Below are 72089 nucleotides of genomic sequence, written 5' to 3'. Positions count from 1 at the left end.
AGCTCCAAGACTTCTGGTTGAGATGATCCAGTCTCACTGAATACTCTAGTCAGGACTTGACCATAATCCTTTGGGTGCCCATAAGATTATCAGCACCCTCAATCAGCAGGAAGTAGCCTAGAAAACTATGCCCACATTCCCAAAAATGGATTATGGATGTTAATCTTTGTTTAGTATTTTGGTTACAAGTCATATGGATAATGGTCAGGAAAAAAGCTAAATAAGGAAGATAAGATTCAGGGTCTTGTTTTAAAAAGAAAAAAGGGGGACATGCTGTGGGATAATACTCTTGTACCCTGTAAAGATTTATTACTCTTATTGCTTTAATAAAATGTTGATTGGCTAGTAGCCAGGCAGGGTATAGACCAGACTATCAGAATTTTAGGAAAAAGAAAGGTTCAGTCTGAAGTCACCATCCTGATGCAGAGAAAGTAAGATGAAAATACTGTACTGAAAAAAGGTATCAAGTTACGTGACTAAACATAGATAAGAATTATGGGTTGTTGTTAGTTGTAAGAGCTAGTTAATAAGCCTGAGCTAGTAGGCCAAATTGTTTATAATTTAAAAAAAGAGCTAGTTCGGGACAAGTCTAAGCTAAAGGACAAGTTTTCATAATTAATAATAAGTCTCTCTGTGGTTATTTGGAGACTGGAGAACCAAAGATAGTCCAACAAGAAAGCTTGTTACAGATTGTATTAATTGATGTAGGAGGACCCATCTTCATTGTGGGTGGGACCAGTTTTTGTGCAGAAGATGCTAAACTGTGTAACATAAAGAAAGTGACCTGCCCACTAGCATGCATCTATCGTTCTCTGTTTCCTGGTTGTGGACATGATGTGAGCAGTTCCTTCAACTTCCTGTTGTCTCATTCCCCTTCTCTGATGTGCTGCACCTTGAACTGTGAGCCAGAATAAGCCCTTTCTCCAATAAGTTGTGTCTGTCAGAGTATTTTACCACAGCAACAAATGATGTTAAGACACTCAGGGAGGCTGAGGGAGGGCACACTTTTCTCTTCCTTCTTTCTCAGTGCTTCTGAAGCTTAGCTGATCTTTTGATGGCCATGGGGTGCCTAGCCTACAGCCATTTTTGTTACATAACCTTAGATGGGAAGTGGACAGCCTCTTTTCTGCCCACTTCTGGTGGCTTTTTCTCTCTTGTGACATCACTGCAGGGTTCTTACAGGCAAGCCCAGCATTGGTGGTCCACCTGTCATGGTTTCTTTCTCCTAGACTTGATGTGGGCTTTGCTGGATCCTGGATATTTATTTTTGGTTGACGCTAAGTGCTTCTGGGTTTCTTGAGCAGTTTTACACAATGACAAATCTTTTTGCTTAGAAATGATTCAATTATTGTCAGGTAGGTATTCTATCCTGGCTATGAATTATGGAGCCTTCTAGATATAATCCATTGTTGGTCCTTCAGTGATATTCAGGAAAACTGGACTGTTGGAACAAGGTATTTTCAGGGGTAGGAGATTCTATAAGCCTGGTGGCAGGGGGTTCACCATTTACTAAGGATACAACCTCCAATTTGAGCCTAGTGACAATTCTGTGAAGTCAGTATTTCTGTTGGTTGAGTTCTGATGAATTAGCACTTGGTGATGACGGCTAGCGGAAATTCAAACTAGGTCCCATGAGCCACTGATCCCATGACTTGTGCTGCAGGCTGATCAACACATGGCTGCATGTTATGTGTGTTTTGGGTAGATTTGTCAGATTTCCATCTATGTGACACAATACTGAGACGATCAATTTGACTCACAGTGTCAGAGATTTCGTTCAGTCCATGGTTGTTTGCTCTTTGGGGAGCTTAGTATATCACGGTAGAGAAGTGAAAGAGCGAGAAAGGACTAGTGTCCCAGTATTGTCTTCTAGAGGGTGCTCCCCAATGACCTAACTTCCTCTTATCAGGTCCCAGAACTTAGAGGTTCTACCACCTCTTAGTAGTGTTGCCGGCTGGGACCAATCCTTTACCATACTGGTCTTCAGGGGACATTTAAGATCCGAACCATAGCACTATCTCATTTAGTATATGCTGCTGATTCATCGCATTAAACTTACAGCCAGCGGCATGACACGGAGCGTGCCCAACACACCGTTTCTCTCCAAGCTCATCCCAGCCTTGGGAATAGAAAAACTTCCTTCAGCACTACACTTGGGGCCCATTTTAAACAGAAAAACAGCCTCCCCAAAGGCACAAAAATACAGATGCGCTAAATAGACCACAAATAAGACCAGGTTTGCAGAAGGAGGACTAAAGCCTGAAAGTGGAGCGTCACCTTCTGGCTCTCTCTCAGCAGGAAATGTGCATGGCTCCCTAAAACAAAAGTGCACTGCTCTGCGCATGCCCTGAACGCCGACTCCAGTAATTATCAGATTTGAAGCTGACAAGGAATGAAGCAGGATTTTCTGTGTCAGGGTCTGTCTGGGGAGGAGAGGAGCAATGCCACCCTTGTTCTCGCGGGCTCTGCATCTGATTGTCTTGGAGCTGCTCAGGCTGTAAGGTCTTCGGACAGCTCTCTGCCCCCGCAACTTGGGTTCCAAATGAAACATTTCCATGGGCCCAGCTCCTTGGCAGGTGGAAGAGTGACCTTCAGCAAGGTTCACCTTAATACTTGAGGCACAGAACATTGGTTGGTGGCCATGTTTATATTGTGAGAAGAACGGCCCCTGATACTTTGGTTCTTTTCGAACAGTTGCTAATAATTTTGCACTCAATTTCCATTTAAATGGAAACATTAACCTCTGGGGCCTATAGAGGAGCCTAGAAGGGGTTTATAAGTACAGCTCTTATCTTCGTGGCTCAGAGTGTCCCAGGAGTCAATGCAAACATACTTCTAAACCTTTCCTCTCCTAGACAGATGGGGGTCTCATTTCTGTCTCCAAAGATCCTTGTCTTTTTCCTTAAGAATAAAATTCACTTTCTCATTTTCTCAACAGATCCGGCATCAGGAAGTTCTTCCTTAAGTCTAACCTGCAGTCTTTCTGGTCACTTATAAGCTTTCTTTTTCTGCCTCATTTGCAAAGGAAGAAAATGAAATCAAGCACCCAAGCTGAGAGCTGGACTCCAGCGAATGTCTGAAACAAAGCACGGGTCACTGAGAATAGCATTTGTGTTGACAAGAAGAAGAAGCCAGGAAATTTTTTTTTCTTTTTTTAAAATATTTATTTATTTATTATGTATACAATATTCTGTCTGTGTGTATGCCTGCAGGCCAGAAGAGGGCACCAGACCCCATTACAGATGGTTGTGAGCCACCATGTGGTTGCTGGGAATTGAACTCAGGACCTTTGGAAGAGGAAGCAATGCTCTTAACCTCTGAACCATCTCTCCAGCCCCCGAAAAAAAACATTTTTCATATTTTTATTCCTCTGTTTTATTCTACGATTTATTTGATGATATGAAATCCCACTTAACCAGATTCTTCTGGTGAAGAGACAGCACGGTAGTTCATCTTGATTGTCAACTTGCCAGGACTCAGAATCTCGAGGAGCTGAACCTCTGGGTGGGGCTTTGAGGGCCTTTCTAGAGAGTTTTAGCTGAGGAGAAAAGGTTCTCTCTGAGCGTGGCTGGCACCATGTTGTGGACTGGGACCCAGGGCGAAGGGGAAAGCCAGTGTGTCGGCCACCATTCCTCTCCGCTTCCTGACTGCAGAAGCAGTGTGATCAGCCACCTTACAGTCCTGTGGCCTTTACTGCCCCACCGCTGTAGAGCCATGGCTCAAGCCACATGCCCAAATTAACCCTTCCTTCACTTGCTTTCTTTTTTTTTCCTGGGAAATGAGAAAAGTAACTAATGGGGTGGGGGAATGAAGTTACCCCAAGGCAACTAAGAGTCCATAGGGACAGGACCCTGGAGCCATAGGCCTTCTCTCTGCAGTGAATGGGTAGTCAGCAGCTTCAGTGTCGGTGATGATGTAATGGTGATAATGGTGATGATGTAACGGTGATAATGGTGATGATGTAATAGTAATGGTGGTGATGATGGTAGTGGTGATGTTGGGGATGGTGATGATACTGAGGCTGATGGTGGTGGTGGTGGTGATGTTGGTGATGATGGTGATGGTGGTGATGATAGTGATGGTGGTGATGGTGGTGACAGTGTAAGTATGTCACTTAGGATTTAGCTACTTATGCTTGGTCTCTGTGTAGGACTCCTAGCAGAGAGAGTAGGACCTGTCCCTGGAGCTTAGCTGGCTTTAGGGAACCTGTCCTCCATGCTAGATTAGCCTTGACACAAGGGGAAGAGCTCTGTTCTGCCTGAACTTGACATGTTTTACTCAAGCCCATTGGAGGCCTGTTCCTCTCTGAGTGGAAACAGAGGAGGAGCAGAAGGGAAGGGGTAGACGGGACCTGTGTGGGGGACTGGGGAGAGGGGGGAGGGGAAACTATGGTTGATATGTAAAATAAATGAAAAAAAGTGTTATTTAAATAAAACTAAAAAAAGAAAAGAAAAAAAGAACTTAGCTACTTATAATGAAGCCTAAATTCTCTATTTCTTATTTGAAGATTTCAGTATTCACTGGTCTTTGCTGGTCTCTCAAAATGGCCGAAAAGGCAGGCTGGCTCACTTTGCTTTAAGCCCTAGGCTCTCCCTTACTTTTGCTCTCCTGGATTGGAGATGAATCTCTGCCCAGGTGAAGTACAAGCAGAGGTGAACTGCTATGGAGTAACTCCTTCCTGATGTGTGCACACAGGTGGGCAGTGGGGCTGCACAGATGCACCCCGTGGGGAGAGTGGAAACCAGTGGTATACCATCGAGTAAGTGGGGACCTTGCGGTGCTGTGTCCAGAGGGGTTCTCTTATTCATCTGTTGGCTTGGATGTCTTTCTCTCTTTGCATGAAGGTTCTTTGTAGTGTAAAGCTTCCCCCGCCCACAACTTCCTGGAGCATATTTTATTCATGGTCTCACATTCACAAGTACTCAGTGAGGGTGAAGAGCCAGGTTAGCATCCACCAACTGGTCTACAGTGCCTTCCTCTCTTCCAACGTCTGGGTCTTACGAGGGGAAAGGAGACGTGTGTGTGTGTGTGTGTGTGTGTGTGGTGAGGGTTGGGGTATGAGTGTGTAAATGAGGAGGAAGATTGAGGGGACAGGCAGAAAGCTGTCACCTCCTCATGGAGCTCTGTGGCCTTTCTGTTCCCAACATCCCAGTCTCCATTTCCCACCTCTTCCCCTTCTTCTACTTCCTGCAATGGTGGAAACAAGGGGTTCTCCTCTCTCTCTCTCTCTCTCTCTCTCTCTCTCTCTCTCTCTCTCTCCCTTTCTCTCTCTCTCTCTCTCCATTTTCTGTCTGGATTCTAAAAATAGTTCCAATTAGAGATGTCTGCCCATCATCCCTGGACTTTCTTTTTCTCATCTTCATTTAAATTCTGCTGGTTTTATCTCCTGTAATTTCTGGCTGAGCTAGAGGTGCCTCTGCAGATGGTGAAAAAATGTGTGACTCTGTATGTGTGAGTGTGTGTGAGTGTGTATGGATTTCTGTGTGTATACACGCATGCGCATTTATGCACATTAACAGATGCATCTGTGAATGCATGTTCACATGCGGCTCCGCACACAGAATCTGCACATGCATACCCGTGTAAGTGTGTATAGGTGTCCTTATGCTTATATGTGCCTATGCAGATATGTTTGTATGTGCAATGTGTGCATCTGTGTATCTTGTGTAGATGTGTACATTCCTGTTGCATATGAATAGTATGAACATATACCTTGTGTTTTGTAGTACTCTTTTTAATTTGTGCAGGGAATTTTGACAACAGAGAAAGGCCCCAACGACAAAGAACCTATGAGACCCAGGTCAGAAGGGCGATTCTATCCATGCTTAGTTCTCTTAGTTTACAAATTCGGCAACTCACTTCAGTTTCCTGAGAAGTGAGGGGTAGGAAGGACAGACGGCCGGAGTCTTATGCTGGGATTCTTCCACTTTCCAGGGGACCTTAATGAGGGTGACAGGTAAGTTCTGCCTCCTAACAAGAATATGGAACGTGCCAGCTCAGCACTTGACAGTCAGCTGGGTCAGGTCATTTCTACCCCTCCTCCTTTCCCCCACTCCCGTGTTCTTCCTAACTCTTGCTTTCTTGTCTTTGATAAGAACACTGCCATAATGAGTCATATCAGTACCTGAGGCAAAAGGGAAAATGAACAACCAAAAATGAACACAAAACATAATACTGGCCCTGTCTTTGTTCTTCATGAATTGTGTGTACTGATTTTGACTTTTAAAATATTGTATGTTTTGATGTTCTTTATTCTTGGTTTATGATTTGGGATCCTTGTCTCTGAGGCATTTGACTTCACTTTGTCCTGTACTGGCCTTCTCTGACAGAGGCAGTTAAACAGTATTTAGTGGTACATTTCCTTCCCCAGCAGCAGGCTCCTCCTGTTTGGGGGGTTAAGACTGAATTTGAAGCTGATTTGGAAGGTGAGGAGAATGTTTCCACTTGGGTTTGTTCATGCAGAGATCATCGCTGAAGAGTTCCCTAAGAAGCTGATAACTGGTGTTGTTTCTGAGGAATGAAATGGGTTTCAGAGGGAGGAAGGGAGAAGATTCACAATGGCAATATTTTAAACTAACTATTTAATGTTTTGCAATTTTTGGTTCAAACGCAGAGTCTTGCATAGGCTGCACCAGCACTCTACTGCTAAGCTACATTCCCAATACACTCTTTGTTTTTTTTTTTTTAATTAAGGAATAAAATTTCCTATTTACAAATGTGTTATTTCACTACTGAAAAATTTGAAAATACAGATAAAGTAGGAAACAGAGGCACGACACATTCATAATCTTACCATTCTGTTAAAACCTGAGTATTAATCACATATGTAGATTTCATAAATATAGCATATATGTAAACAGTGTTTTATGGCTTTATCATGTTTAAAAATTGTGATTCAATTTCTAAGAGAATACATTTATTATTTCTCAGTAACATTATTTTTAGTGGTTGTCTACCATCCTATTTTGTCGATGTGTTACTATGTATTTGGTCTATCCTACTGACTAGTTCTCCTTCTCCTCTTCCTCTCCCCTTGCTTCTTTTTTTTCCCTTTGGATTTTTTGAGATAGGGTTTCTCTGTAGCTTGGTATCTGTCCTGTAACTGGCTCTTGTAGACCAGGCTGGCCTCAAACTTACAGTGATCCACCTGCCTCTGACTCTTGAGTGCTGGGATTAAAAGTGTACACCACCACTGCCTGGCCTGACCAGTTCTGAATGATACCAATATGGAGCCCCAGCCAGAATGAATCTGTAGTTCAGTGCATGCTGGCCCCAAGGATGGACACGGATACACACACACACACACACACACACACACACACACAGAGACACACACACACAGAGACACACACACATGCACTCACGCACACACAGCCTTTTTTTCTTTTTCAATCACGCTGTCAAGGTCCTTTTTAAAAGCCTATCCTGGTTTATACTCACATCACATGTCTGAGTCCTAGCACTAATGTTAAGGCTTATTCCTGGTGGGCTAAGGAGAAAACGAGGCCAATACTGACAAGCCCATGCAGCCGGGAAAGGACTATAATGTTCTCATAGTATGGACAAACAATCATGTTTCTCATGATGCCTGTCCTGAGACATTGGAAACAGTGTGGATGAGCACCTCTGAGTTAAAACTCGGGCCATGGAACCAGGAACCCAGATGTAAAGTTGCAAAGACATCAGCGACCCTCTTCACCCCCTTTGGCAGTGCCAACATTGAGTTCCGATGGACAGGGTGAACCAACAGGTCTCAGTTATTTCTCATGTTTCTATGACAAAATATCCTGAAAAAGCAACTTAAAGGGGCAAGGGCTTCTTTTGGCTCACATTTCGGGGTACAGTCCACCATGAGGTGAGGAAGGCAAGGCGGCAGCAACTTAGGGCAGCTGATCAGCTTGTATCTGCCACCAGGAAGCAGAGAATGAGAAATGCTAGTACTCAGCCAGCATTCTCCTGAGGGAGGATTCTCATTGGTTAATAAAGAAACTGCCTTGGCTTTTTCATAGGGCAGGATTTAGATAGGTGGAGTAGACAGAACAGAATGCTGGGAAGAAGGGAAGTTAGTCAGACGCCATGCCTCTCCTCTCTGAGACAGATACCATGGAGCCAGCCACTAGGTCATACATGCTGAATCTTTCCTGGTAAGCCACCACCTTGTGGTGCTACATACATTACTAAATATGGGTTAAAGCAAGATGTGAGAATTAGCTAATAAGAGGCTGAAACTAATGGGCCAGGCAGTGTTTAAATGAATACAGTTTGTGTGTTGTTATTTCAGTGTAAAGCTAGCCGTGCGGGAGTCGGACAGGATGAAAAAGCAGGCCTGCCGCAGCTCCTTCCACATTCTACTTTTTTATGCACCCCAGGAGCCAAGCCTAGGGAATGATTCCGCCTACCGTTAGGGTGTATCTTCTCTTTTTCATTAATAGTCAATATAATCACTCAGGCAAGCTTAGACCTAATCTAAACAACCCCGCATAGGTGTACCCAAAGGCTTTTATCCCAGGTGACTCTAGAGCCTGTCGAGTTGACCATCAATAGTAATGTTAAAAAAAAAAAAAACCTCTTCCCTATTTATACTATGTATTATCTATTAGGTTGGTCTAGATTCTGCCCCTCCCATCACTTTTAAACACGCACTGTCCTTGGATCCTGCTAAAGATCATGTCAAAAACACAAATCATCAAGTAGTGTTTCTTTTTTCCTTTTCTTTTTTCACATGGGGTTTGAGGAAGGCGTTCTTTCCAAAGCTTCCACCCAGTACTTTCTCAAGTCTCAGTTGTAAACTCCACGAAGGATCGTCCCCTTTACTGTGAACTCACTGTTGAGGAAGAGCCCTTTCAGACTCTCTTGCTTGTTTTCTTGAAGAGTCTCAGGATCTAGCATTCAGCTTGAAGTTTTCTTTCCCAGAGGAGAGAATGAATTTTAGGTCTCCTAACTGTTTTGTTATTATCCTAGTTTGGGAGTGAGGGGAACAAGGCAGAAGTCTTACCGTGAATACTCTCCACAGGGGGTTCTTTCCTCTATGGATTTTCCTTGGAAAAAGACAGGCATGAAGGCTTTCCACTGTCTACTGTTTGAATAAGCGTGCCCGGGCATGTGATGGTTGACTTGGTTGGCCTGAGAAACGCTTGGAAGATTAGCCAAGCACAGAACTGATTAGAGCTTGAGTGCTCTGACCTAATGAATGCGTTAAGGCCTTGATGGATTCACAATACGATATTATGGGGAAGCAATGAAAGCTGGGTGGTGGTAGGGCCTTGTTCCAGGAAACAGATCACAGAGAAGAGGATTTTATTGTGAGTTGGGGGGTGGGTATCTATGTCTTACACTATCCCTTTGCTGTGTCCCACTTTTTGTGCCCTCTGGACACTGTATGGTGGGCTGCTGCTCTAGGCTGGTCTCCCCACCCCATGGACTGGCATTTCTGAAACAGTGAGCCAATATAAACCCTCCCTTCCTCAGGTTACGTCAGCTATGCCATCACAGTGACACAAAAAGCAACTACTGTGGGCACTTGAGCTCCAAACAGTCTGCATGGCTCCTATCACCCAGCACAAGCACGTTTTGGTTTATAGAGCATCTTCAGAGGTAAATGGTACCTGGAGTTTATGGAAGGGACTTGACAAAAAGCCTCGGGTGCTGTTTATCCTCAGAGGGCTGGACTCATTTTGGTGCAGAGCAGGGGCTGTGTATTTCATGCTTCTTCTCTGACTTCCTACAACCTCTTCCCTCGGGTCTGTTACAAGTCTGATCTGTGCCTAGAAGAGAAAATGGAAGCTAGAGATGAATGCTTTTTCTATCTCTTCCTTCTGTTCACACACAAGTGCAATAAAAAGGCATCTTTTCTTCTTTTAATTGCTTTGTGTTACAGGGTGTTGAACTCAGATAAGCCATTTGAGTGGACCAAGGAGAATAGAATTGGTTGGGGATGATTGGCATTAGTCCCCTGGTATCATTTTGCAGCATCCACTGATTGTCCCTGGGAGGAGGCTGTGTCTTTCTGGCTCTTTATTACTTTACTGTTTCTCAAGCACTTACTTAGCTTCCACATTGAGAGATGTTGGAATCGTCAGTTAATAGAAAGAAAAAAGCTAGGTAACAAGCCAGCAAATAAAAAGATGTGGGCAGATTTTTTGAAAGTTCTCCTTTGATCTATATAGAAATGCAAATGGTCCAAGCTGTTGTTGCTGTTTTCTTTATGGTCATGTCCTCTTTGTGAGTCTGCCTTGTCCTCTCCTCTCTTAGGTTAAGATCTCCCACCCACCTCTGACCACACTCCTTATTCTCACAGCTCTGGAAATCCATGCTGGGTGGTTCAGCATTATAATTTTCTCAAGTACAAAAACAAGCAATATAGGGTAGGTAGGTGCCTTTTCCTAGTATTTGGAAAGCATTAAGTTAATGGATAAAATTTCCTCCACTTTAAATTTTATTCTCTTAAGCCTTTGACTCTAGCTATTCTGTATATCTAAACTAGAGTCTAGCTTTAGATGGTGCCTGATACGACAAACATTTTATGTTGGGCCAGATTGCATTTCATAGTTCCATATCTCATGAGGCTTCAAGAGAAGCATAGTCATAAAGGACATGTTCAAGTAAGACAGGGAGAAAGAATGTGTGGGTTTCTTAACAGAGTAAGGCATTTCTGTCTTGGGAAGATGGTAGCCTGGGTCAAGGATATATTCATCCAAATCTCCCACTTCCCTCTAATCAAGCATTAGCAAACTTTCAACAGGATGATCCATTTGGTACTCACTCTCTCTGTTCTCCCATTCAGCCATGTTTCCTTTTGTTCCTCACTGGTCCTGCTCATTCTATGAGGAACAAACTTTGGACTTTCAATCACTACCTGTGACAGTGTTTTTAATGTCTTGTTTTCTAACCTATCTATTGCTCTGTGTGCCTTGGAAACTCACCTCTTCTATTATTAATTTTCAGATTCAGGGCTAAAATGATGGCTCAGTGGTTAAGAGTGCACACTGCTCTTGCAGAAGCCCAAGTTCACTTCTGAGCATCCATGTTTAGTGGTTCACAACCACCTGTAACTCCAGATCCTGGGGATCTGAAGTTCTCTTCTGTTGTGGGACTGCCAATAAAGTTTTCTTTGAATCAGAGAGCACAGCTATCTACTAGCTGACCAAATTAGCCATAGAAGTTTTGGAGGACCCGGGACAATAGATGGGCACAGGAAGTAGTACAGAGGGACTTGAAAAGATTCTCAGCCCTTGTGGATCAAGAAAGGAGGGGGGGTCACTTGTTGCTTCTCTGACACTTCTCTGATTGTAAGCAGAGACTGCAATTTCGTTTCCGGCTGCCCAGACCCAAATAATCACACATAACTTATATTAACTATAACAGTGTTTGATTAGTAGCTTAGGTGTATTCCTAGCTAGCTCTTACATCTTAAATTAACCCATTTCTATTCATCTGTGTATCACCACAAGGCTGTGGCTTACTGGTAAGATTCCAGTGTTCTTCTCCTTTGGCAGCTACGTGGTGCCTCTTTGACTCTGCCTTCTCTCTCTCTCTCTCTCTGCATCTTTGTTTGGTTTTTCCACCTAGTTCTATTCTGCCCTGCCCTAGGCCGAAGCAGCTTCTTTATTAATCAATGGGAATAAAACATATCCACAGCTTACAGAGGGGAATCCCACATCATTTGGTCAATCGGGTTCTTACTCTGATAACTGACTCCCAAGCTTTTATTGATAAAAGAATAATTATATAAATGCTTTACTCTTTAGAAGCTGATAGGAAGTTAGTCTCACTGTGGTGTTTACAGGTGAAGCCTTTGGAAAGTGATTAGATTATGTCAGTTCATTAGAGTAAATTCTTCATGATCAAATCACTATGACATTAGAAGAGGGAGGAAGGCCCATGTTGACATGGAGATATCTGTATGTTCTTGCCTTGATGTACAAAGCTTATGCCATGTTGCTTAGCCTCTAAAACTATGTGCTAAGTAAACCTGTTCTCTTGATAAGGCAACAAACCTTGGATATATTATTACAGTGATGAAAATCCTATTTATATAATCACTTTTCATTCTCACCCATTTTCTATCAACACTGACTTAACTGTATTTCTTCCCTTAAGCCTAAATCCTACCATCTACTATGATGCTGTCATCACTAATGCTTTTCATTCCTTTCTTCTTCCACACCCCATCTTGTTTTGCAAAATTCCCTTGTTGACCGATGCCTGTGTTTCCACCAAAGGCCGCATGGATGTCTGTGGTCTGGGCTACCCCCTGAAGCCATGTTCATGTCTCAGCGCCATACTGAGTTGGTCCTACCACTCACCCGTGGTGGGAGAGCTGGCCCTGCTTCCTGTGGTGTGGGAATAAGAGAGCTGGCCATGTCCCTTATGTTGTGGGTACAGGAGAGCTGATCTTGCCCTGCAGCCAGGAGTGAAGGCAGAAACATGGGTGCAGGAGAGTTGGTTCCTCCTTTGCCAGCCACCATACATGGTGAGGTGGCGGAGGCCTGGCTCAGACCAGGATGACCAACTCAGTTATCACCCAGGTTCAGATCCAGAGCCCTGAGTAGGCCCACCCCAGCTCCTACCCCATCTTTGAGCTGCTGGAGTATGTGAAGGGGTGGGTCTTGTAGAATATCATAGCCACAGGATCTCCATGACAGTAGGCAACAGAGGATGTCGAGAGGAGTCTCAGTTATAACTCCTGGCCAACAGAGGCTATCTAAGAGGAGTCTCGGTGAGTATCCAGGATCAGTGTATCAGAAGCCAGAGGTCCTGAGCTAGACCAGTGACTCATTGCAATGAAAGCTGTTTGGGCGAAAGGGCATAGATGTGACACACTGCAGCCCGAATGCCACCACAACAGACAAATACGTGATGGAGAGGAGGGGAAGGTGGAGGAGCAGAGCAGTACAAGTACAGCAACAGCCGTGACTCCGAAGAGAGAAGGCTGCAGTTGACAGAGGAGCAGGTCATTCATTGCCCAGAGGGCTCGCTGAGTTGTGTCTTTTTTTCTTAAAATTTTAATCTTAATGTTTTAGCTTTCTTTTGAGGGGTAGGTTACAAGCATGGAGGGCAGATGGACTAGAAAATGAATGGTATTGGGTGCCTGATGTGAAATTCCCAAAGATTCAATAAAAAATTATGTTAAAAACAAGTAAGCAAGCAAACAAACAAACAAAAAAAAAGTAAACCAGAAAAGAGAAATACAGGTGTACAAGAATCAATAAATGGACTTCGATAGGACAGAGAAGGAGGAATTCCCAGACCGAGTGTCACGGGAATGACAGAACGTAAGCTTACTGTTTGTGTTGAGTCTAGTTATAGATGAAACCCTTAAGCTTTGCTGCCGAACCCTCTGGGAGTATTACAAAATAGAGGATGTAGGTATCATGTTACTTTTCTAGAGTCTGAAAAAACCCTGAATTTTAAAATGAATCTCATCTAAAAGATTTGAGTCAGACTCTGTGAAATTACCGGGCGTGAGCAAGAACGGATCATGAAACACACAACGAAACTCACTTTAAGAGTTTATTAAGAGAGAAAAGGACACATGCGCAGGCCTGTAGAAGTTGGCGAAGGGAGAGAACATGGAGTGGGCATGTCCAGCTTTTAAATGCTGCCTAGTGCATGAGCACAGGGGCTTACATAGCTGCATCATGCATAGATCACGTGACCACACTTCACATACTTCACGTGGCTTGAGGGCCCTCGGTGGCTATGTAAATTTCCTGAGCACTTGATGGCGCATGCGTGGCCCTGGAACCCAGAAGTCTTGAACCAGGTGATAGGTTCCCTTAGGGTTTTTAACAGCAAGTATAGGGGAATTAAAAGGAGAAGTGGGACAAAGTAGTTTTTTTCTTAGAAGGTTGGAGATGATAGGCTTATGTCCCCTAAGGCTCTGGAGTGAGAGAGGGTACTTAGCTTGGTTAATGTGTGTGGTAGGATCCTGTAATTGGATGGCAATGGGGGAATGGTGTTTGGTAACAAAAGGGTTTGGGGTGTCCCAGACTTGGGGGTCCACCTGAGAGGCTGGCAAAGGAAATGACATGTTGGAGCTGGGAAGTTGGGAGGTTAGGAGGAGGAGAGGAGCTGTTGGTGAGCCTGAGGTGAGAAGGAGCAAACAAAATAGAAGCTCCAAATTTAGCTAAAAATTCTCTTCCCAAAAGAGGTACCAGACAGGTTTGCATGCTTAAAAATGAATGAGTGCGATACATACCTCTAAAACCACAGTTAAGTGGTAGAGTCTGATGAGGTACATAAGGCTGTCCCACTACCCTGACAATAGAAAAACTAAGAGAGATAGGTCCCCAAAACTCTCTCAGTACCGAGTATGTGGCTCTGATGTCCAAAAGAAAGGAGATGGGCCGTCCTGGTACTGTGATATTTACCCATGGCTCCCTATTACAGATGACAGTTGTGGTTGGGTCAAAGGAGCCTTTGCAACCTCATTTGTCCATGGCCAGACCTAGGTCAGTTTGGGAATTGTCTGGGTTTGATGTCTTCATGCCACAGTGTGCACAAGGGCAATCGATTGCCTAATGCCCTTCCCTATGGTACCTCGGATACAGTCTTGTGGGACCAACATAAGGATTAAGACATGCCTGGGTCCAATGCCCAGTTTTACCACATTTGAAACATGGGTCTGCTTAAGCCCTGTGGGGCAAGGGATTGGCACAGACAGCATGGAAAGGATGGTCACTCGCCTTGGCGGGTCAGATAGTCGTGGCTAGCATTTGACATTTGTGCTTAGGGGTTTTATCATTCCTTCCATGGTACACCTTAAGAGCCAACTCTAAGACTTCTGCCTGTGGGGTCAAGGGGCCTTTCTCTAACCACTTAAGTTTAGTCCTAACGTCAAGGAAGCTCTGGGGGGAAGGGGAAAGGGTCATGGTGAGCTGTTTGCCCTCTGGGGTCTCTGGTTCTAAATTAGTATATTTTAAGAGAGCCTTTGTGAGGCATTCTAAGAATGCAGATGGATTTTTCCTTTGTATCCTGAATAACCTCTGAGAGTTTATCATAGTTTACTGGCTCCAGGGCAGCCTTACAGACACCTGCCAGAAGGCAAGTCATAAACAGGTCTCAACTGAAATACCACTTGGGGTGTTATAATCTCAGTGTGGATCATGCTTGGGGACCATTTCTGCTGGGGGTGGGGGTGGGAGTGGTGGGGGTGCTGCTTAGTCTGGTGAACCTCATCTGCTCCCAGTCTGCTCCCAGTATGTCTGCTCCCAGTACTCACCTGCGCTCCTCAGGAAGCAGGTTATTAGATAGGATCATAAAAATATCAAAAAAGGTGAGACTATGAAGTTGGGTAATGTATTGGAATTGCTTTATGAAAGAGGCAGAATTAGACATATAAGAACCAAGGTTTTGTTCTGTGTGAGAGAGTTCTGAGAGTGAGAAAGGAAAAGTGTACCTTGATCAGCCCATCCACACGGGATACCTCTCCCAATGGGAGAACTGTAGCTGGCTTGCTTTGGTCAGGGTTGCATTCCTTAGCAGCATGCAAGCCTGTGAGACAAAGGGGTAAAAGTGGGTGCTAGACTCAGGCGACTGCCACAGCATGGCACCAGAGAGAAGGAGGGACCCAGAGGGGCCGACAGAGCAGCTGGTGGGGCGTGGGGGGGGGGAGGGAGAGAACTGGAGAGGTAGAAGTAGCTGTCTGCTGAGGTTGGAAAGGTGAAGATGATTAGCAGGGTCCAGAGTGGAAGCGGGCTGTTCCTTAGGCTTAGATGGCACAGCCAGGAACATGAGAGCAGATGAACAGCTTGTAAGGACAGAGAGCTTAGAACTTAGATAGAAAAAGGCTTGGATATAAGGAAACTCCTTCCATCTGCCTGAGCGCTGACAAAAGTTAGAAAGTTCCCGCAGACTATCAGGATCTGAAGTACCATTAGGCGGCCACTTTACATTATTATCTAAAGGGTACTTAGGAAGGTTTTTGTTCAAAGGTGGATAAGAGTGGGACTATGTAAGTGAGGCATTAAACTTGGAGGTGGTAGGGTCTCTGAAAGACATTGCAGAGGGGAGGTTGGGCTGATAGTTTTTGAGGGTTTGTTTCCCATGGCTAAAAATGTGAGAAAGGTGAAAAACCCAAAGGAAACTAATGAGGACATCTCTGGAATAGTGTGAGGGTTGAGAGCTAGACCAACCCAATCTCAAGACCTGTTGGTATAGAAATTGGGGGCCGAAAGGACCACTTCTGAGTGGTCCTATAGAGGGCAAAAAGTCCAAAGAGCGGTGGGTGCCAAATCTCAGTCTTTAGCTGTGGGAACGAGAGGTGAATGTCAGAGAAGGGCTCAACTGTAGCCTTGAAGGCCGTGATTGGGGGCATTTCCCGTTTCTAGGAACACCAGAGGGTTGCACCAGTTGGTGCAGGGGGAGAGCATGGAGCAGGCATGTCCAGCTTTTAAAGGCTTACATAGCTGCATCATGTGTAGGTCACACGACCACGCTGCATGTAGGTCACATGACCGCGCTGCATGTAGGTCACGTAGGGCTTGAGGGCTCTCGGTGGCTATGAAAATTGCCTGAGCACTTGATGGCACATGCGTGGCCCTGGAACCTGGAAGTGCCAGCGTTTGGGTTGGCTAGACATTTTGCAAAAGCGCTGGATGGTGGAAACGATAACACTATGGACCTTCATAAATGTTTCTGTAGGTACATTTATGTAGATGTCTACAAAAGTGCTCTACCATATTGCATATATAGTCATCTCAATAAAAACATTTTTATGGTTGAACACTATTTGCCTAATAAATATTTCCCAATTTAAAACAAAACAAAACAAAACCCAAAACTCTTCTTTGAACCTCCTAGTGCTGCTTTTCTTCTCTGTGTTGTGAACGCCATTAAGGGGAGAGAGTCACGGGGTAAACTACTTTTAAATTAGTTATGGTGGTGATACATTCCAGATTGCCGCGGATCAGACTCCTGTTAGCTCTCCAGTGTTCTACTTCAGTTGCTCTTCCATCATTTCACATCTTCTCCTCTCCCTCTAAGCTCCCCATCCTCACTCACTCAGGAGATGACCTCCACCTTTTTCAACTCCCCACTGAAGCCACAAATCTACTAGCATTAACAACCCTTCCTCCCTCCCTCCCTCTCCCTTCTTCTACCCCCTCCCCCATTCCAAACTATTATAATGGAGAAAGACTTTTTCTCTCTGAATAGGTAGTTCTTACTAGGTGCTCTGGTTGCATGCAATGCCCTTCCTATCTCAAGGGTCTGTCAGCTACCTTTCAACCCACTGTGACTGCGTGTCATTGAAAACAGCTGAAGGAAGAAAGGTTTGTTCTGGCTCATGATTTCAGTGACACAGAGAGAAGAAGGATAGTGGGGGTAGTGGCTGATCACGTCACAGGCGAGAGTTAGGGAAGCTGACTTTCTCCTTTTCCCTTCTTATCCTGTCTAGTACCCTATCCTCTGCCCTGGACTATCCTCACTGCATTGTGGGCTGGCCTTCTGTCTTCAATTAAACCTCCCTGGAAACACCCTTAAGGATCTTTAAGTACTATATCTCCTTTGCGATTCTAAATTCAGTCAAGTTGGCAATACATATCAGCCATTACCCCGGGGATCATTAACTTTTCCCACTCTACCAAATCATTCTCATTAGGCAAACATGGTCTGGTATGGGCCAACCTACAAAGCACCTTCTCTCTCTTTTTTTCTTTCAAGCAGCCCATCTCTGTCTACACTGGCAGGTGGGAAAGGGGTTGTTTTAGTCTCCAACCTCATGTTTATTCCTCAGCCTTCTCCCTTCTGGCTGCTCCTTCCAGACACCACTAGACTGCTCTCTTCAAGGTCGCTGCCAGCTTTCTGGTGGCCCAGATGGTTCTCATCTTGATGCCTCAGCAGAATTTGACACCACTGATTACATTTCTGTTCTTGAAACATGAAGTTCTTTGCGGAGTCTGTGACCTTTTGGACTCTAGTTTTCTTCCTACCCCACCACCCTCTCCTTCTCATTTCCTTTGCTAGACTACCCATATCTAAATGCAGGGCTTCTTTGAGGTGGGATCACAAATCTCTTCCACCTCCTCCTCCTCCCTATATTCGTCTTCCCATATTCTCATTATTATGGCTTTCAAATGTGTTCTGACCATTGTAATTTTACTTCTCTAGCCCAGCCCTGTTTCCTGAAGTCAACGTATTTCTCATCTCCCTCCAAATGTCCCAGTGACATCTAAAAGCTCATCTAAGAGAATCTTTCACTTCTACCTCTCCACTTGAAACTGCCCTTGCCTCATCTGCTCCATCTCAGTAAATGTCACTTGCAGCCATCTAATTACCTACATTAATATTCTAGCATTGTTCTTCATTCTTCTCTTCTCAAGCTCCAATCTATCCAGGGCAATAGCAGGCTGTCAATTACAGCGTCTAAACAGATTCTGCACCCACTGGTCTCTTCCCACTGCCTTTCCCCAAGCCTCAAACTCTTCCCTTCCCAACAGGATAACTGAAATGCCCTTCAAATGGGCTACCTTTGCCCACTTCTACCCCATGTGCTCCCCCCAAACAGCAATCTCTCAGCAGCATTTAAAAAACCATATTATATGCTAAGTCTCAAACCCTGGAACAAATTGCTTAGGTGCTTATGTAACAAATCAAAGACCTGGCCACGAGGATCCCTCAGTCCCCTATCTCTTACAAAATATGACTGACACACCCTACCCTCTACCCTGAACTCTTTAGCCCAGGACCTGGGCACCCCTTCCCTCAGTGGCTCTTCCCTATATAATGCAGCCATTTTTATTACCTGCCCATTTTTGTAACTTTGGTCCTCCTGACTGCTGCACCTGGTTTGCCTCTCTTCCCTCTCCCTTTTTCTCCTCACATGACTCAGGGTCATTTCTCTCTGGGTTCTCCCAGATGTCCCTGTCTCTGACTATGCTCCTCCACATGTCTATAACAAACCTTCTCCTCCACCATACCTAGGAGCAGTCATGACCTTTCCTTTGTATTTCTTTTTTTCATTATGTCACGTATTGGCATGGCACCCCTTCAGTGAGGTGCTGCTAAATCCTGCTACTTCCTTAGTTAACACAACAGTCTGTAGCTGTGCATATTCCTTTCCCTTTTGCCAGATTACACCACTGCCTTTCTGTTCCAGGAATCTCTTCTGCATTTACATATACCACAGGGGGCTGGGGTGAGGCTCATGCCTACAATCTGAGCAGTAAGGAGGCAGAAGTGGGAGGATCCTGAGTTTGGAGGCTGTCTTGGATACTGTGGTGAGTTCCAGGACATCTTGAGCTACGTAGAGAGAAACCGCATATTAAACAAAACCAAATACAACAGCAAACAAAAAACCTCCATAGATTCTTCATCGTCCAGGGCAGTCATGGGCTCCAGATGATCTTGCAGGGTTTCCTCACACTTGGCTTCTCAGCTTTCCAACAAGACTATATTATTTCCTTCTTTTGCCACTGTTCCTGAATGCCCACCAAGAAGCAACTTGAGAGCACAGGTCATCACGGTGGGAGGTATGGCAGTCAAAAGGTGGACAGGCTGGGTTCAGGGTATCTGTAGCCAGGAAGCAGAGATAAATCAATGCTGCAGTTTATCCGACTTCCTTTCCTCCTTGATTCAGCCTAGGCTCATAGTCTACAGGACAGTGCCAGCCACATTCAGGGTAGGTCTCGCCTTCTCGGTTAAGCTCCCCACATGTCTCCACAGGCTTGTTCAAAGGTGTCTCCAAGTGAAGCTGAATCCAGTCAAGCCGACAGTGAAGATTAACCACCCCCCACTCCTTGTCGATTTCTTCTTTAACGAGCTTCCTAAAGAACACACACTCCCCCATGATCTCCTGGATTTAGCCCTTCATGTTTTTGCTTCATTATGTTTAGCACAATGTAAAGGGCCTTTAAGCTTCTGCCGTTGTTTAACTTACGTTCTGTAATACTTCCTAGAATTAAAATTCTGGAGGCCAGGAGCCATGTCATCTGCGTTTCTTATCATGTCCCTCTGCCTGGTCCAGTGCTTGACTTCCAGGAACATTTGTAGAATGGACTGATGAATAAATAATAAATGTTAATGAAGGAGCACACCGTATCTAGCCAATTCAGTGCATTTAGTGGCTCTCAGCTGGTCCTTAGACCTGAGCCTCTTCCCTTGTGGAAAACAAGGTGACCCAGAAAGTATTTAACTGTGTCTTAACTGTGTGATTGGAGCGCTCTTAACGTAGCCAGTCGAGATTCTTACCTTCAGGATATGTCTTGCTTTTTCCAAATGCAAAAGTCACTGTAAAACAGATAACACGGCGTATTTGAGAACCAAGGCAGACGTCTTGGGTTACATCCTGGGTTACACTGCGACTGTTGGGTGTGTGACAGTGGGCAGACAGAAGCCTTCCCTGGTCCTTGATTCTCTTGTGTGTAAAATGCAGAGTAGTAGCGGCTTAATCTGCCTCGGAGGGCTCGAGTTCAACTTTTTCCTGCTGTGCCAAGTACCCAAGGGATGCAGTCTGATGGACAAGGGGCTTATTTTGGCTCATGGTTTCAGAGGTTTCATTCTATGGCCCTGGGCTAGGGGTGTGAGGAACCCTTCAAAGGTCCATCCCAGTAATTCACTTCCTTTGTCCTGACCCCACTTTCCACAGTTATATCACTTCTCAACAGCCCATTCCAACTTTGTGGCCATCAGCTGACTGAGACACTGAGGTCAGAGCCCTCATGATCCAGTCTCTGGGACAGCCTTCGCAGATACATCCAAAGGTCAGCTTTACTAACATTCTAATCAAGGTAACGATCAACATTAACTATTACAGGGTTGGGTTGGCAACCAAGTGAGATAAGTCAGTGGAAGATGCTAACAATTTAGTGTCAATGAATGGTTTCCAGAAGTTTCACTGAGCTCTTCTTGCCAGGAAATGGTAACCTAGTTTTCTCCCTATATCCTCAAGGTGTTCCTTACTCCTCCCCTGTAGTGAACACGAGATGTTTTTGTTCCTTAAAGCACAGTTCTGTCTGAGGGACTGATGGAACGTGGGGCTCAACAGCCAGGGTTCACCAGCTGTTGTCTCCTCATTGGGTGGGAAAGCTCAGGGTCTTGCCCAGTGGGCCACACCTCTGCTCAGAACACACTTGCCACCTTCCACCCTCACTGCAGAGGATCTGGAGCTTTGAAAACACAGTTCCTGCTTTTATGAACCTGGCCTTGTCACTGTCTAGTGGGAATCTTTGACTGTCTTGGCTCAGCTCCTGGAAGGGTTTCTTGGTTCTTCTAGAACACCTGCCCAATGCCTGATGTTCAGGGAAGAGTGGATTATGGTGTTTTATACAGATGTTCCCTTACACCCAGAAATGTAAGGAAATGTTTGGTCCCCAGGTTATGATGTAGTGACCTTAGCAGTGGTATCTAGGAGCCTTCATGATGTGTTCATTCTCAGCCTAGCCAGGGTTCAGAGCTTAGCTTGTGCTACACCCTTTCCCCTTCTGCTCCGCCCACCCCATCATTGTCCCCATATCTACAATTTTCTCTTAAACCACCTATCAGCTAGGAGATACAAGCTGTTAAAGAGTTTCTATTGCCGTGTCCTGTAGTTTACTTCCTTCTGTAGATGATGCAGCCTATAAGATTCTGGGACTTTAACCCAGGTGTTTCTGTTGAACTTGTCCATATTAGGTTTCATGGTTCGATTTGATGAGGACAACTGACCAGGTCTTTTCCTCTTTGTGTGGTAGCCTTTAACTGGCCAGCTGGACCTCTTTCCACCTCCATACTAATTCCCCCAGGTTTCCAGAGGCCATAATTGTTCATTGCCAGTCTCTCCATTGAGGAGGCAGCTACCAGGAGATGGGCAATGGTGCTTGAGATACTTCAGCCATGTTATGAGAATGAATGACAGCAGATACCCGAAGATAGCAGTGCTTAGAAGAATGCATGGAATAAGGTGAAGAAGAAGGCCCAAAAACGCTAGATAGAGAGCATAAAAGAAGACTGTGGAACCTTGGGTATGACAATAACATAAGCATCTCGGACTGCCCAGGATAGGAACAACTGGAGAACTGCCATAGGTGGGCTGCCTGTGCTTGCTTAAGCATTGCCTGGTCATAGATGATGATGATGATGATGATGATGATGATGATGATGATGATGATGAGTCTCAGTACACATGGCATATTTTCATTGGAACGCGTAAACTAAAGAGCAGATGTCACCTAGTATAAGTGGTGCCTAATAAGAAGGTCTCTCCTTCTAGGACGGAGGAGTATTCTGTTCTGTGCACCATAACACTACTGTGCATCTGTGGTCTCTCCAGGTGGGAAGCCATTTCTCCATGGCAGCCATGGGGTCAAATTCACATTCTATAACCCAGCACTGAAGGATCTTTATAACATGCCACTGCCTTTCCGCCCAACCCTGCCACTGCCTTCCACCCAGCCCTGCCACCTACTGAGGCCTTCTCAATAGACAAAGGTCTACGTCTAGGAGTCTGGGAAATTGGACTCTGCCTTAAGATTTTTTTAAAGAATATTCAGATCAATGGAATATATCAATTATTCCTTTCTTAGGCCAGAAGTTCTAGTACGTGTTCAAGGCCTCTGCTATTTCAGTTGCCACTTCCAGAAAGGTCAGTAGCATAAGTTTTATACCTATATTACATCTCCTACATTACAGTTTTGGGTGATGGAATCCACCTTCTTTTTCTGGACTCCTCCTTCATATAGCCCAGACTGGCCTCAACTTCCCTATGTAGCTGAGAATGACCTTGAGATCCTGACTTTCCTGCCTCCACCCCCACCTCCCAGGTGCTGGGATTACAGGTATGTCACATCCCATTTGTGTGGTCCTGGGGATTGAACTCAGGGCTTCACACATGTTAGGCAAACACTCTAACCGCTAAGCCACATCCCTAGCTTCCTTGTCCTTTCTTTCCTTCCATGCACAGGCCTGGCTTTGTGGGTGGTCTTAGACTAAGGCCACTGCCGCAGAGGTATCTGCAGTAAGGAGCACCATGAAGGGAACTGTAGGGAGGGTTGTCAACAAAGGGAGCGGGAGGGATGGGCAGCTGCTTACAGGGAGCAGAGCATGGCAAATGGAGATTTTCTGAGTGAGATCAGCGATGGTGGAGACACAGACACTTGACCTGGGTTGGAATTATTGCAGACCGATCAGACTCTTGCAAATTGAGACCATAATTCAGATGCTTCATATTGTCACTAGCTTCCCCATTTCCATTAAGCCCTTCTGTCTGTCTCCCCTGGGCCATGCTCTGTCCAGGAGCTATCTGAAAGGGTCAAGGTAGCACTAAATTAATAAGGTCAGCCCCTAACCCAGAGGCTGTAACCCACATTAAATGGCCTCTCGTCTCCTCCTCAGCCTCAGGTGCTGCCTTGACTGCCTTGATGCTCACAAACAAAGCATACTGAGCATTGCAGCATGGTCACAAGACTCGGGACCACAAGTAATGGGTTTGAGTCTTCGGCACTGGGCCTAATTAGTTTTGTGACTTTGGGTGAACTATATAGGCACAGAAATGGAATCCTCAAGTGTAAAAAGAGAGTTAAAGCACATGCCTTCTCTGTGTACAAAAACACACGGTTAGGCTGCCGGTGATGATGGAAGTGGTTGGAAGTTTGTATAATAGTATGCTGTATGAGCGTGAGGCCTTTTCTGGGACCTCAAAGGGTTCTGTGCCCAGAGAGTACCCAAGTGAGTTAAGTATTTTCCTTGTCTCAGGTTAGAACTTTTTTCTATCCCTGTGTGTCTTGCCTCTCAAGTGGCATGCTCAGAGAAAGAGCGTCAGGTACTGTCAGAGAAGTAGCGCTTGCTTTAAGGCCACCTTCCCACCTTCTCCCTGGCCCCCTACATCAACAACAAAAATAAGGGAACAGGGAAAGGACCCTTAATGAGAAGCTGTGGGACAAAGCCTTCTCTTGCCATCCTCCATGCAGTCATAAACTCTACTTAGCCTAATGAGGGAACCAACAAACGCTGGCGTACCTGTCACCTTCATTTTCCAAAGGAGGTAAAGGGGTGCAAGGAAATTAGGCAATGATAAGACTGTAACCTCTGCTACTCAACTTGGGAGACTGAAGCAGGGGGCTCACGAGTTCAAAGTCAGTCTGGGATACAGAATAAGAATCGGACAACTTGCCGGGCGGTGGTGGCACACGCCTTTAATCCCAGCACTCGGGAGGCAGAGGCAGGCGGATCTCTGTGAGTTCGAGGCTAGCCTGGTCTACAAGAGCTAGGTCCAAGACAGGCTCTAAAAAAGCTGCAGAGAAACCCTGTCTCGAAAAACCAAAAAAAAAAAGAATCGGACAACTTAGTAAGACCCTGTCTCAAAGTAAAAAGAGGTTGAGGGTTTTGCCTAGATTTACTTTGAATGTACAAGGCTCTAAACTTACTCCCCCCAGTACCAAACACACAAGACGCAAAAGCAAAAGGAAAAAGAATGGGAGAGAGAGAGAGAGAGAGAGAGAGAGAGAGAGAGAGAGAGAGAGAGAGAGAGACTAAGCAATTTGCCTGTGGTTACTAAGGCCTTCCAAGCAATGGATAGGGCCTTGGATTTCATAGATTCTAATAGATTCAATCTGTCATAAGACCACCCCTTCCCATTTTCCAGCTAGCTTTGAACACTTACCTTTAGCACTATACTGGAGCAGAGCCCTGACAGGGCCAAGGGCTCATCTTCCTGGAAGTGGGTGGGGTTCTCTGCAGTAGGGTCAGAGAGGCGATGCAGAGCCTAAGGATTTCCGCTTCCTTCAGAGAAGACCAGCAGGAGGAGAGCTTTGGATTATCTGTACTTTAAAGCTAGGGTCTCAGCCTGGGATAAGTCCCATGCTAGTCTCTGCATCCCAGGTGGCAGGGGGGATATGTCCCCATTGTCCTCTAAAGGGTCTCATGAAGCACAGACCATGCCATGGCTGGTGCTCCTCCCCACAGGCCATGAATATCATTTTGGTTCAATATTTTGAATATCTCTTTCTAAATTAGACTTAATGGGAGAGCAGCCAAGAGGGAGCTATTGCCTTAAATTGAAATAGAAATTAGCCAGAAGGGGAAAATTTGTCCCAAGAGGTCAAGGAGGTGATTGGACTCTTACTCCCACATGGAGCCATTAGAAGAATGACTGAGTCTCTCTGCTGGCTGCAAGAACAACCAGATGTCAAGGGGACATGAAACCAAGCATCAGAGAGGCCTCAGCTCCCAACTCCAGGTAAAGCTTTGGAGACTGGCTTGGTTTTCCATGTTTTATTTAAGACATTCCTTTTCAGATATGCATCTGATCAGGTGCTAAAACACCACAAAAACATCCCGGGGAGGGAGGGACCCCCAGTGTGCTTGGCTGAGGAGGCTCTTCAGTTCTTCTTGAGGAAGGGAAAAATAAGCAATCTGAATGCTGTGTCTGTAAACATGTTTTCCTGCATACTTTTAGCTTGGAATGGCTGGGGATGGTTTGGGGTTGATGCAACAATCGTCTATCCAACACTTTGAAATAGAAATTAACTGGGGGGGGGGATTATTCCAAGAGGTCAAGGAGGCCATTGGAGTCTGACTTCCACATGGAGCCATTGGGGGGATTATTGAGTCTGTCTGATACCTTCAAGAACAGGGCAAATGAAACCACTTCCTCTGCCACTGTTCAGAAAGGACATTGGGTTATCAATTGTCTGGCTGTCTGGAATAATCTGATGAAGGTGGAGTGGCCCTGTAATTCTAGAGGCACAGTCTGATATGTGGATTATGCCAGTTCTGATATCTTTTAGGCCACTGCCTTTCTCTCCTCTGCTCTTTGGGTGTTTGTGGGGGTCTGGTCCCAGCCTACCTGTACTTCTCAACATCCACCCCCTTTCTCAGATTCCCCTCATGTGCTGACCACGTAGACCTACGTTTTCTATATCCCAAAGCTTGCCACCTGGCTGTCCACGCTTGGGATGGGGCAAAGGTTGATTCATCCTTCTGGTTGCTCAGATGTGACATTTGCTGGGACAACTTTTCAGTTCTTGGCATGGTCTCTACACCATCTGTGTCTGTTGCTGGCTGGAAGCATACTCTGGTGTATTTGTGTGCACCTGTTTAGTCAGCAGGTCCCCAGGTCCCCAAGGAAGCTATAAAGGTGGTGGTGGAAAAGAGAAGGAGAGGGAGAGAGAGGGGAAAGGGAAGGGGGAAGAGAACAGGTCATCCATAGGAATCACCATCAACTTTTACTGTCAGCTTCCTGGATGAAGGCACTCTTAGTGCATGTGTGAAACAGACTTACATGTGTCCGTGAAAGCTTCCCTCAAAGGAATTAACTAAGAAAGCAAGACCAACCCTAACCCCAAATGAAGGAGGCACCACCCCTTGGGCTGGGGTCCTGGACTGATCTAGCTCTGCTCTCTCTCTCTCTCTCTCTCTCTCTCTCTCTCTCTCTCTCTCTCTCTCTCTCTCTCTCTCTCTCTCTCTGCTTCCTGACTATGATCATCATGTGACTAGTAGCTGCCTCACAGCTCAGCCTCCGTGCCTTCATGTCATGAGTGAATTCATCTCTTCAAACCTTTAGATAATGTAAAAACCTTCCCGATTTTGCTTTGGTTGGGTATCTCTGGTATAGCAACGAGAGAAGTACCCAATATTTGCCCTCTGATATGTGGGCTTCGGGGCAGAAAGGTTCTTAGTTCCATGGGACCCTCCAGCTCATAATTCTTTAGTGATGGAAGGCCCTACAAGATACTGCTGGAATCTTGAGCTCACTACATCCTCTGGGACTGATCAAGTCTTCTCTGTAGCTAGAAAGGACTGCCTTTCTGTACCTTTCTACAGGATACTCTTCCTTCTGCGTGGTTTACACTGTGTGACCCCTGGAAGGAGCTAGATATCTCCCCCATGAGCAGATTTTAATAGAGAGGTTTGGAGCCAGCAGTGGCTTCATCTACAATGTGAAGAGGTGGCCCAAGGCAAGCTTGCCAAGGAATGAGTCTTGCATAGGGCACTGACCACAGCTTTTCTCAGAACAGAGACTCATCCAATAACACTGCTTGCAGGGTGTTTATTGGGTGCTAGACATCTGTATTTAAAGTTCTTTGCTAAGAGCCTTGCCCTCCTGTGTTTGAGTTCTGATCTGTAACCTGGTAGCTCTGGACCTTGGATAAGCCCTTGCGTCTCTGTGAAGCTAGGTCCTCCATCTTGCAGTGAGAAGACACAGCTCATGGAGAAACTGAGGTGGTTTGCAACTCTCATAGCTTGCTTTCAAGGTGCCTCTCTGAGCCATTAGCATAATTCAGAGTTAATAAATGGTGGCCATTTTCTCAGACCCATGCTTTGCTGTTGCTGCTGTTCAGTGACTATTATTCCAAGAGAGAAAACCTTCAAGTCCTTTGCAAATTGGAAGGGCAAAACCTGAAGTTTCTATTATTGACTCTATAACTTCTCCCCTCTCTGTCAGCCAGTGTGACCTATGATCCCTAGCAGACTTATTCATCTTTTGACTCTGGCTCTATAGTGTTGGGTGACCAAGGAGAAAATTCTAGCCCTGCCACTGGGTGATCCCATGATTCAAATAGGCTGAGCTGCTGGCATGGTGGAACCCAACCCCAAAAGCCACTTACTACCGAAGGTCAGAGGTATCGCTCCATGTTGCTTGTCTGCCCCTTTGTGAGAGGAATCAAGTATGATGCTTGATGGGATTTGAGATCAACACGGAAACAAATCTCTGGGCATGGCTATAGTATTATGTAGATTAAGTTAGTTGATGTGGGAAGACCCACCCTAAATGTGGGTGTCATCATTCCCTGGGCTGTGACCCTTGATTGAATATTAAAGGTAAAAGTGAACTAAGCACAAGCATTAGTTTCTTTCTGCTTCCTGACTGTGGACACAAAGGGACCAGTCACCTCCTACTTCAGGGGCCAAACTTTCTCCTCCTCGATGGACTGTAACCTCTTTTATTGTAAGCCAGAACCCAACCCTTCATCTTGTCAGGGCAACACCACCAGTAAATAATAAATTAAGCTAAAGGCAAGTCTGATTCTCTTCCTGTTCTCTCGAGAGGCCATCTGTCTGCTCTGAGGAATGCTGCCTTCTCAGAACCATGCTTCTTCCCTGGTCCCTCCTGGTCCCTCGAAGCTTTCCCGCTCTAGCCCTGCCCTGATTCAAGCAGCACACTTGATTGCAGTTTTCTCCCGTCACATTGAGTTTGGTAGCTGGCAGGTCAGGTCTCTTCAGACCCCACTGGAAGGCATGTGGCACAAAGGGAAAGGCTTAGGATTCAGCACAAAAAAATTCAGTTCTGATACTTACTAACAGAGCAGTTTTGGGAGAAATCATTTAACTTAACTGTGTCTCTGTTTTCTCCCCTTGGTAAAATGGAGATAGTTGTCAAATCACATAAATAGCCATAGAAGTACATTGTAAAGGATGAGTGTCAGAGAAAATGCCTTACACATCTTTCTTCCTGGCCCAGGTCTGTTTTTTTTTTCTTACTAGCTACTCAATGAAAGAAAGAAAGAGAAAAACCTAGTAAATGCCAAGTGCTTTTCTTTGTATTATTTGTTTAGTAAATATTTTGTCTTTGTTATGGAGTTAAGGGGACACTGGCTTTGTTTAATGTTATTGTTGACGTTGCACAGCTGATAATTAGAACATGGATAAAAATATGTCTGATTCTAGCAGTGGGGTTCTTCTGCTTACAGAAGACTGAAGAGCAGTCCCTCAAATATGCCCACAATTCCTGGGACCCGTGAATAATACCTTATCTGGCGAAGGAAGACTTCACGGAGGCACTAAAGCTATGTATCTCTGAATGAAGAGGACAACTAGTCTGGATTATCTGATGGAACTCATGGAATCACAGAGTCCTTAGGAGAAGGGAGAGGATGCATGGACAGTAGCGGAGACTTGAGTAGGCTGAGCTGCCAGCATAGCAGACGGTGGAAGCAACTATGAGCCACGAATATAAGAAGGCAGCTCTGGAATCCTAAAAAGCAAAAAAATGGATTGATTCTTCTCTGGAGCCCTGACTTCAGGCCAGTGAATCTGATTTTCAGCTTCAGCTTCCAGAAGTGTAAGAGAGTAAATCTGTTGTTTTATGTCACCAAGTTTGTCGTAATTTTTTGTAGCAACCATAGAAAACAATACACCATTCCATCATCCTGTATTCTTAGTTCACAATTTTATATTCTCTTTGGTCCCTTAAAGCACCAAATTTTAGCCTTTCCTAGGCTCTCTCAGGCCCTGGTCAGTCCTTCTCAGTCAAAACAATTGAGTAACAGCCACTTGACACATGCCTATGAGGGGAAGAACCTTGCGTGAGATGCGTTGAAAGATGACAGGGAAGGGTCTTAGTGAAGCTTATGTGTTATCTGTCTGAGGTATGACCCAATCCTCAGTGGCTTCAAATATATGTGTGTGTGTGTGTGTACATATACACACATACATATACATTACTTTACATAGTTAATGAGAGTCAAGAGTCCAAGGACTGCTTGACAAATAACTCTAGTTCAGAGTCATGGAACTGTCTTCAAGATCAGAGTTGAAAGATTTCCTTCTGTTTTTATGTCTTGGTTTCTGTCCCTCTCTCTGTCTCTCCTCAGTCTCTCTCTCTGTCTCTCTGTCTCTCTGTCTCTCTGTCTCTCTCTCTCATGGGTGTGGACAGAGGACAAACTTGTATGACATCCTTGGGAGTACGCATATATCTCTTGAGACAGAGTCTCTCACTGGCCTGGATCTGATCAATCAGTGTAGATTGGCTGACCAGTAAGGCTGCAGGAATCATCCCGTCTCTTGCTCTCCATCATGGGATTAGAAGTGTGTGCCACCAACTGATTGAGGACTCTCATTGGTTAATAAAGAATCTGCCTTGGCTTTTTGATAGGGCAGGATTTAGATAGGTGGAGTAGAAAGAACAGAATGCTGGGAAAGAGGGAAGTTACTCAGATGCCTCAAGCAGTCGCCATGACTCTCCTCTCCGAGATGGATGCAGACTAGAATCTTCCCGGTAAGCCACCCCTCATGGTGCTACACAGATTACTAAAATTGGGTTAATCAAGATGTGAGAATTAGACAATAAGAGGCTGGAACTAATGGTCCAGGCAGAGTTTAAATGAATACAGTTTGTGTGTTGTTATTTTGGGGCATAAAGTAGCTCTGCGGAAGCCGGGCGGGATGAAAAGCAGGCCTGCCTGCAGCTCTTCACTACAGCCAACTGCACAATTTTCACATGGGCTCTGGGGATCAAACTCAGTTCCCTATGTCTGCAAGGCATGCACATTAATGATCGAACCATAATCTCAGTCCTGCGGAGGATCTACATTAGATCAAAACCAAAATTGAGGATTTAGCATTGGAAAATTCAGTTCTTAGGTTTACTTCATTCTCAAAGAAGTAATTCATGCCCATGCTGGCAAATCTTGGGTCCTTGCTGTTTATTGGCAAGATATCTCAGGTCCTTATGACATGAGCCTCTCCAAGAGATTGCCCAAGTGTTCTCAGACATGGCAGCTGGCTTCTATAGCAAAGAATTAGAGAGAGAGAGAGAGAGAGAGAGAGAGAGAGAGAGAGAGAGAGAGAGAGAGAGAGACAGAGACAGAGATGACCTAATCACTGCTCTCAGTGAATCACTAGATACAGACACCAAAGTGAAGAGAAATAGGCTTCACTCTCTAAAGCACAAGAGTTCCTGGACATATTTTAAAGCAACACAAGGAATCGGTAGGACAGAGAAGAGAAGAACAATAGAAGGACAATGGGGAACTCCCTAAAGACAGGTAGGACAGAGTGAATCAGCCCTGGAGCTAGGACCAGGACATAAAAGTGTAAACTCCAATGGTCAGCAAATACTTTCAGGTCTGTGGTATGAAAGAAGAGATAGGATTTTAGAAAAATAAGCACCCCTTCTTTAAAAACTAGTGAAAAGCAAGGTGTGTGCCATGTAGACACCCTTTGAATACAGATGCATACAGAGAAGAGGCGACAAATCTTTTGGGTAGAACTGGAGGAGACAAGAGACTGGGAACATGTGCTTGTGCAAGAAGGTAGCACTCAGAAACATCTGCCTATGGATTCTGCACAGGAGCCTTGCAACTTTAGATGTGAGAGACTCTGTTAAAATTCTCACACCAGAATGATTGTTCCTGAGGAGGCAGGTGCTTGCTGACCTGGGTCCCAGGAGTAAGCTATAAGTAAGAAAGGAATGAGCATGTATTTGAGAAGAATGAGCCTGGGATGAGATGAGGATTTTGGAAGTTGCATTAACTTCATAGAAAACAGAGGATGTGTGGGTGGGTGGGTAGGGGGTGGATCCTCCATAATGTCGGGGACTGCACGGTGGGAGCCAGCTAGGGGACTGCTAATGTCAGGGGGAGAGGTGATGCTGCACACAAACTGAGCAGAATGGTCTGCAACAAAGTCCTGGAGAGTCAAGCCACTGGCACTGGGGACCGTGAACTCCAAAGACTGGTGGTGTTCTGGAGGCAGAATTCTAGAGGTCTCAAAGTACTGAAGCCAAAGTGACTGAAGTACAACCTCCTGGTAAAGGACAGGTCTGACAATCAACCTTCCATCTTTTCTTTAGTGGCCTGGGGAAGCCACTTCTCAGAACTGCCACCACAGTGACCCTCAGTTGAACGTCATAAACCAGGTTAGACTAAACTGTGCTGCATATGATTTGATTGATAAGAATTCCATGCGATGTTATGATCTTATTTCAAGAAAGTTTTGACTTGTAGAAAAAAAAGCTCAAAATAGCAGTGGTTAAGCACATAAAGGTTTGTTCTCCCACAGGCAGGAAGCTCAGAGCAAGGCAGACCAGAGCTAGTGTGGAGCATCTTCATACTCATGAGGACCACGCTAACTCCATCCTTCTGATAGCTCATCTTCTAGTCTCCTGCTCCTCTTGAAGTTCACAGTGGACACCAAGGTCTCGTCAGGACACTGACATTCTGAACTCCAAGAAGAAGGAGAGAAAAAAGAGAAGGCTCATTTTCTGGCCAAAGTAGCTTCTTAAGCAACCTCTCTGGAAGTTGTACACAGTATTTTTTCAGTTCTGGCTCACTAGCCAGAAATGATTCACTTGGCCATATCAAACTTCAAGACAGCTAAGGGATTTGGTTCTATGCAAAGTTTGAGCCTGTCTGAAAAGGGAGCCTGGATATAGAGTGACTTACAGCAAGCTTTTCCAAGTGCCCCCATGTCATTGTGTGTGTGTGTGTGTGTGTGTGTGTGTGTGTGTGTGTAGGAAGCTTAGAAAATACAGTAGGCTGAAAATCCCATGTTGTTATTAGGTAAGATAACCCTGTGATTTCAGACTCAGGATGCTTGACTCTGAGCTCTATGGTGGAATGTGAATGAGAAAGAGAATGTAAGATATCGGGTGTGAACAAAACTTTATAAGAAACGTTACTGGACTGAGAGATAAATGGGAGATGTGACAGCAATGATGTCAGGAGCCCAACATCTGGCTTGATCTTCACCTTCCCTGTTTACTTGAACTTGTACTTGAACCTCTGGCTTAAAGGAAACAAAGAAGTTTGGCGTAGCACATTCTACTATATCGAGTGAGTTACTCTCAGCCAAGTCTTCCCTGTGTCTTTATTGGGGGCTGTCTTGGAAATCTAGGGTGTTAAAAGTGGTCAGCCCTGCACCGTTTACCCAAGAGCAAGGTGATTGACTCTGAGCCTTAAATACACCTCCCACTTTTCTATACCCAGCCAGCCTGCCTTGAATCGTCTTATATATCTCTGGAAAACAATTTTGAATGGTTTTGAACACATATCCCCAGTTTTAATCTGCACACTCTATCTTAACTGGCAGATCTTGTCCTAAAGCACCTCTTTTAATCCCTCTAAACCTTAATTACCTGTAAGCCTGCAATTAACATTTCAGTGTGTTGTCATCTCTCCATGGCTGCCACACCAACCATCAGGAAAGAGGCCCTGCAGTCCTTCCCTTGACCTTGGACTGTAATGATCCCTGTACCTTCTGCTTTGGAGAAGGTGATGGGAATTTGATCCTGAAGCTGGGATCTCAAATGATGTCTACATGAATGTGAGGTTTTGTGGGCAGAATTTGCCAATGGCAGAAAGGGTTGTGGGGTCTCAGACAAGGCGCCCACTGTTCCATATCTAGATCAGATCCTCTACAAGGGAGTCCCAGCCTTATATTTAGAGGACCCCCAACCCCCAATCAGGGCCTTGTCCTTGGATTGAATAATATTCTTGCTATAATCATTTTTAAGGAAGAAAGCTGAAAAGCTCCTCTAACCTTTTTTCTTTCTTTGTCCTCCACTCCTGTCAGCCCTCTAGGACAACAGGAATTTAACCCAGAGCTCAGTCTCTAGAAGGCCAGTGATGCTGTTTTACAAAGTATCGAGCATCCACTGGCTGTCCTAGGTACATCTGTATGTGCGGACGGTCCCTGCTCTCTGTTGCTTGCGTGAGTGGAAGTAGCCACATGCCCCCTAAAGCAGACGGTGATGCTTTCAGAGATGCTTTCTGCCATTCTTACCAACTGCTCTCAACACCTCACCCACATCACCTGGTACCTGCTTGCGCTCTGGAAGGACGTCTGCGGCCTCTCAAGGCACATTCCTCCCGACTTTGTCTGGTTACCAGAGTGCACCCTCTCTGCCACAGCCACTGGATGCAAATGTGAAAGTGAGGAGGTGTGGACCCCAACTTCCTCCATCCTTATGTGAGGTGATGTAGAAACTCACAGGCTCAGGATCGTCAGCCAGTCGTACACCCATTTTGTAAGGCAAAGTACTAGTCTTGTCCGCCAGGCTTGCTGTAAATATTAAATGGAGCAGCCCATGTGTCATGACATGAATGTGTAATGTCCTTTACAGCCTCCTGCTTTGAATATTTGGACCCTAAAGAGTGGGGCTCTTTTGGGATTCAAGAACCCTTCAGGGGTATTGCCGAATGGGAGGAAGCAGGTCACTAGGAGAAGGTCTGAAGTTTGCAGCCTAGACCTTCTGCTAGCATTTGCTCGGCTTCCTTTTCTGCCCAGATGTCAGCATGCTCCCTCTGCCACGGAGCCACCTGCCGCCATGCTTTCCTTCCTCTGGTGGACCGTCTCCCTTCAAACCAGGAGCCGGAGAAGCCCTTCCTCCTACGTCGCCTCCTGTCAAGCACGCACGCGCAGTAATGTCTGGCACACAACGAACTGCTGCCAGTTCTCATCACTGTCACCATCTCCGTCAGTGGCACCGTCCTTCTCCGCAGGGCAGCAATCCCTCCCTGGGTTGTTCTTGGTGCTGCCTTATTGCCTCCAAGTCTCACAGCTGAGTATGCGGCGTCCGTCTTCCGATGTCTCTTCCACCCATTGATGGTCTCTACCCTCTCCAGCTCCCCTTGTTCTCCCCTGGACTCTAGTGACAACTCCCAACCGGTCTTCTTCTTCCAGGCTTGGCCTTCACTCCTTTTCTACACTGAAGCCCAGTTCTTTCTGTAACATCCGCCTTCTCATGTCACACCCCTACCCGTATCTGTTGAAGAACACACACTCTACAGAAACAACTGTAAGATCCTCTTCTTAGCACAAGAAGTCCCCGGCCTGACTTTTCCCCATCCATTAGCTTTATATTTGTTTATTTTATCTTAACAACACATCTGGTCATATTATGCCACCAGCTTCTCTCACGCGCTTAAGGCCTGTCAGGTTTGTATTGGTTGTGCAGCCTGACACACGTTTCCCATCTCTTCACCTGCACAGAACTCACTTACTCCTGGACTCAGTCCAGGTGTTTCCTCATCCAGGAAGGCTTCCCTGGATGCCTGATGGATCCAGCTGTCTTTTCTGCTCTTTTAACTCCATGGTGTATACTCCAAAACCATCAATTAGGACTTCAGAAAATGATATTTGTTTCTCCCTGTAGATGGCAAAGTCTCATATTGCAAACCTTGAGTCTAATTCATCTTTGTGTCTCCAGAATCCACTATGGTATTTGGTGCAGAATCTGTGTTCAACGGAGTTTCATTTGAACATTGTGCAGGGAGATAGAAAAGCTTGCAGAGGGGCAATACAGCCATGGCTGCTAAATTGAGACCACACAGGGCCAGGAGTTCACATGAGTCCACACTCTCTCCTCCAGGCCTCTGCCACACACCCCACCCCCTCAGGCCCCCAGGCTTTATTCCACTTTGTTTGTAAGCAGTTTCTGACTTTGGGCATCTCTCATTGTTGCTGTCAGTGCTGTTGAGACATTTACTATCACCTTGTTATCCAGGAATCTCTGCATGGCTCCCAGAGGTTGCAGACAGCTCCAGGGCTCACAGTAGACAAACAGATTATCTGTCGACTGGGGCTTGTGGAAGAATATTTGGACAGGAACTCAAGAAACCCCAATCACACCGGCTCTCTGCCTGCAAAAAGTGTTGTTTATTCTTCTGGCCTCTGGGTTTGGAAATGTCAGACACAGGCAGACTTTTTCAGGCTTCTTGGCTTCACTGTGTGGTCCACAAAACTGCTATGACCCACAGAGCGTGCTTGGAACCTCCTTTCTTTGGCTGTCTCTGCAGTTTTGGGATACCAAAAGCCACTTGTTTTTCTGATCTCAGAACATTGCCCAGAGTCATGGAGAGGGCAAGTTAGGGTCTGATCAGCAGGCTGCTGGGGCCAGAGCAGAATCCCACATACCCTGGGGTCTCTCTGGTACCTGAAACGGCTGCCTGGCTTGTCTGCTGAGGAGAACAGACAGGTAGCCCTCTTTCAGCGTACGCCATGGCCTTTGGTACTGCCCTTTCCCATAATCAAAGCCTTAGCCAATGGTTGACTCCAATTCAGTTCAGACCCTGGAGGTCTGGCATCATGCTTTTCCTTCTTATGCTGTGTGTATGGGGGTGTGTGTGGGGGTGTGTGTATATGTGTGTGTGTGTGTGTGTGTGTGTGTGTGTGCGTGCGTGCGTGTGTGTGTGGGGTGTGTGTATGTGTGTGTGTATTTTCAGAAATGTTATTGTGTGGCTGTATGTGGTAAGCAACAGAAAGATAAACAAGACTGTGGTGGTCCCTTCCCTGCCCTCAAGAATTCATAGTCAAGCTGGAGAGAGAGAGAGAGAGAGAGAGAGGGAGAGGGAGAGAGGGAGAGAGAGAGAGAGAGAGAGAGAGAGAGAGAGAGAGAGAGAGAGGAGAGAGATTGGTTAGTGTTCCATCCTAGCTAGTAGAAGAGGGGCTTGTCTAGGTGTGAACCAGCTTGACCACATCCTGAAGTAGAGGAGAGATTCAGCTGGTGGTCAAACCTTCCATGGTGACGCTAGATAACCGGCTGCTAGGTGCTCCCAATAACACCCTTAACCCCTCAGAGATGGAAACCTTGTATGACTGGAGATGAAGGAGCCTGACATCTTTATATGAAAACCACTTTCTCCATCTTGACTACTTAACCTTCTAGAAGATTCCAGACTGGATCACTTTAATCCTAGGGACTTGGCCGGGAGCTGAGAGGTCCCAGAGACTCTGATACAAACAAAACAAAACAACAACAACAAAAAGCCAAAACAAAACAAAAAATCAACCAACCAAACAAAGCCCTATTTACTCCTTTTGAATTCTCAAGTCCAGAGCATTGTAGCAGGGGAGATGAAGGGAGCTCAGCATCTTGACACTGTTTGTGGCATGAGGGAGGTTCTCGTACAGACTGCAACATCCACACTGAAGGGCTGGAAGCCGTGGCTGCAAGCAGGCCCTTGTCATAAGGCTGGAGGAGCCAGCCGGGCTGTAATTAGCAGGACCTGTAATTGTGGCGTAAATAAGAGTGGAGGCACTGACAACTATTGTTATTGAAATGTCATGTTTTGAATGCAAAAAATACAGCGAAAATGTAGGGAAGCTGGGTGATATTAATGTATGCAAATATACTTTAATTAAAGCTCAGCCACCAATGGCTTTAAGTAAAGGGCTTGATTTAAACACTTAAGCAAATATTATAAAGGCTCCTGTGACGGCGACATAAATAGCGAGTGACACTGCAAACAGTACCAGGAAGAAGCAACCGCAGACCTCTGTGTGTTGTTGTCTGGAAACCACAAGGCTTTCCCAGACTGGGGGTTCACTAAGCTGATCTCTGGGCTCCTTGGAGTTTGTGGAAACCTAGTCTCCTGGTTTCAAGGCCTCTAGTGAGAATGGGTGAAGCAACAGCAACATGTGACCAAGTGATCCTTGGTCACACTGTGCTGCCTAAGTCCGGAAGTCCTTTTGGTCTGCCGTCCGCATCTGTCTCATCTCCCTGTTCTTGAATCTGGGTTTTGAGTATCTTTAGTTCTCGATGTATGTTTGTTGAGACGATTGTCTCTGCATCTGTGACTCTGGCATGATACTCACTGAGGAAATTCGACAGCTGCTGATGGATATCAAGGTCTGTGTCCTCTCTAGCATGTTGGTCACACTATCTCATAAAGGTACAGTCAGTCCCTGCCTCTGCCCTGCCGGATTGCCGGCAGCCTTCACAGAATGAGTCAGTGTTACACCTTCCTGTGGAGGATGCCTCCTCATTAGTGTGTGTCTCGACACGTTAATCGTCGGGGCAGAGCTTGAGGGCTTGGATTCTCACTCTGACATTCAGTTTTGTGGAATTCAAACACGCCTATGGGAAGTCACACTGTTTTCTATGCGATAGTAAGTAGCGGTCATATCAACGAAGGTGGAAGGAGTCAGTCCAAATAAAGACATATATGAAGTCAATGGAAGATGTGTAAAAGCATTTTACTAATTTCTAATGTTGAAGACATTATAGTCAATCACATGTAAGATAAAATGAATGGAAATTTGGAGTCATATTCTGAGAGGCACATGAGAAACCAGGCTTCAGGGAGAGATACATCCTTATTCTTTTGTGGGTCTACCTTACCAATCATATTGTTCTTGAAGATAAGAATTTGGATTTCAAAGGTTAATGACTTTGAGATACTGTAAGTTGTCTAAGTAACTGTTAATAGCCATTAGTGGACTATTCATATAGTTTGCTGAGCACTAACTATATGGCAGACACTTAATGATGAAATCCCATTTTAGCTGCATACGCCTAAGTGTAGGTAATGTTATTCTCTTATAGTTTGTGAAGATACTATGGATGAGAAAGGTTTCCAGAATATACAGTACATTCCCCATAATGTACCCCATATATATCATATAGTCTCACTATTTATTATTAAGGCAGGTTTCTAAAGAAAATCTCACCTATCTCTATCTTTTAATTGTTGTGTTACTATAATTATCAATATGCATTATGATTGATGCTATATAATTATCTATACAACTAGGTTTAGGCCTTCTATGTACTGTTTTAAGTTACACTATAGATACCTGAGCTTTTGTGACCTAGTTTGAGCTAATATTTTTATCACGTAGGCATTAATAAAATGGAGACAGTTCAGAGACATCTTGGTCTTTGAATTCACCCTCTTTAATGTTATAGATATGAATATCACCTCTACATAAATTGAAAACCCCACCAGATAGGGTTGTAATTTTTTTCTTTTGACAGGCACATTTTTCAAAGGCTGTAAAGGAAAAATAGCCATTTTGTTTCTTATTTACTCTTGTAGAATTTCACATATGCATATATTGTATTTTGATACTATTTACCTCCTTCTCCCCTCTAGCTCCTCAACTCCACATGGATCCCTTCCCCCTTCATCTACCTCCTATTTTTCATGTTCCTTTTTTAAATCACCCACTGGATCTAATTAGTGTTGGCCATACACACATGGGCATGGAGCCGTTGACTGGAGCATGGTCAACATACCAGGGTCTATAGCCCTAGAGACAATTGACTCTTCATCCTCTTATCATTGTGGAAATAGTCATTTTTTTGTTGGCCTTATTCCTATAAGACGCGCTTTCTGTCTGGTGTTGTCTCCCTTCGGTGCTTCCATGGGCAAACCCTTTAGAGCAAGCCTGCTGGTTGTGAACCCCCCTATATTTCCTTTGATTGGAAACTATCTATACCTGTTATTTATGTATTTATTTATGATGTGTATTTACATGTCTGTGTGTGTTTGTGTTCATGTATGTGCAGGCGCATATGCATGTGTTGGGTGTGTGTGTGTGTGTGTGTGTCTGTGTGTATGTAGACCAGGGGACAAATACCTGGTGTCTTCCACCTTGATTTTTGAGACAAGATCTCTCACTAGCCTACAATTCACCAAGTTATCTACCTAGTGTGACCCAGGAATCTGCCAGTGTATGCCTTCTTTCTCAGAGCTAGGATTACAAGTGTGTGCCATTATGCCTGGCTTTTTGTTTTATTGTAGATTCTGGGGATTAAACTCAGGTCCTCCCTCATGTTTGCAAGGCAAGCATTTCACAAGCTGAGCCATCTCTCAACCCTCAGCTTCACTTATGAAGAATATTTTTGCTGGCTACTCAATGCTATGGGAGGACAGAGTGGTGGTGGCAGGAAATCCTCCTCTTAACACTTTGTTCAGAGCTGTTAGCAATAATCAATGAATGAGCTTGTCTCCACTGGGCTTCTTCCGAGGAATTCCCTTACTGGAAAGGTAGGATTTGAACTGCAGTGTCATGGCTTGGAGATAAAATGCCCCCAGCAGGTTCAGGTGTTACGCTCTTGCTTCCCTGCAGCTGGCACTGGTGTGGGATGCTGCAGAACCATTGGAGGTGAGGCCTGGCTGGAGGAAGTGGGTATCCAGGAGGTGGACCTTTATAGCTCTGCCTCACTTCCAGTTGCCTCTCTGCTGAGCTGTGATGAGGGATGGAGTTCTAGCCAGGTGCTGCCATGGAACCAGCTGCTGAGATGCCCTCCTGCCATGATGGACTGTATTCCTTCAAACCATGAGCTAAATTAAGTCCTCCCTTAAGTTGCCTTGGCCAGGTACTCACTCCCATGGGGAAAGCAGCTAATACTCTAGATCAAAGAGAAAGGTGTCAGTTGTGCATGTAACACAACTACCTTTGATTCCCGGGCTCTTAAATAGGAGACTTCCAAGTCAGCCAGAAAAATTCAGCTCTGTCTGCTTCCTTCAACTTACTTAGCACATGGTTTTTCTGATTCAGAGGAGGGAGAGCCAGCAGAATCCAGCAGCAGTTAGTTTATCTTTACAAGAGAGAGAGAAAAAAAAATCAATTACATGATGATTTGCTTACTCACCAGTTGGCTTCTCCTCTGGATGGCAACTCTTCCCTGCAATTTGCTCCGTGTTGAGCGAAACTGTTGTGAGACTCCTTGATTTGTTTGTGTTTTATGACTATGGCCAGAGGCTGGGAGAACCTGAGGGAGAAAATAAAGAGGAAAGAGAGTGGAATCGAATGCAAACAAAAGCAAGCCCTCCTTCCACAAGTCTTTCCTTGAAGAGCACACCAGAGACTCAAACAAGAGAAGATAATCCCCCACAAGGGAAATGGATTTAATTATAGAGCAATCTTGCCCCCCAAATATGGAAAATAATCAGTGTGAAGCTTCTCTCTCTCTCTCTCTCTCTCTCTCTCTCTCTCTCTCACACACACACACACACACACACACACACACATACATGCAAGTAAGGTTCTTTTTTTCCCTCTTAAAAATTCTACATTGACTAATTCTGAGCTATGCATATTTTACTGTTTCAATTAGCAAAGATTATTATTTGTTTTTCTTTCATTCTAAGTGCTTTGGCAATCATTATGCCCATGATGACAGAGTTTTGTGGGCCACTTTCTTATTTGCAGGCACTCCCTGAACGAAAAGCTGTAATAAGCCGTCATAAAATCAAGTTGGTTCATTGGAAAAGACTGGTCTGTCCTAACAGACAAGCCATTAAAGGTAAGTTGTAGAAGGGGATCAGTGAGCAACCATCATAAATGGATCATCATGCAAATTAGCAAAGCATTTACTACTCAATGGTGGGAGAAGACCCTTTCCAATAACTTCCCTAATGCCACTGTAATTGGGGAAAGATGTGCCACGGCACAGCTGTGCAGGCCATTATCTGAACAGCCACTCAGCTCTGCTTGCTGGTATAGGACATTCTGCTGAAAGCCTTCTCTGAAAGTTAGAGGCCCCAATTAAGGAGGTGTGGGCATCCCAGGCAGCTGTGAACTCCCTACACCTGCAGATGCCTACAGAATGGCGAGAATTTGAAGTGAGGAGTGGGAAATGTGTGCCTAAGAACCCCCCTACCCTACCTAGGAAGGACTGTTTTGTGGAGCCCTCAGAAACCAGCCTTTTTGGTTCTCTATGTCGTGATAAAGGGGAACATTTCTACTCTGACAGCTAAGTCTTTAGGTTTGAAACTGGGGGGAGGTGGACAACACAGTATTAAATCTTGTAGATTATTAGAAACTTATTACTCCCTGTAGATACTGGCAATCTTTGTCCCTCTTTGTAGTTTATAATGCACTTCCACGGACATTCATGAGATCATCACATCAACATTGGGGGTAGATTATTATTATCTTCATTTTCAATCCAGAGGAAGATTCCAGAGGAAGAAACAACTCACCCAACAGCTTTAAAAAAATTATCACCACCACCACCACCACCGTCACCACCACCTCCATTGCCACCACCATAATCATACAAGCTCATTATATATCTCTGGCTGGCTAGGACTTGATATATGTGCTAGTCTGTCCTGGAACACGCAGAGGTCCATCTGTTTTTGCCTCCAGAGTACTGGGATTGGTGGTGTGTGTCACCATATCTGGCCTGGTATCTGGTGAGATTTGAACTCCATTCTTCTCACCCAATGCCCAGCATCTTTGCAGAATAAAGATCTTTGTGAGTCACATCCTTCACCACAGCTTGCAAACTCCTCCCAAGCCAGTACTGAAGGGAGGGTTTCTCCTCCCCTTCTGTGTCATACCCAACACTCACTCTTGTCCTGTTCAAACTGCTGATTCCTTTTGTAAATCTAGGTTGACCAAAGATGAGAGTACAGGGTGGAAACCAGGGGCTGTCAGAATTGAGCACAGGGCCTCATGCGTGAAAAGTGCTTCATAATCAATGAATGAATGAATTACACATTAAAAGGCAGCCGTAGAGTGTAAGCCTGAAGTCAGAACTGTGAAAGGAGGTGGGAAAGGCACCTAATAATGGTCAAGGTCAGTGTTGGGCCTCATGAGGCCTGGGCCTAACTTCCTAAGCCTAACTTGAGGTTTGGTGAGGCCTAGTGTAGCTTCTTGAGCCTAGCTAGAGTTTGGAGACCTGTCTCTGGCTACTTGACCTAGGCCCACCTCTGCCCAGCCACTGCTAGTGTGGCAGAATATTATTGGCCCTTGTTCCTTACTTCACCTCAACCCATTCCAAGCTTCTTTACCCCCATCACAACCTTATATAAGTCTCTCCTTGATACCATTAAACAAGATCCTGCTTTGACAGACTCCCGACTCAGTGTGTGTGTGTTTCTCCATAGTGGCCAAGAGGGGGAAGAAAGGCTGGGTCATTCGACTCTCAACATCCTGCTCAGCCCCAGGGGAGAGTCCCGTGGTTCCAGCTCTGCCCCTGCTCTTTCTGCCAGAGAACCAGCAGGTCAGCATTAGCAAGGGGGTTGTTCTCGTTTCTTTACTTGTTGCTCTGACCAAGTTTCTGACAAGAAGCAGCTTAAGGGAAGAATGCCATATTTCCCCTTGCTGTTTGAGAGAACAGTAGCTGTTGTGTCGGGAAAGGCAGGGGGCAGGAGTGTGAGGTGGCTGGTCACATTGCATCCACAGTCCAGAAACAGGAGGATGTGAATGTTGGTGCTAAGTCTCTTTCCTTTATCTTCATTGTTTAATGTGTCCACGACTGCAGCCCAAGGGGTGATGACACCCACACACAGGGCGGCTCTTCCTCCTCAGTTATACCGTTTTGAAAACATCCTCACAAACACAGAGGTGTATCTTTCAGTTTATTCTGAACCTGAATTCAACACAGTCAAGTTGACAATGGAGATTCACCATCTCATGGGTGATACAACAGAAACAGAAAGAGCCTTTGGGAAGAAGGTCCTGAGTGTGGGAAAAGTCCAAACTTCTGGCTTTCTACATAGCAGGGTAGAGAGAGTTGAGCAATGAGTGAGTTCTTCAGTTAAGAGGAAAATGTGGCCAGCCCTCCATTACCTAGCGTGGAATCTCTGGGTTTGGAATCTAGGTACCTCAGAAGTCACCTCAATCAACTTCCTCTTATGCCCACGCCCTCAGTCTCCTACACCTTGAAGTCCCGAGTGCTCATTTTGTCTCAGTGGCAGTTTTAAAATCAGAGGTGTGTAGAAGGATATGGGTCACGAGGACTCTACTAGCATGCATCAAAGATTTTCCCCATCCTTTCTCTGTGTCTCTGTGGAGAAACGTCATGGTAGTTTCTGAATATTCTGGGCTTCTCCATTTACACAGGTTAGCCTTAGTGCTCTGAAGGCCCCAGCTTTGGTCATCTTATTGGGAATGTCATCCAGAGGTCAAGCCATCCTTTCTAGAGCTGCTGGGCTATTGAAAAGCACAAAAGGACAGGGCACCAAGGCAAGAACATTGCCCGGAAATGCTCAGTGAGGCTTCCTGAATTAATGAGTGTGTGTTCCAGGACACTCTCTCTGCATGGTTCCTGCCCCTTGTTTCCTTTGTCCCCCCTGCCCATCCCAGCTGCCTCCTGCTGTTTCCCACCTTCTCACCAGCCTCCCTGTGCTGCCTTCTCGCTCCTGTGTTTATCCAGTCTTTCCTCTTGTTCGCTCTGAAGCCATCAACCATGCCTGAATTTCCACATTTCTTGACACGTTTCTAAGGCCTCGCCCTCTGGCTTTAACCCCAGCGTGGTTCTTCCCCAGCAAATGCTTCTCTTCTGCTTCTTGTGCTCCAGGGGAGGCACTGGTTTCGCTCAGTTTTGTTTTTGTCTCTTATCTTGGGCAGCAGCCTCTGTCCCTTACGGCTTGTATCTGAGGATGAAATCGTTTTTCTCACTTGTTTTCATCTACAGACATTACCATCACATACTGTATCTTCCTTTTTCCTTTTTTTTTCTTTTCCTTTTCTGTGTTGGTGAATGTGGCAATTCGAGGCTTGATCCTGGGGCCATTGTCCCTTGAGGGCTAGCTAATTGACAGAGGCAGTGAATGACTTCCCTGAGATCCTACCTAGCTTTAAAATCTAAAGCAGCCACCTGACACCATCCTCCTTCATCAGATTCTCACTTGCTCTCAATCTAATTTCAAATGCTGGTAGTCACGGAGACGAGAGAAAAAGCTGCCTGAAAGATCTCACATCCGGGATGAATTGTTCGCGCCCAGAAACAACAGTCATAGGAGAATCATCGCTTCCACACGCTTCTCCACAGGGCTGGTCATACTTATTTGCGTGCCTGAAATGACAGCCAAGGAGAGACAAGTGTGGCATAAGATGGCATGTTAGAAAGCTGACTTGGCAAGGCCAGGAAGCATGGGTGCTAGAGAATCCCGGCCCGTTAATCACTGGCATCCAAGGCTCCATGGGCTATTTGGTCTTAGTACTGAGCGTGAGAGTGGAGGGGGAAGGGAGGGGCTTCCTTCAGGGCTGGCATAGGGATTGATGATGGTAGACTGAGAACGCAGGAGAGCTGATCATGACTCGTAGGACGGACGATCAAGTTGGACAAAAGGAAAAGGAGACTGGCTTCCGGCCTGACTCACTGTCTCCTTCCTGTTCCTAGCTCTTACTTCTGGCCCGCCTCCCTTGAATGTTTTCATCTCAGACATAATTCTAGACAGTATCTATGCTTCATAATATAATGGGAGAGTCTCCCACTCTCAAAATTTATTAGCTAAGAATTATTATTAAGGCTTAAAGTGCTGTTCTAGGGATGTCTGCATTTTAATAACTTTGAAGTCTTTGAAAACTCAGTTAATAAATCTCCAATAAGAGGACTTGAGGCCACAAGTGAGGATACCGTTATTTAATGAGAACTCACTCCGTGCTCATCCCATTTTGTAGACTGGGGCTGCAGCAATGAAGAATAAAGCCTCCCTTAGTGGCCTGAGCGCCTCCAGAAGAAGGAGACAGGTGATACGCAAACAAGTGGCTCTAAAAATACTTTTAAATATTTCCATTTATCCTTTGAGAATGTCACGAATGTATGCAATATAATTTGATCATATCCACCCTCTATCCTCTCTTTCCCTTTTGTTCCCACCTTCTTATCCTGTTCTTTTTGTTTGTTGTTTAATCTAGTTAGTCAAGTTAGGACTGTCTGTATATGCATTGGTGCAGAGCCATCTGCAAGGGCAGGGACAGCCTGCCAGAAGCCAGACCACCCCCCCCATTAAAAAAAAAAAAGATTCTTCTTTCCTTAGTAGACATCAATTGCCAGCAACTCCTCAGCTAGAGGTGGGGCCTTGTGTGCCCCTCCCCCACCCGCCATGGAATGTTGACCTGCTTAATCTTGTGCTGGTCTTAGGCAGCCAGAGCCATAGAGAAAAATAAAACAAGATAAAAAGATTTGAATGTGCTAGTGCACACGGATGTGTGAGAAGGTATGCATGTATGTGTGTGCGTGCGTGTGTGAGAGATATAGATAGATAGATGATAGGTAGATAGATAGATAAATGATAGAGAGATAGACAGATGATAGATAGATAGATGATAGATAGATAGATAGATAGATAGATGATAGATAGATAGATGATAGATAGATAAATAGATAGATAGATAGATAGATAGATAGATAGATAGATAGATAGATCTGCATAGGTATAGGCCATCTACTGACACAGCCATGGCCTAAAAATATGAAGTCTCTTTTGAGAAATTCCATTCTTAGCTTGGTCTTTCATGGATGAAAGGTTAGAGGTTACCTTACATTTTCTCTCTGGTGTTTCTGGAAGCAATCTGCACAGATCACCTGACATCTGACAGACAAACCTGAAACTTCCAAACCAGCTTGGGAATGGCTCTGGATACCTTGGGAGGGCCTCCGACCTCGGGTGTGGCTTTGTGCTGCTCTCTGCCTGCCGCAAACCTCCTCCAGCAGGTTATTCCATCTGAGGGGACAAGGTGAAAGCAGATGCCTCCCACTGTCTCTGAGCAGGCTTGTCAGGCAGTAAACTGATTTACTCATAGGGATGAAGAATGGGAGTAGAATTTTTGACATCCCAAACAGCTCAGCATTTTCAAGAGGGCAGGTCTCAGGACGTGTCCCCTGGTTGCCACTTCAACTTCAAATGGAAGCCAAACAAATGAGGCAGAACACACAGGTATGATTCTCCAGAGCAGGCTCCTTCCCCATAGTTGTATTGTGTTTGCACAGGCCTCCAAATATCTCTTTCTCTTTTTATTTATTTATTTATTTATTTATTTATTTATTTATTTAGAAAAAGCAGCATTTCCACCCGAAGTCATTCATGCATCTTGACTTAGAGCTGAGCTGACAAGGAGCGTTCTTCCTCCTCTGTCTGTACTTATCATTCTCTTGGGCTGGTGGCAAGGTCCACTGCTCAAACAGTTAATATTTTTTTTTTCTGACACAGCAGTGAGTGTGTTTGGAATTCGAAATGTAAAGGATGTTGAGTTTTACATTTCTGAGGGAAACGCGGGCTCTCTGCCAGGTCATTCATCTCCAGAGACTGAGCTTGCAATAATGCAGTAGGGGGAGGGTAGGGGACAGAGGAAGGGAAGAGAAGGGAGGAGGGAAGGAGGATAAGGATATAGGAGAGAGGTGTGTGTGCGTTGTGGAGGGGGGTGGGCATGCAGAGCAAAATTCACCAACAGAGAATGAATTCTATTTCTGTTAGCAAGAGCAGAACAGGAGGAGACTTAGGAGACCAGATCTACCTAGCTCTGCTGCGCATGGCTTAGACTTAGATGACTCCTCTCTGCCCTGTTGGCTTCTTCATTCCCTTCTCTACCAAAACACGGTCTTGTACACAGCTTAGATGTCAATTTAAATATGATAAAAATGAGAATACTGTTCTTCCAGCAGCAGATTGGGGAAAGCGCCTTTTACAGATGTAAGGTGTTTTTATAATTGTCTTTTTGTGGAGTTTTACCACTAAAGCGTTAATTCCAGGAAAAGTCTTTGGATTAGATGAGCAAATTCTTTGCAGAAAGAGATGATTGCGTGTATGCAGTCATAAAAGAGTAAGAGCCTAAGAACCCTAGGGGTCATGATCTCACCTCCCACCCAGACAAACAATATCTTTTATAGATTCCTCTGAGTTCCCACAGCACTTGGCAACACAATTCTCAGAATGACTTGCTTTTGTGGATGTTTTAGACCCACAGGCTGTGTCTTTCTCCCCTTCTAAACCAACGTTCCCTGGAACAGAACGAGAGCATTGAGTAGGCACACAATAAACATTCCCGTGAATGAACGTGACTGCCCACTGGCAAAAATTGACAATGCAGTTGTTCCGTTCTTGACAGCTCTAATTGTCAGAATGCTTTTCCATACTAGAGCTAGGCTGGAACTGCTTCAATTCCACTTGCTTTGGGGGCTTCTGTGGGGTCTTCCTCTGGGCTCTAAAGAAGGCCAGGGGAAACTCTTACATTGTTTCCATCTTTTTTGTTCCTCAATCCTTTCTGCTTCCTAAGTTTCTTTTTCCATATTGCTCTTTTTCATTTATTTTTGAAATGACAGGTGAACACCATTCTTATTTTTTTAGATTTACTTATTATGTATACAACATTCTGCCTCCATGTATGCCTGCAGGCCAGAGGAGGGTGCCAGATCTCATTACAGATGGTTGTGAGCCACTATGTGGTTGCTGGGAATTGAACTCAGGACCTCTGGAAGAACAGCCAGTGCTCTTAACCACTGAGCCATCTCTCCAACCCGTGAACATCATTCTTAAAATGTGATCCCTATAATTATCCAAATATGATTTTGCTGGCACGCAGTTTGGAAGGAAATGGATACTAAGATCATACTTACTGGGTCCTGGTACCTCCATGGAATACCACTTTGTGAAGCGAAGATCACGTACTCTGCTTTGCAAGATGCAAAAGCTCCACAGGTTCGATCACTGTGGCTGAGGTCTCATTGCTGAGATGCCAGATCTGGGACCTGATCTCAGATTCAGCCTTTTCTACATCCAGCAAGTACAAATTATGTCATTACTATGTGCCATGCCTGTGGCTATCCCTGTGGTGAGATGATCTCAGAAGTGAGACCTGCTAATACACCAAGTTACCATTTGTGGCTCAGGACCCGAGAACTTGCCTGTAGTCAGCTGGGCTAACACAAGCCCACCGTTGCGGCCATATCACATTACAGTATGTGCTGCGTGAACTCTCTCCTTCCTGTTGTCTCTTGGGGTCTATCTTGGTTCCCATATACCTCTAGCATAAGACAAGGTAGTCACAAGTGTGCCTGGCCTGTTATGAATACTAAGGTAGTGCTTGCGGGATGAATGAAGTGCTTATTTGTTAAATCCTGACGTAGACCTTAAGTTAGACCTTAAGGTGGGATTTCAGGAAAGAAAATGGAGCAATACCAGGAGAGGGGGGTGGTTTTTTTAGCTGAGCAGAAAGGCAAGCCATTCCTGGCCATTGCTGGGATGATGCGGTAGTTGGCTGGAACGACTTTGTATCTAGTGGGACACTGACTTTTCTGGAAACCGTTGCTCCTGCCAACGTGTCTGATGGTCTGTTAACAACTGGAGCAGCTGTTGTAATTCTTCCGAGGGTCCTCCCCTCTGAAGCCCAAGGTATTTTCCAGGATCTGAATTGGAGACTTTGTGACTGTGTTTAAACTCATTCATTACTTAAAACTGGGTATGGGTTTTGTGCTTGTTTTCATTGACCCACTGTGAATGGTGTCAGCTACTTGATTAGCCTGCTTTCTGAGGTGTTTGTTTGTTTGTTTATTGTTTTTGATTGGTGAAGCTGTTGATGGACATGGACAATGACAGCGACCCAAAGCACACAGCCAGAGGGAGGCCTTTTGTGAGCCAATCAACATTTTCTAAATAACACTAAACATAACTAGGATTTGAGCTGGCTCTGTTATTATATTATCTATATTTTAATGTGATGACCATGGTATTATAGGAGTCATTGTCAATTTCTTACTATCATCCACAGACTTTCCAGAAGGAAATAGGAAAATGTTACTTAGATACTTTGAAGGGAAGATGGCTATTGGCAACCACCACTTTATTAGGATCCAGAAAGTCTCTTCAGTGAGTTATTCTAGACTCCAACTGAGATTCCAGATAAGATTTTTATTTCTGAAACTCTTTTGCTCTTTTGGTAGAAGGGCAGAATAATATCCTTCCTTTTCATTATTGGCTTTTCTGATGATCTACAGATGTCTAACATGTTGCTTGTACTCTCAGAAACCCAAGCCCCCAGATTCATGATTAAGAACACCAAGGAGCTAGCTGGAGAGATCTCAGCAGTGAAGGATGCTTATTGCTCTTGCAGAGGACCCGGTTCACTTCTTTTCCCAGAACCCACAGTGGGCAGCTCAAAACAAGCAAGGTACAACAGTTCTAGGGGATCCAATGCTCTCTTCTGGTCTCTTTGGGCATCTGCACACACATGGTACACACAAACTCATGCGCACACACACAAACGCAGAAATAAGATCTTAAAAACAAAGAACGTTTAAGATGACTAAATACTAGAAAAAATAAGGTAGGTGGTTTTAATAAAGGCAGCACCTCGTTTTCTGAGAACCTGAAGATGTACCCTAAATATTACTACTGATACAAAACTGGAGATCCCAGGAGTGAATCCAAACAGCCACCTGAGTTCTTGTCTGGCTTCTTGGTCAGACTTGCTCCAGAGAATGTACAAGCAACAATGGCCCTACTCACATTGCTACGCCAACTTTGTTTTTGATTGACTGACTAAATGGCTTAGATGTTTTGCCATGGATAACAGTTTAGAACATGAAGTAGACTGGATCAGGGTCCCCCACCCCACCCCGCATCATTTCATCACCTCTGGGTTAGTTTGTTTTGAAGCAGACAGACTATACCTTCCCGCCCTTTAAGTCAAGCCTTGCCCATCTTCCTGTTTGAGTCAATAGGATATTAGTAGCTATGATAAAGCAGCATGGCATGACTAGGTTTAGACTTTTCCTCTCTGTTATGTCCATGTGGGAGATGTTCTTAGAATAGCCCATGGGTTCACAGAGATAGGAAACATGTAGTGGCAAACTGATTCCCAGATCACCTGACCACAGCTGATGCCAGATAGCTGAGAGGAAATCTTGCGGGCTATGGGAATTTTGTTTGTGATGATCAATTTTATTGTCAACCTGACTGGAATAAGGGACACCTCTGGGTGTGTTCCTGATGGCATTTTCAAAAATGATTAGATTTTATGGGGGCTCCAGATTAATGAATTTGGATTAAGTCCTTGATGGATTCATACTAAGGTAAAATTATCTAAAGATCATCAAAGGCAGGAGATGGGATCTAGTTGGAGAAGCAGGTCACTGGTAGGTGGGACCTTGGGAGCTATATCTTAGCTGGTTATCTTCTGTTTTAGCTAGCTTTCTCTGTTTCTGGTTAAAATATAATAAAAATTTCCCTTCATCATGCGCTCCAGCCACCAAAATGTCCTTCCCAAGAGACCATGGACTAAACTCTTAGAAACCACAAGTCAAAATAAAACCTTCCCCATTTAAATCATTTCTGCCAGGTATTCGGTGACAGCAATGGCAAACATGATACATTGTTGCATAGTTCTACTGGAGCAAGACAGGGCACAATTTTTGATAGTCTCTTTCCAAACAAAATCGGTTGACTCAAATGTGTGCCTTCAATCTTGGTGGCAGCTTCAGAGCTAGGCTCTTTGCTGACGGCCCCAGCTTGTAACATAATCTTCTGAGCATGCATCCATAGCTCCGAGCTTCATTTCTTCTGAGGTCGTTAAATATTTACATGTACCCGTGCCCACACATATCTCTTTTCTGTCCGTCAGGACCTAGCCTGCAGCTTCTCCTGCCTGGAAGGGCTGAGCTATTTTGGAAGTGAACCAATTAAGAGCAGCAAGGCCCTGAGGCTGATGGGAGACTCAGCGACCACAGATCCTGACAATGGACGATGCTGGAATTAAACTGACATGTGTGAGCAAGGTGTGGGCTCTTGATGGAGACGAAGCAGTTTCCGTGGCTCCCATGTAAGTACATTTCTGGTATGCGTATCCACCAGAAGGCATTTGAATACTGGTATCGGTGATTGTGGCTGAAAGGTGGGGTGAGCCCAGTGCTACTCCACACATGGTGGTAACTCTTACTGTGCTGAGGAGTACAGTCCTGTTTAGTATCAGACCACCCAATGCCTAATAACACTGTGTAGTGGTACTCTATCCATAAGACTTAGCATCTCTGTCAAACACATACTTCATTCCATTCAATCTAACCAATAGTTTTCTGAGAGCAGCATAGGTTTTGTCTATCTTTTATGGACAAAGAACTGAGGCTCAGGAAAGATAAGTAATTTGCCCAAGGTTTCAAGGCCAGTCAGTGAAAGAGCCTGAGTTTGAATCTCAGGCAGACAGGGTAGGCAAGGGAAAACAAAGAAAAGTCCATGTTGTCATGAAACTCACAGCTTAATTAATGGCTGGTCTAGAGGTAGGACTTGGGAGACAGCGGTAAAGTGGAGAAACGGGGCTTTCTGGTATTGAAATTTGTTTGCAAAGCTTTACTGGAAGAGAGTCTGTGGATGATCAGGTGTGGGAGGAGAAGAGAAGATCCTGGAGCACCAGGGTGTGGATCACGATCCCGGAAGTACTGGCAAGGGTTGGGGTAAACAGAGAAGGCCTGTTTGCAGTCCTCAAGGGAGGAGGCACGGGAGGGGCGACGATACACACACACACACACACACACACACACACACACACACACACACGACTGGGGAATCCTTACTGCATTGGTGAGGTTGTGTCCTACCACTGGTGAGGTGTGTCCTACCACGTGGGGAATGCCAAACTGTCTTTCTCTCAATAAGCTAATCAGTAAGATCTACAAAACAACAGGAGCGGCTAAGGGCGATGGAAGACTTCTTAAAAAGGGAGGACGCTGAGGTCTCCGCCAGGGCTTGCACCACTAGATAACATGCTCACAGTGTAAGAGCGGATTGCAGTGAGCGCCCCAGCATTTCTCTGGAGGAACCAATGTGTCCCGGGCCTGATTCAGCCAGAGGCGTGGCTGGCTAAGGGCAGAGCCTTTGTGGAAGGAAAAAGACTTCCTGGAGGCGAAGTTAGTTCTGGGCCAGGGAGCAGGGCTGAGGTGTGGACTGGGGGCTGGACCTCCACTGCTCGTTATGTTGGGACAGCTACAAACTTCATGCCTTGTGGAGCTGTAGGGTCCTGGTAACTCTTCCTCACCTGTGGTAGAAGAGCTCATTGTTCCTGGACAGAGGGCATCCAGGTCAGGTAGGCCATACGTTTAAGCAAAGCCCTAGAAGATGAACAGGCTTTTATTAGACACGTGGCAGACCCAAAGGCTTCCTGTCCCTGGAAAACAACTGTAAGTACGAGCATGCCTCGCAAACGGGAACTTCCCCTGGACATGCTCACAGGAGCCTGCAAATACCCCAGATGAATACAGACAGCCTCGGTCCACCGGGCAGCACAGGTTCAAGGAAGGGGAGTCTCATTTGTTTACTTGCGTCTCCTGCGCAGACAAGGCCAGGGATTCACAGGTGAATAACTGATAGCACATTTATGGCAAGAGAGACAGGGGTGCTGCCTGGAGAGGAGTCTGGGAAGGATGTCATGCAGAGAAAGCAAGGATGCTGTCACATGGCTCCTAGGGAGAATCTCTTCCTCATCCTCTGGTCTCCCGCCTAGACACAGAGCAGGACACAGGACAGGTGAGCTCAGATGTGATAAGAGGTTTAGCAAGGGGAGTTGTCTTCAAGGTGAAACTGGGTAGAGGTAGAATGGAAACGGAGTCTAAAAATACTGTGAGACAGAGATTCCTCATGCTCCCGGACAGTAAATGCTCACAACAAAAGGCAAGAAACTTCATTGGTCCATTCTCCCTTTCAAACACGGCGTGGTACCGAGGATGATGTTAAATGCAATTGGACAATTGTGTTTTCCTCTGCCTGCTTTGATGCCCTTCCCCGATCTGGCCTGAAACATGTGGTGTGTTATCCATTGCCTTGCTCGTCTTAGCCGTACCAGGACTCAGGCTTCAGAATTCAGAACTGGGAGGCAACAGGCTAACAACTCCGTTTCTTTCTGGAAGTGACAGGTCTGGAACAGGAGAGTTCCCTATGCAAGCTTGAGGGTCAATGGGCAGGGAGAAACAGGCCAGACGGGGTAGGATTCACTCCAGTCTACTTGGCAGAAGCAACAATGGGGTTTGCTAACTGACAGCCGAGCATTAGCCCCAGACTCTTGGGGAAATGCAGCCTACCATGGAGGTGTAACATATATCATCTCTTCCTGGATAAGGAGAAACAGTTGTACCTCCTACCTATTAATCACATCTTCCATTAATCAGGGTAACTCACCATAATTGTGATTACAGTTGGGAATCAATTAATGTTCACCTTAAAATAAAGTGTAGAGAGGAAAGCAATTGATGTAATAGAGTGCGGGCTTCAGATGACACAACTGTAATTGGCAGTTATGGATCACGTCCTGCAGTGTGGTGTCCACAGCGCTTTCACGGAGAGGCTGATGGTGAGAGAGGAGAAATGGGATCAGGGCAGAGAGAAGGTCTGCTCCTCTCATTAGCAGCCATAGAGAAGCAGCATGGGGGGGGGGGGGCTGCCGCGCTTCCTCATCTCCAGCTGCAGCCACCCAACTCCAAGGACCGAAAGAAGCAGATTGAAGAAGGGTTCAGATTGAGGAAGGCTTTCCTGTTCTTTAAGGCGACTGGTTTATCACTGATAATCTAATTTATTATTATTTTTTTCTTCTAGAAGCCATCTGTGGTTTTTCAGACTTGGATCTGTTTTGACTGTTTGATGGGTGTCATTTGGAAGAGATTTGTGATGTTAAATGGGTTTAACCTAATTGAAACATAAAGAAAGACCTAAAACTCGTTTTGAAGTGTGTGTGTGTGTGTGTGGTTGTGTGCTGGGTGTGGTGTGTTCTATGCATGTTGAAGGCATGTATAGTGTGAGTTGGATGGATGTGGTACCTGCACAAGATATGTGAGTTTCTTCTGCTGCTGTTCGCCTCATTCCACTGAGACAGTGTCTCCCACTGAACCAAAGGCCTGCCATTTTGACTAGACTGATTGACCCAGCAAACTCCCTGGATTTGCTGGTTTCCTACTGTCCACTCCAATACTAAGATTTCGGGCACATGTACCTGCCTGGCTTTTTTACATGACTGCCAGGGATTAACTCAGATCCTCGTACTTATGATGTAAACACTGCTAACTGCCGAATATCTTTCCAGCCCCAGTTTTCCTTTTTTTTTGTAAAGATGTTTTTGCAGTATATCTCAGACTGGCCTTGAACTCACAATCTTTGCCTCAGCTTCCTGAGTGCTTGGATTATAGGTGTGTGGTCCCAACATGCCCAGTCATAATGCATTTTTCAAGGCAGCATTTCCCTCTGTTCATACTTTGCCCTGCTCTTTAAAAAGAAGATGAGATAAAAGCTACTGTGGGGCCTTTTGTTTTAGCTGTGGAAAGCCAGTGTCAGCGAATAGATGACCTGCTAAGGTCACACGGTGACTTAAAGGCAAGAAGAAACTCAGTATACTGTCTTTCCACTAGGCCTACCGCAGAACAATCATGATAACACAATTCACCCCGTGGCTGTTCAAGTTCATAGCCAAGTAAAATGGTCTCATTTTCTGTGTGACGTGCTTCTCGGGAGGCGCCCTGAGCGGCAGTAAAAGATCCAGGGTTCAGTCCATCAGACGTTGATCTTTTGCCAAAACTTGAGCAAAACTTTCGAGTACACGGCTTTCCTGTGGAAGTGCTCGGAGGGCTAATAATTAGATGGGCCCTTCATTTTCCAGATGAGAGAACTGAGGCCTGGGGTGAGGTGGTGGGGGATGGGGCGAACAGCTCCTGCTCTGGGTTAGACAGAAACGGCTCAGCCTCACTGGGCTGTGGCAAAGCTGATTTCAAGGCTGAGCAAAGGACCACACAGTAGCTGAAAAGCAAGTCTTTGTGACGTCCGCTAGGAGTAGGTGCAGTCTGTGTGGTTTTATATCGAGATATGTGGGCTCCTGCCAAGCATCTTGTCCATCTCAATAACTAAAGCCACACTCTTGCCTACCCTTACTCGTGCTTATTTGCTTTCTTTCTTAAGCCCCCTGGAGAGTTCAGACTTACAATTCTCTGATATGTTCTTTCTCTGAATATTTATGTCTCTGCCTTCAGAACAACCACCCCAGGTGATCCTGAGTTTTTGCCATAGCTGAAGTTCTGGAATTCATGCATCCAGGCTACTTTTATTCCTCCCCTCCCCCAGCAACCAACACCACCCCTACACCATAAAAAAAGGCTTTGCTTCTAGTGCCTGGAGGCTGAGACATGGGGCTTCTTGGTAGAATGACACAGTTCATTTGAAAATGGCTACAGGGACTCTGATTTCTTCCTCCCATGTAAGGACTTCTTCCGGTCACTCTGATCATGCCTAAGGTCTCCAATGACCCCTTGCAATAGACTCAATGAGAAGCTGGGTAGGTAGGCAGAACTGTGATCCACAATAAATGGTGATTTTGGTTCGGTTGCCAAATAGACTCCCAGTGATGACCCAAAAGCACTCTTTCTTTCTTTCTTTCTTTCTTTCTTTCTTTCTTTCTTTCTTTCTTTCTTTCTTTCTTTCTTTCTTCTCCTCCTCCTCTTCGTCTTTCTCCTTCTCTTTCTCCCCCTTCTTCTCTTCTTCTTCTTCTTCTTCTTCTTCTTCTTCTTCTTCTTCTTCTTCTTCTTCTTTTTCTTCTTTTTCTTACTTAATTGATGTCAAAGCAGAGACATTACATGGGGAAATATCTGAAGGTGACTGAACCTTAATCTCACCTGTGGGCTTCCCTAAAATCTGCTGGCCTAATTAAGTATGGTTTCTCTTAAGATCAATGCACATAATCGCCTCTGTTAGGTGTTAGAGCAGCAAAGGCCTCCAGATCCACTAGATGGCAGTAGTCAGTTAATCATGTAGGGAGGTGTTGCCTAGAGAAGCAATTCCCAGCAGAGTGGCCACACTCCAGGATTTCTAATCAAGTCCAGAATGTCTAAATATAAAGATACTCTCTCTCCTCCTGCATTCCCCAAAGATTACTTTCACTCTTTCTAATTATTATTTAAAAATAACAGCTACTCTGGGCTAGACTATGTAAGATGATGGCAGAAACGAAACAGTGGCACCCAACCCCGAATTGGTGGTTGGAGAATTCGGGAGTCAGCACAGCATGAACTCATTCAGCTGCTGCCGCCTCCTCCAGGCAATAGGCTTCTTCTGAGCCGTTTCTAGCCACCGCTCTGCAGACTTCCAGGCCTTCCAGTCAGGGACCTCATCCAGGCATGAGCCCCAAACCACACTTCACCACACAACTGCGCTGAGCTCGGAACCAAACCCTAATATTAATTTATGGAACCACAAAGCCATTATAAAGTTGTGTAGCATTTTCCTTATAAAAAGGAAAAAGAAAGAGGGACAGATGAAGGGAAGGAGGGAGGGAGGGAGCAAGGGGGCAGAGGGGGAGGCAATGAACTCATACTGAGGAGTGATTTGAACTGAAATCAAATCTACATTATTTCCTAGCATTATGGAGCCAGGGTTTCAGGATGTTTGCTGAACCTTACTTGAACTGATTGTGTATTTCACAGCCCTGCCCCCCTGGTTTGAGCCATGGTTCTTTGATTTCCCCTGAAGCTGCTTTCAAGACTATCCTGTCCTCTGCCAGCATTGGACTTTTACAGTAGGCTTGTGTGGAATTGTGCCCCCAGAGTTAGTCTTCTACATAGAGATACCCCAACTCTTGTATAAACTCCTTATTAGGCTATTTTCTTGTTGGTCTTGGTCATGTCTCTAGCAGCCAGAGTCTGGTGGTTGGATCTGAGATTTATGTAGGACACTTGGCTAAAATATAAACAGTGGTTTAGAGAAAGGGAATCTGCTTCTTGTCAACAGTAATACTAGGCCGGGGGCCTCCCGGGAAGCTCAGTTGGATGCTTATCGAGGGAATAATGTTACTAAGGATTCTGGTCCAGGCTAGTCAGCCGGGGGCCTAGCTGAAGAGCATTCTCTGAGTCAGGTTCATAGTCTGTCTAGGGACCCACCTTTACCAGGGTTAGCAAGGAGGGAGCCCAGTCAGACTTATAAGCCTTTGTTGCCAACGATGCTTGGCTTTCTATGAACCAATCACATTTTTAGTATCCACTTCATTTAATCTATTAATTGAACAACCCTCTGAGGACCTTGAGCGGACGAACCAGGTTTTATAAGGTTTGGAATTTGTACAATTCTGGAGGAATAGAAGCTATAAGAAAACGAAGTCAGGACTCCAAGTATAATATTAGACAACAAAGACAATATTGATTTAGAGTAACGCAGGATGAATCATGCACTTGCAAAATGGCTCCAACTGGGGAAACTCAGATCTCTTTCTTCTGAGTCGAGGACCAGGGAGGCATAAGCTCCACTAGCTTCCAGGTAAATTATTCTTCAAGTGCCTTAGTGACGCTCAGGAACCTCCCATCACTTGTTCAGGGCCAGACTTAATATGGTGTCCAATTCCGTTGTGAAATCAAAACTTTGGTCTCTCATGGAGGTGTACACACATGCAATCTCAGCACCCAGCATGGAGGTCGAGGGGGAGGGTTGTGAATTCCAGGGAAGTCTGAGCTATATAGCAAGCCTCTGTGTCAACGAACAGTCAAGGGCTCCAAACTTCCACCAACTCTTAACTTGGTGTGTTTCTGTTACTGCCGTCTCCCCCCTGTCCCCAGAGTGTTCTATAGCTCTGGGATTCTACCTTGAAACCCACAGTACAGTGTTCCTGTTGGTTTGAGCTTAAAAACCCCATAAGCCCCTTCCCTAGTCCTGAGATCAAGGAGAATCTTTAAGGTGAAGGGGGATGTTATAGTTCACATGTTGGAGTGACATTTGTCATGGTCCAGGCACAACGAGTTTGTACATTCCAGGGCAGGGGCATGTGGATTAGAAATGTGAGGTTGGAGGAATAGAGATATGAAAGAAACACAGAGACATAGGACAGTACCAGGAGGACAACTCAGTGAATACTGAGTATTGAATCCACCTGCATTTATTTTCCATATGCTTTTATACCCAGTATATAAGTGGGGGAAGAAAGCAAACAACTGCTTTAACACGACACAAAGGGCAACCACAGCAATTACTTGCTTCAATACTTAAGCCATCAAGCCACTATTTCCTGAGTTAAAAAATTCTGATGTTTGGGCAGGATATGCAGTGAATACACCCTAGACAAAGTATCCTGTAGGCAGCCACTCCCTATGTCAAACCTCCTGTTTTAAAATAAAGGAGCAGGAATAGGCTTGAATTCTCTGGCCTTCTTTGGTTAGGGTGGGGTAGATTCACCTCTATGGACCATCCAAAAGACCAAGAAATCACACCCTAGGTCAGGATATCTTGCTTGTAGCCACTCCTGTCGTCAACAACTTTGAAAGAGTAAAAATAAGCTCCAACTCTCTGACCTTTGGTCAAGGTGGAGTAGGACTCATCTGTGGGGCCCCTTGTGGGGTGGTGGGTGGTACTAAATCCTGAGAGATATACCACAGAGTTTATCAGGACTGTGTTTGATAGGATGCAATGCAAACTCTTCTTCGTTTGTTTGTTTATTTATTTATTTATTTATTTATTTTTGAGTCACACTCAGGATTAGCCTGACCTCAAAGTTGAGTTGAAGCAACTCTAGTGATTAGAGGTTTGCACCACCATGCCCAGCTACAAAGCTTCACATTTGAGTGTTGACTTTGGAACCCTTGAGGGCTTCCATCTTCAGGAAGAAGATAGCTTCCTGGGATAGAGACTATCCAAGAGATGTTTCCAGGATGGCAGGTATTTTTAAGACAGTAAGCTATCTGGGTCAGTCCTGGGGTCTCCAAATGTTCAGATTCAGTTTTGCATCAAGGTTTTCCTATGGAGGCCTTTCTCCTTCCACCTCTGGGTGCCCTTTTTCTGAACACTGTCTTTTGCTCACACTTCCCTCTCCCTATAAAAACTTCCTCTCTGAGCAAGGCTCTATAGTTAGTCATTTGTGTCTTAGGGTAAATTAAAGTCATTTGGTTTCTCCCTGCCTGAGTAGCAATTCCCCCATAAAGGAAGGAAGCTCTGACCTTTAAAGGAATAGGAAGTTGGGAGTTGCTGAGGGAGTGCCCCGAGTTGAAGGGAATAGAGGAACTGCCTACATTTTGGAAATGATACCAAAGAGACAGCTGCTCGAATGTTTGTAGGGGAAGGAAGACATTTAAAATGAACTATTGCCTGGCATTGGTCATGCACCAGAGCCTCTGGTAGATGCTTTCGGAAATGTTATTAGTCCTTAAGAATTCTTGAAGGCGGGTGTATGACTTTTAATAGGTCATCTACAGGTGCAGGCTGACCCAAGGGCAGGGAAAACAGTTTTGGGACAACTGCCTAGCTTGTGCCTGGCGCATGGTTGTACCTTCTCTTGAGTCCTGGTGTATGCTGCAGGTCTGCTGGACCATCAGCCACTAGGCACTTTTTTTTTTTTTTTTAAAAAAAAAAGGGGAAACCTGATATTCAAGGTAGTGATGTAACTTTCCTAAGGCCCCTGTCATGTGCCCTGGCAGGTGGCTTGTAAGTTCTATACTAAGCAAGCGACTTCTGGGGTTTTAGAAGAGAATGGCTCATGGACCAAATCAAAGTACTTGGAGCTCAGCTCACCACATCTGTTGAAAACACACAGCAGGGCCAAGGAGAGAGGGGCAGTTGAGCTAACTCACTTAGGATGAGTCTGAGCAGGTGGAGGGACCACACTCCTTGAATCCCAGGCTCCACAAACCTATCCATCTCCCTCCTGTCTGCTGCATCCGCTCTCCCTGCTGAGGCAAGAAGGTCTGAGGCACAGAAGGAGCCCTGGAAAAGCACATGGTTGACCTCTGTTAGGAAGGTCAACATTGCCAGAAAATGTATGATTAGACAGTTACTGCTTGCCAATTTCCTTTCCTAACATCCAGGGATGTTATGTCAATTTCTTGGACAGAGCATGTTGGACCAAAATGAGGCCATATGGATGTCCACTATGGGTAGCTGGTTTGGGGGTGACAGAGATTGCATTCCAGAGGTAAAATGACCATGGTTTGTTTTCTCCACAACAATTGTTTCCACTTACATTCTGCTTGCTTCATGTTTCATTAGCATCCCATGCAGGCCAGCACTTTATTATTTATAGCTAGCGTGCCTGGTGGGGTCTTCCTACAACTCACAAGCCACTTCCTTAGCCAATATCTACTTTTCCCACATCTCGTGTGTCTTGCTTATGACTCGCTTTCTGTCTTTACTGATTTAGCTATCTACTACTGTGGAGCAACACGGCTGTAAACTTCACAATAACAATTCACCTGTGTTTTCATGCACAAATAATATTTAAAAATTATCCTTTGAGAATTTCACACATGTGCACAATGTATTTCAATCATATTCTCCTTTACTTTTCTCATCTCCCCCAAACTTCTCCTAAATGTCATGGTTTTTTAAAAAAATATATATATTCCACTGACATTTAAGATTCCTTAAAGAAAATTGTCACTAGCTCCTCCCCTGGAGGTGGGGCTTGTGAATTCCTTCCCCATCCGTGCTGGAGAACTGGCTTGATCTTACACAGGTCTTGTGTAGATAATTATAGCTGCTGGTAACTCAGGTTTTAGTCTCTCACAGTTTCTGTGTGCCAGGAAGTTGGGAGCAGTTTGGCTGGGCTGCTCTGGCTCAGGTTTCCTTATGAGGTTACAGTTGTCTGAACTTAGTTAGGACTGGAGGATCCGCTGCCAAGATGTTAGAGCCACAGCTGAGAAGCTGGTCCTGATGGCAGAGATTCTGTTTCTTTGCACATAAACTTCTCCATAGGGCAGAATGAGCATCCTCATGAGGGGTAGCTGTCTTCCCTCATCTAAGAGATAGCAGTGTCTTCTATTACCTAGCCCTGGACATGACGCGTGAGCACACAAGACAACCCTGTCTAGGATGGTACAGTATGTATGATACAAGAGATCAGAAGGCTAAGATATTTGGAGTTATATTGAAGACTGACTTCCATCACGAATCCTAGGTAACATGATGATCACCTGTTCATCTTAAGACTGTCATCCATCCAGTTTCTTTCCAGAATTCTGTAAGCAAATTGTTCCTTCTAAAAGCAATATGACAAAACTGCAGTATAGTCTTAAACATAGTGGGTGGTACCCATGTCCCAAACTTTCCTCTTCCCCAAGCTGCTCTCTTTGGAGGCTGTCTATCTTAGGCTCTAAGTTTGAAGATGTTCAAAAACTACAACAAAGCAATTATAGCAGTGGTAATCATCACCATTATGGTCACTGAAGCTTGCTGCTCAATCAGAGTTATACATAGCTGGGGAGATGGCCCAGTTAGCAACCAGCTTGCTTAGAAAGCATGAGGACCTGAGTTCAGACACCAGAATTCATAATTTAAAAGCAAGAAAAACAGCGGTGGTGGTGGTGGTTGCTGTTGTTGTTGGCAGCAGCAGTGGTATGTGTTTTTAATTCCAGAGGCAGAGACAGGCAGATCCTTGGGGCTTATTGGCTAGCCAGGTAGCTTACGTGGAGAGCTCTATTTCAGCAAGCAGCCTTGATTCAAGAAAAAGGTTGTAAAACACATGAGAAACAATACTAAAATTGTCTTCTAGCCTCCACACACGGACGTACACAAAGAAGTATATGGGCATGTGCGTGAAAACCCGTACACACATGTGCACACAAACAAGCATACACAGACAGACAGACAGATACACACACACACAGAGGGGGGGGGGGAGTTGTGTTTAAGATCTTGACAGAGCCATCAGAGAGGAACCCTGGTCCAGCATTTCAACTGGAAAAGGCAACTTTCTTCTTTACTTTTCACATGGTCTCCTCTGGATGGATGGCTTCTTTTGTCCCTGGGTATGAGAAGGGCAACTGGACAGCATCTCTAAGGCTTTAGTTCATAATGAGACACCCTGGTGCCTCTGACACGTAGACAAGCTATAGCAACTTGTGTTTCAATCTCTTATCCTTATGAATCCTGACCTCTCATGAAGGCGATAGCATTTCTGTCTATGCTGTTGGCCTATGTGGTTTTGTTTTTCCTCCCATGTTCAAGTCTCTTTTCATCAGTGGCGTCTCCTGGGGTTGGGCAACCTGTAGAAAGAACACTATTAATTCATCCTTGAGTCATCTCAGAGCATCAGTTGGCTGTCATTTTCAAGAAAAGAAGTCGTTGAAAGCTACTGTTTGACGTTCTGTCACACAAGCAGGGTTCACTCGGTATGTGGCTGGCGTGGCTATGACCTACTAAGACTGCTTGACATTGGCCAACACATATGATGGCTATTCCAGTGTTTCCCATGTTAGTATGGCTTTTGTTTATGTCTTTCTTGTCAATGGAACAAGGACTGAGAAACCTAGAGCCCAGGTTGCGGTATTATATATATATATATATATATATATATATATATATATATATATTTAGATTTTTACTTGTTCATAACTTCTCTCAGGAGGAGAATGGAATGAGTCTCTTTAAAGACTTAATTTAGTAGAAATCTAACCATTTTTATCCTTCAATTCCTGGTATGGTATTAGAGCCGGAATGTAAAATGTCTCCCATAGGCTTATGCGTTTGAACATTTGGTCTTCAGCTGGTGGTTTGAGAGAGGCTGCGAATTCTTTGGGAGGTGAAGCTCTGCTGGAGTCCACAAGTCACAGGGCAAACATTGAAGGGCATATTCACCACCGGTGCTGACAGTTGCTGTCTGCTATGATGAACTAAAACCCCTGGATCTGTGAGAGTCCGCATAAACTCTTCCTCCCTCAGGTTGCTTCTGTCAGGCATTGCGTCCTACTCACGGAAAACATCATGAGTACACAGAGATAATTGTGAAGCACAGTGTTTCAAAGAACTGCGGTGTTTTGAGCTTCACTGTTTACTGGAGATCGCTAGTTGATATTCTTTTCTCTGCTGTGACAGCTAATGCTTTGTGTTGGCGTGACTGGCCACAGAGTGCTCAGATACGGCTTCGCATGTACAGTATTTTGGGTTTTATCCTGACAGTGGTTTTGGATGTGCTTTGTGTTTAAGTTGGAAGAGCAAGGGAGCTGATTGACCTCTTTAAAATGAGGAGGCTTCATCTAATCAGTTGACGGCCTGATGAGAACAAAAAGTGATCCTCCCCTAAGAAGAGATTTCTTCTTTCTGGTGACCATCGGATTGAGACATTGCCTTTTCTCTTACCTTTACATTTGAATCGAGATTATTAACTTTCCTGCTCTCAGATCTACTGGCTGTGGACAGGAATGACACCCATCGGCTCTCCTGGGTCTTTAACTAGTCCATTCACTTCACTATTCAGATCTTGGGATTTACCAGACCCCATGATTATGAGCAATTCTTTATCGCAGGCAATCCTATTGGCTCTGCTTCTCTAGAGAGTCCTGCCTAATATTCTCTCCTGCTGCTTGGTCCTATATCTCCATGATGGGGCATGCCACAGCATTAACATTCTAGTGATGTTCTGTCATTTTTCTAAAGAAGGTAGCTTTCACTATCTCCCCACCTCCGCCCCAATTACTAGCAATAGGATGTCTTTACTTAGTAATCCCAACAATATGTTTCACTCTCCTGTCCTGGGTCACCATATAATGAAACGGGACCCCTTTCTTCTTTATTTAATTCCAGCTCATTCCCAGAAGCCAGGGTAGGACAGTGTATTGATGTGCCTTCATTCAGGGACCATTTGTTGATCTTCATAAATGCTCTTTCATTTGACAGACAGGGAAATGAATCTCTAGGAGTCAAGGGTCCCAGGATCTTTATGAGGGCCTTATCAGGTGTGAGACACTACACTCTCAAAAGGACCACAGACAAAAGCGCAAGCTCCGTGTTTATTGACACTGTTCCTAGGTTAGGTTCCTAACCTTGGTTTCTCACACATATCCCTCCTCTATATTTCATGTAGGCCGTTTATCTTTGTGTTGGACCTAAGCACCAAGAGTTTTGTTTATTGTTTTCTGTGTGTTTTGTGGTACTGGGTATTGAACCTAGGGCTCACTACTCTACCACTAACTATATATCTGTGGGTTTTTTGTATTTTTTTTTAAATTTTGAGACAAATCCTCACTAAATAGCCAGGCTGACCTTCACCTCTTTCTGTAACCAAGCCAGGACTTGAGCTTATGATTCTCTTGTCTCATCTTGTGGAGTAGCTGAGGTTACTGAAGGTCTGTACCGTGAGGCCTGGCAATGAGAGTTCTGGAGTCAGAGAGAGACCAATGAAATGAGCCTTATTTTGATATTTTTCTCATTTTAATTAATTTTGATTAGATTATATTAATTGTACAAAGTGATTTTGTTGAGACGTTTTTATACATACATGTGGTATACTTTGATTATGTTTACCTTAGTCATTATTCTTTCTCCCCTCATCTCCGGTTTTCCCACTCCCTTTCTATTTTCTACTATTTTTCCCTTTTAATTTTCTGTTTTTGTTTGTCCCCTCCTCTCTCATAAGACAGAAAACATGGCTTGTTTCACTTAACAGAATGATCTTCAGTTCTGAGTTTTGATCTTTTATTACTTCAGTTGAATCATGTGTGACATAGACGCTTTCTGGGCTTGCTCAGAGTTTGTTTCCTCAAGCTTCTGGTGATTATCACTGGACTTTTGAACTTGCAAATGATTTCTAACCATTTTTCTTCTTCAGATATTCACCTACGGAAAAATCAAATTTTTTATGCTCCTAGAAATCTTAACACTAATCACCTGTGTATTGATTAGTAGGCTTATCTGCATTTAAAAAAATACTCAAATCACACTTGCCACAACTTTCAGTCTTTTGCTTAGATGATACCCTGTCTTGACTAAAGGACGCTTGACCATGCCACAGGTAACTGTGTATAAGTGGTACATCCGGATCATGGCATCTCCCCATAGATATTTCCACTTCCATTAGATGGTAGTAAGCTTCCCCACTGGGCACAAATGTGCTCTCAGGGCTTGTGGTTATCGCTGCCCCTTTTTTTTGCTTGCTGTGAATGAAGACGTCATCAGCTCTGGTTTGCTGATAGCTTGGAATTGTACAAATAACTGGAAAGGGATTGGGTCACCTGGGCATGTGTGGCCTGAGACATTCCTGTGTGAGTGTGTGAAACAGACTCCGGTGTGTCTTTCTAGTAGAATGGGCTGGTGACCCTACATGAGAATTACCAAAGTTGACTTCTTGTCTATTCTCATCATCTCGGATAAATGACTTCTGGCTTATGGGTAATGGCCTCATGCATTAGACTTCTTAGTAGGAAGACATTTTCCATTAGAACTGATCTGTAGAAAGAGACTTAAACCAACTGGATAGGGTCAGCCCCGAAATCTATTATGATATTAATCACCATCACCAGGAAGTTCCCCTCTTGCCACTTGCACATGAGTGGCAGAGCTCCAGTTACCTCATCTTCCTCCTAGTCTTGTCCCCAGAACACAAGAGGAGGCAGTGGTAATAACTACTAAGGGGTTCCTTTTATTTCCTCCTTCAGTTATGCAAACAGCTCCCTGCCTCCCTCCTTACCTCCCTTTCTCCCTCCCTCCCTTCCTCCCTCCCTCCCTTCCTCTCTCTCTCTCTCTCTTTCTCTCTCTCTCTCTCTCTCTCTCTCTGTGTGTGTGTTCCAGCTGACAGCAGTGTTGGCTCCCTTTGAGTTCCTTTTGTATGCCTAAAGCAGCCATGGGTGTTGTCTGTTGAATCTATGGAACTCTTTTTGTCACATATATTTATAAATTTTAACACTGATCATAGATGATGTTAGATCAAAATTGATATTACCTTTGTGTTTGTTTGCTTGCTTGTTTGTTCAGGTGGTAGCAGCCCACTCTGTTGTTGGAGATAACAAGGCCCCACAGAGCCATGATACTTTTGCTAACCTTGAACATGAGACTTCTTTTTATGTGTGTATATGTGTGGGTGGGCTCACATGTACATATGTGTGTGTGTTTAGGTTGTGGGATAAGGTTAGGTATCATTTCTCAATCACCTTCCTCCTTTTGTTTGAGGCAGGATTATTAACCAGGAACTTCATCAAGCAGGTAAGCCTAGCTGGTTAGAGAGCTTCTAGAGCTCGGCCTGTCTCTACCTCCCATCTCTCCATCTGTGCTATTAAAGGCACACACCATCTAGTCTGCCTTTCAGTGAGTCTGTGCAGCAAACTCAGGTCCTTATGCTGGCAAAGTCAATGCTTTGCAGAGTGAACCATTGCCTAGCCCTCGGTGTCCTTTTAGTCTAGCTTATGTAAACAAAAGTTCCCAGGAAGTGAAGGTGCGTGGTTGATCGGCAGTTATGATTCACCAGACAAGCTTTAATATATATAATTCAGTTTTAATAAAAGAAAGGAAAGGGAACTTACAAATCCAAGGTTCCAGCGAGGAGGGCAGGAAAACAAAGAGAAGGCAGGCCGCAGGCCCGCAAGATTTTATAAGTCAATATTAGCCTAAGGGGGACACGCCTAAGAGGGACACGCCTAAGAGGGACACGCCTTTAGACTAAGGGGGGCACGCCTTCAGACCAAGGGGGACACGCCTTACAAAACAAGGTTTTGGGCTAGGCTTCCCCTTCATCTCCCCCTTTTGTCTAAATAAGACAGAACCAAACCAAATACAACTATATTCAATAGGAACAAATAATAAATATAAAATTACAAACAATATTAAGAAGAAACATATAACAAAAGTTTTACTAAGCATTCTATTTCAAGGAGTCTAAATAATATAGAGGGTAACTACAATTATCTAATCTTCAACCCCATCAAAGATCTGAGAAGGGAAGTAATATTACTTAAGCAACCAGGAAGTACAAACAAGAAACTTCCAAAATGTGCAACAAATGACAGAGACAACTAACTACCTGGGCAGTCACCCAAAGTTTCGTTTTGCAATGTTGAGGCAACCAACTTTGGCTAAGGCCTAACACAACTGACATAACATTTTTCAAAGGCAAGGAACTTTTTGTAGAACTGTCCAACCCTGTCTTGGCAAGATAAGACAATCCTGGTTTTATCCATTTACGGATACTCTGAAACTCTGTCAGTGGTCGAGGTATGGGCTTTTTCTTTGCCTAAAGGCCACTTCTGCCAAGAAGAAGACAAGCTCCCAGTGGAGTGTCTTTGGTGCTCAACATTCTCTCGGGAGTAGAGTGGTGTTGCCAGGAGTGATTGTGTCTCATAAGTACCAAACTCTAGGTTAGATTAAAGGCCATGTTCTACAGCTCTTCAAAGAGGTCGAAGATTATACTATCTATACTAAATATAATTTCTATGTATCTAAAAAACCTGAAAAACAACTGTGCAATAAATGAGGACAATATCCCCAAACGTAAACAATGTCATTATACAAATAATATCAGAGGTAGAAAGGTACATTGCAATATGATAAATATCTCAATATAACAATTGTTTTAAACAGAGGTAGAAGCATACTCTCATACAATAGAGGTAGAAGCATGCTCATATACAATGTTCAATATACAAGAATCAACACCAATGCAATTTTCTAATAACAATAATTCACAAATACCAATCATCCCATCAAACCAGGTAATTCTCCCCCCCCCCTTTTTTTTTTTTATAAACACCCCTGAGTCCATATAATACCTCCCCCATCCCCTCAACCCTATACCATCTACTAAATGATGTCCCTAAACCAGAGGGCAAACTCTGTTGGGAGAGGGGGCGTCGTCCTCTAAGATTGCTTCTAGCTGACATGGGGGCGACGTTCTTCTCAGGGGGTTCCATGAAAGCAAATGATGGTAAAATTCCCAGAATAACATTTTGTCGAGGAAATTGTAACTAGCCTCTGAGTGTTTTGAGGAGGTCCGGCCAGAGTGTTGTCAAAATTGTACACCATTTGAAACTGTCTTGTGTAGTTGGTACCAAAAAAAAAAAAAAAACCAAAAAAAGGTCTAATTTTAGCGCTATTAAAAACATGACGTCATAGTAACCAGGTGAAATTGATGTTGTGGGGCCCCATCTTCATCCTGGAAACTTCAAAGATTACTGAAGGAAAATTTGTTGTTTGTTACAGGAAAGGTAAACATTATCTACAAAGACATATACAGACATATATATTCGATGGAAGGTATAATAAAGACAGACAGATATGAGGAAAGGCCAAGAAAGTTTATCAAGTATCATCATCATCATCATCATTATTATTATTATTATTATTATTATTATTATTATTATTCTGTCCCATTTCATGGCTCCTGACCTGAGACAGAAACTCTGAGATATCTCTTATAAACAGGCTTGGAATTGAAGAAGGACTGAGCCATAGTCCAACTCCAAAACCAGCTCTATATACATATAAATAAAGGCACAGTATATATGTAAAAAAATGTTTTATACTTACTAAACATATTCGGGTTCTGTGTTGATCCATATTAGGTTGTAACTAGTGTCCATGCATCAGTATTTAAATATCCAGGGTCCCTTAAGTTCTTTGAAGATGAGTGGTTTCCTGTGGAGATAAGAAAAGAACCCTGCCCCCAACCTATATGCTTTTCTTACCATCAGTATGATCATCATCCTTGTGAATGAATTATTTTTCTTTTCCAAGGGGCTTCTTCTCTTCAAACCGAACCTTTATTAATTTTGACGGTATCCACAATTTTTCCTCTCCTGTGGAGACAAGAGCAAAACCCCTTCCCCAACGCAGCACATCTCCTGGCTTCCACTGCGAGGTCAGCACATCCTTGAAATAAACTGGTTGATTTAATTCAGCAGACTTTTCCATTATCCAATGTCTTTCTGCAGCCGTTGTCCCCTTCTCATTAGCGTTGAGAAAATTCAAGGTTAATAAAGCACTATGTAACCTATTTCTAGGGGTATTTTCCACCCCTTTCTGTTTGTTTAACATGTCCTTTATAGTTCTATTTGATCTTTCTATGACTGCTTGACCTGTAGGATTGTATGGTATACCTGTAACATGCTTAATATTGTAATAAGCAAAAAACTGTTTCATTTTCCTAGAAACATAAGCTGGACCATTATCCGTCTTTATTTGTGTAGGTATACCCATGATGGCCATAACTTCTAATAAATGAGTGATTACTGAATCAGCTTTTTCTGAGCTTAAAGCAGTTGCCCATTGAAAACCTGAATAAGTGTCAATGGTGTGGTGTACATATTTTAATTTGCCAAATTCTGCAAAGTGAAACACATCCATCTGCCAGATTTCATTCCTTTGAGTGCCCTTTGGATTAGCCCCTGCAGGCAGTGGTGTTTGGTTATAAAAAGAGCAAGTAGGGCATTTCTTTACAATTTCCTTAGCTTGTTGCCATGTAATAGAAAATTCTTTCTTCAAGCCTTTGCTATTGACATGATGTTTTTTATGAAATTCAGAGGCCTGCAGCACACTACCAATCAACAATTGATCAATTTCTGCATTACCTTTTGCTAGAGGACCTGGCAGACCCGTATGAGATCGGATGTGTGTTATATACATAGGGCAAAGCCTGTTCCTGATCATGTCTTGTACCTGGATAAACAATGAGGTTAGTTCTGTATCATCAGGTATAAATTCAGCAGTTTCAATATGTAAGATTACTCTTTCTGCATATTGTGAATCAGTAACTATATTAAGCGGTTCTTTAAAATCCCTTACCACCATAAGAATGGCATATAATTCTGCCTTCTGGACAGAATCATAAGGGCTTTGTTCCACCTTACTCAAATCTTCTGATTTGTAACCTGCTTTCCCTGATTTATTAGCATCAGTATAAAATGTACGTGCTCCAGTTATCGGAGCATCACGGATGATTCGAGGGAGAATCCAAGAAGTTCTCTTTATAAAGTTAAGCCTCTTGCTTTTCGGATAGTTGTTATTGATTTCTCCCAAAAAATTAGCGCAAGCTCTTTGCCATGGTTCGTTATCTTCCCACAACTTTTTTAGTTCATCAGCAGTGAAAGGCACTATAATTTCTGCTGGGTCTATGCCTGCTAGTTGACGAAGTCTCAATTTGCCTTTTATAATTAATTCAGAGACTTTTTCCACATAAGTTTTTATTTTCTTACTTGGTTTATGTGGTAAAAAGATCCATTCTAAGATAATATCATCTCTCTGCATTAAAATTCCTGTAGGAGAAATTTTGGAAGGCAATATGACGAGAATACAACTGAGCTCTGGATTCACCCTGTCCACATGTGTCTCTTGTAATTTCTCTTCAATCATTCTCAGCTCCTTTTCTGCTTCAGCTGTTAATTCTCTGGGACTGTTTAAGTCTTTTTCACCATCCAAGGTTTTATTTAAATGAATTATCATATCAGGTGTTATGCCAACAGCTGGTCGTAAGCTGGAAATGTCTCCTAACAACCTTTGAAAGTCATTGAGAGTCCGTAACCGATCTCTCCTAATTTGTGCTTTTTGTGTCTTAATTTTTTGTAAACCTATTTTATAACCTAGATAATTAACAGAATCTCCTCTCTGAATTTTTTCAGGAGCAATCTGCAATCCCCATTTAGGTAAAAGTATTTTTACTTCTTCAAACAGTCTTTCTAAAGTAGCCATGTTTGAATCAGATAACAGAATATCATCCATGTAATGATAAATTATCGACTTGGGAAATTGCTTGCGTATTATTTGCAATGGTTGATTTACAAAATATTGGCACAGGGTGGGAGAGTTCAACATGCCCTGTGGGAGGACGGTCCACTGGTATCTCCTTGTAGGTTGAGAGTTATTATAAGTAGGCACTGTGAAGGCAAACTTTTCTCTGTCCTTTTCTTGTAAAGGTATAGTGAAGAAACAATCCTTTAAATCAATTACTATGAGAGGCCATCCTTTTGGTAATAAAGATGGCAGAGGAATTCCAGATTGCAGAGAGCCCATAGGTTGAATAACCTTATTGATAGCCCTGAGATCTGTCACCATTCTCCACTTACCAGATTTTTTCTTAACAACAAATACAGGAGAATTCCAAGGGCTGGTAGATTCTTCTATATGTCGAGCATCTAATTGCTCTTGTACCAGCTGTTCTAAAGCCTGCAACTTTTCCTCAGCTAAAGGCCATTGCTTTGTCCATATTGGTTTCTCAGTCAACCATTTTAGAGGCAGTGCTGTTCGTATCTCTGAAGGGCCATCAATTGCTTTGCATTCTTGTACAGCCCGAACAGCCGGTTTCCGCCTTCTGTAATATCTTTTAATATTTCCCTCGGTGATATAGGCTCTAGAAGCAGCAGGAATGTTAATTTGGGTATTCCATTGCTGCAACAGGTCACGGCCCCATAAATTCACTGCAATATTGGCTACATATGGCCTTAATTTTCCTATTTGTCCTTCTGGCCCTATGCATTCAACCCATCTCGTGCTCTGCCTTACTTGAGATAGGGTTCCAATTCCCAGGAACTGAACATTTACATCCTGAAGAGGCCAATACGGATGCCAAGATTCTGGAGTAATGATACTTACATCCGCACCTGTGTCCAGTAGGCCAGTAATAAAAACGCCATTTACACATACTCTTAACTTTGGTCTTTGTTCATTTATAAAAGTCTGCCAAAATACACGTAACTCATCTTTCAGGCCATTTTTGCTTTTAACAGCAGGCATGGGGCTTTCTAATTTTCTTGATGAGGCATGTTCTCGGCAGTAACCGGAAATGACTGGACCACATTCGCCATGGGGGCCTGCGAGAGGCCCCCCATTGAGTTTCCCAGTGGCAACAGGTTGCCTTGTCTATCTCTTGTTGACCTGCACTCATTTGTCCAGTGTCTGCCTTTTCCACATCTCCTACATATACCTGAAGGCTGAGTCCTCCTACGTCTGTTATTTCTAGAAGAGGCATTATTATTATTATTATTATTATTATTATTGTTGTTGTTGTTGTTGTTGTTGTTATTATTATTATTATTATTTCTGAAAATCCGTTGTCTGCAATTCCTTTTAATATGTCCCATCTTGCCACAATTAAAACATTTGGTAACTTGATGCCTCCTTTTTGCATTAGAAATTGCTTCTTCGACCCATGCTTCAGTGCCATAGTCAAATGATTCAACATTCATTGTATGTAAGACCCATTCGTCCAAGGGCGCTGATCTCATCTTTAAAGGCCCCAGGATCCTTTTACACTCCACATTGGCATTCTCATAAGCCAAAGATTCAATTATTATACGTCTT

Source organism: Arvicola amphibius, chromosome 3 (assembly GCF_903992535.2).
Source record: "Arvicola amphibius chromosome 3, mArvAmp1.2, whole genome shotgun sequence".
NCBI classification, from domain to species: domain Eukaryota; kingdom Metazoa; phylum Chordata; class Mammalia; order Rodentia; family Cricetidae; genus Arvicola; species Arvicola amphibius.
Note: the sequence above shows the minus strand (reverse complement) of the source record.